At 43.7% G+C, this 72,089-nt stretch overlaps 1 protein-coding gene across 1 annotated transcript; it reads left to right on the forward strand.

Moving 5' to 3' along the window:
• The first annotated feature begins 630 nt into the window (after positions 1-630).
• Positions 631-44,132, forward strand: LOC137439776 (uncharacterized). Its single transcript, XM_068135867.2, has 8 exons — positions 631-786; positions 1,519-2,055; positions 4,038-4,156; positions 23,741-23,842; positions 29,568-29,776; positions 30,001-30,061; positions 30,372-30,434; positions 43,607-44,132. The coding sequence occupies exons 2-8, from the start codon at positions 1,521-1,523 to the stop codon at positions 43,805-43,807; spliced, it is 1,290 nt and encodes a 429-aa protein (XP_067991968.2). The 5' UTR covers positions 631-786; positions 1,519-1,520; the 3' UTR covers positions 43,808-44,132.
• The last annotated feature ends 27,957 nt before the right edge of the window (positions 44,133-72,089 follow it).

The raw sequence follows: 72,089 nt of genomic DNA on the forward strand, positions 1-72,089 counted from the left end.
CGCTGCCCTCCGAACCGCAGGGAGAGGCAGCGCTTCCCGAATGTGCGGATGATGGGTGTACCGTTGGCGGCAAGCAACGCGGGGCCCCGGCCCGCGGTTCGCTTGTCGGACGTGGAGGCGGGGATGACGCTTACCTGCGCTCCTGTATCGCAGAGGAAACGGCGCCCGGACAAGGTGTCCATAATGAACAGGAGGCTGCCGGAATTATTGCCCCTTGTGCCCGCCACAGTAGTTTCTTTTCACATTAAATATTTGTCTTTTTTTGTATTAAATATTTTGTTCATGAATCAGGTCATCTTTTGTCTGGGGTCCATTTCCATGAGCCCGAGATCGAATTTAAATTGTTCAGGCCATTCTCTAAAATTTAAAAATGTGCCTTAGGGCCAGCCGAGGCTTAATCCGGCACTGACCAACAGGTCCCTCAGCTCGGTGTCCTCCTCAGCCGACATATTGGCCGCGAATCTGCCGCACACGACTCGCCAATCTAAGTTTTCAAAATAAAAACATTTATTCGGTTTAAAATATCTAAATTAATAATGTAATGCTGATTTAATGAACATTCCTCAGAAGTTTCGCTTCACCAGCTGTTGCCTTTCTATCGACGTGCCGCATCTTCCGGCGGAAGTTGGCGGCTAAGAATTCTGACCAATCAGAGGAGACGTTAAAAGAATTTAAACGTCGCGCAGGGAGGCTCTGATAGCTGATACCCGCTTGGTTTTTGGTGCTGGCGGTCTATCGGTTTGTTTCTCGGTCATTCGTTGGAGACCCGGCGAAGGTTTTGTGCAGGTTAGTCGTGTTTTTAAACCGAGCCTGGTTTGATTTGTTGATTGAACTCCGTGCCCCTTGACGACTTCATTGAACAAATTATTTCTATTTTTTCTTCATGTCGCCAAATGCTTGTCGTGCATTCCCTTAACGTTAATGTTAATGTCATTGACTGTTTACTTCTGGGTTCGATTCCCGCCTCCACCTTAAACGACCTGAGCCGTACCTCGGATGGACGTTAACGTGGTTGTCCCACCTGCGAGCATTAGTTGGTGCGGGTTAAACTTAAAGGTTCGGCGATGTCCTTCGCTAAGAGTAGGTGAGTCATCGCCGGCACCCTGAAAAAAGAATTTGTTCTTGCCAAAAAGGTGCATGAGACATTGCCTCAACTCAGTGTTGTCTTGTCCACGCTCATTAGCAGTCGGAATGGTTCCTACCTTGTGCGGTCGGCCAGTGAAAGTTTTCTCCCCAAGTCTTTCACGAACCGGTTGGCCAGGTGTAATGCCCGACTATAGCTGGCAGATGTATGAACGTTGTTCAGTGTGCCGGTGATATATCGCAAGGAAGAGTATGCTACGTATTTGAGGTCTTGGGTCCAGCAACTAATGCTAGCACATAGGATACCCAGCTTAACGCTCGTCTAAAGTTGTAGTCTGGTCGGGAATGGAACCCAAGGTAATTGCACCACCTCTGCACCATCCTGCCGAATAGTTTGAACTAACGGTGTTGTTGTTCTGTTCTTACCATCCCTAGATATGGATTCGCCGTTCATGGGCGGGGAAATTTGTCGAACACCTCCGATAAAGTCTGCCAGGAAGGGCAATGGTGAAGTTCGGGAACGACGGCTGCTGGTGGAGGACATGGAAGACGAGGAGAACAAAAGCGATACCATTCAAATGTCCCGAATAAAAAATAAGAAAGCAAAGGGTCGAGTTCAACAATATGGTGAAGTACTTCAGCCCGGCCTGGAAATCCCAAGGTCACCCATTCTCGGAGTGTTGCCTAAGTCGCCTTCACAATTGTTTGGAAGCAGTTCTACTGGATGCAAGCCGGTACACAACCCGCAGAGTGTCGTACGATCTGAGGAAGACAACTGCGGAAATGTCTTCCTCACGGGGTGGCAGCTCCAAAGAACTCCACCAGCAGCACAAGCTGCAGTGTTTGAAGGACTTTCTGGAAATGCTGAGATTCCCAAAGTCATTGCAGAGCAGGTTAATGAATCGAGCGTTAAGGTACTCGATGGTAAAGAACGTGCTTCGACTCGACGAAAAAGCAGCATCCCTCTCCACGGTGAGTTTACCTTGCAGATATGAGGTATTGTGCCCATCTATCTATAATTCCAGTAATCTATCTATAATTCCAGTAATCTCTGTGTGTCTGTGTGTCTGTGTGTCTGTGACCGCTGTTTCTCGACAACCACGGGTCCGATATACTTTAAACTTGCCAGGTATATTGCTGGGGACCCGAGGATGTGCCTTTTCAAGGTTTGTAATTAATCGGACAAGTACTTACCGAGCTATGTCCAAAAAACGCTTCAACCAATCAGAGAGCAGCGAGCTATCACGTGTGCCGAACGTGGCGATCAGACTCTGCCTCGGACGGCACATTTGACAGCGTATTCATTTATTTCACGTTGGAAAACTATGTTGCCGTTAAACTATGTTTTAAAACGAATTCAAACTGCGATTAAATTAAAACGATTCATCGTAACTGCGATTTGCGAACTTCCGGACAGTGACGACTTCACTTCCGGCAGCCAATCACAGAACGCTTTGTTGCGTAGGCGTGGCCGATGTGAGACGAGCGGAGCTGAGCGCGTTACGAGCTGACCGCCATTACGGTACGTAATTCGATTTCTTATGCGCATTATTTCTCCCAATTCAGTCAGAGCGAAGGGCGGAAGCGAAGAGCGTTGTTTTTTTTGTTTACGGGCGTACGGGCGGGGTAGAGCGTACGGGTAGCGTTTTTTTTTTTTTTTGGCAAGGAACGGGCACCCACGTACGGGCAATGCCCTAGTCTCTGTATGTCTGTGACCGCTGTTTCTCGACAACCACGGGTCCGATATACTTTAAACTTGCCAGGTATATTGCTGGGGACCCGAGGATGTGCCTTTTCAAGGTTTCATATTAATCGGAGAAGTAGTTACCGAGCTATGTCCAAAAAACGATTCAACCAATCAGAGAGCAGCGAGCTATCACGTGTGCCGAACGTGGCGAACAGACTCTGCCTCGGACGGCACATTTGAGAGCGTATTCATTTATTTCACGTTGGCAAACTATGTTGCCGTTAAACTATGTTTTAAAACTAATTAAAACTAATTTGCGATTCTTTCGCTTTCCTGCGCGTTTGTGCACGCTATGGCGATTTCTTTACCAAACTCCGCAAGCCGTTCGCTTTGGACCAAACCATTTCATGTAAATAGAGGGGGGGGATTGTCACCGTACTCGCAAGCCGTTCGCTTTGGACCAAACCATTTCATGTAAATAGAGGGGGGGGATTGTCACCGTACTCGCAAGCCGTTCGCTTTGGACCAAACCATTTCATGTAAATAGAGGGGGGGGATATAATTTTAGATATATATATAGTACGGGCATGCCCTAGTATTTTGAGATTGACAAGATTGTGTCTCCAAATTAGATATGATATGATGGCACACAGGTATGCTTACCTGTGTGTTATCTTGTCTGCGTTTTGATTATTCACCTGAATATCACCTTGGTATTTTTCAGCCAGGACCTCGCACTACTGAGCACGCTGTCTCTCAGAAGGGACGTTAAGCCAAACCCCTGGCTGTTGGGATTGGTTTGCTGATGGGTGTTGAAGGTCCCAAGGCATCTTCCGATGAAGAGTCTGAGTAACTGCCGACAGTCCAAATTTATGTCGTCGCTAGCATTAGTCAGGTCAGGGCATCTGGCTCGCTAAAGATTTAGAGTAATGTTGGACGCTCCACAAGCAGGTGACCCAGCCGAGCAATGGGATACGGCATGTGAAGAAGACTTCAAAGTAGATCTATTCAACAAACCATGATGCTTGTAATCGATTTTGCCAAATCCCAACAAAACTTTGGGGATCGTCTGTATCAGCATTTTTGTTTTGAAATTGAATCTTGTGGACTATATTGAGGTTCCATTATACAAGTGTGCATGCATGTGCGAGCCATTGGATAGTAACGGCCGGAGTTTCCATTAAAATCGGATGTGTTGCAGTAAACCTTGGAATGCCGTGTCGATGCCACTAAATCACCACTTACTGTAGTTGCGGTGTTGGTGAAGGATTCCAGGTACTCGACGTGTCTGGTGCATTGGCGCAGCTGGGTGGTTACGAGAGCAGCAGCACCGATGTGGCTTTCCTGCAGAACATCCGCAACAGGCAAACGTACCGTCGGCTTGCGGTATTTGTTGCTCGCACACCTGTCATTTGGTGCTTTGCTTTGTCATGATCTTTCCTTTTGGTGGCATATAAAAACAGGTTGTTTCTAGGCTGTCCTGCCTATATTTCTGACCTGATCGCACCATACACCTGTGTAAGGACTAACATTTGGAATCTCTCGCTTGTTCTTCGAACGTGGACTTTTTGACAACCGAGTTATTCTTCTTCTTCTTATTTTTTATCAGATGCACTTCTCAACTGTGGATTTCCCTGCCTTTTATAATTTGCAAGCATTCCCCCAAATATGTACCATGAAGGGGCGTGGGAGCCTCATTAGGTTCCTAATGAAATGTGAAGCTTTTCATTTATGGACATTGTCATGTTTATTTCAGTTTACAGTTGTAGAAATGTAAATTTTAAAATGCTAGATATTGATTGAGGTTTTTACCTCTGCCACCGAAGGTGAATGGAGGTTGTTTTCACCCCTGTCTGTCTGCCTATGAAGAAGATATCTCAGATGTGGACGGATTCGGACGAAATTTGGTGGACAGGTTGGGCATGTGACGAGGACCAATTGATTCGATTTTGGTGAAGATCTGAATATGGATTCGGATACAAGAATTATTTAATTGTCGAGTGAATCTTCACCATTGAGAGATCGGGCGAAAAGCGATATATAACATATTTAAAAAAGTTATGGACTAGTTACGACTAAACTTTGTGGACGAGTTGGTTAGGTGACAAGAACAAGCTGATTAGATTTTTGTTCAGGTCCCAATCCAGATCCGGCCTATCGGTGGGATACAAAATAAACTGTTCCTGGCGGAGATATGCTCTCTACTGAGTGCCATTCTAGGTTATTATTATTTTTGTTTTTTTTACGTACACGTTTACTTTTTTTAACGTAAATTTGATTTATGGCCAGTTTATTATTGTTTTTGATTTACGGCTAATATTGTCGTGTTTATTTTACAGCTACTAGAATATAATACCTGTTGCTTCGCTGATGAAAATATAAATCTTTGCTAGGATGGCTAATCCATGGGGGGAAGAAAAAAGAAAGGATTCCTGGGAGATCTTGCTCTCTGTGCAGGAATAACCAACGACACTTGATGGCATCTGCAGTTTTGACACGTGTTCATCTACCCATGAAAAAAAATTGGATCACAAACACTCCTGGGAGTTACCCGAATCCACCGTAGTTGGATTTGTTGAAATCCGTTAATCCGTTCTCAAGTTATAACACGACAAACAGACAGACACGGCCCCTTTTATAACATAGAGGCACTTTGAACTTTGGTAGGGGACATGTATGGGCGTGGCAGGCGGCCATATTGAAAAATCAATTTTTGTCATATTTTTAGCACATATAAACTATATAGTTTGTGGTTCTATTATGCATATTCTAACCATATTGATATAGACCAGTTGAGTTCAGGTTCCCTGGAACCTCTAGTTTTTTTTGTTTCCCCCCCCCCCCCCCCCCCCCCAGTGTAACGGCTTTGGTGTCCGTCACCACGTGAAATTTCAGCTTTTATGACACCAGGAAAGTACCAAACATGTCTGTCAGTCAGTGGTTAGAAAGAGCGTTTTATTTATATATATATATATATATATATATATATATATATATATACAGTGGAACCTTGACTTACGAGTTTAATTCGTTCCGTGACCGAGCTCGTAACTCAAATTGCTCGTATCTCAAATCAAATTTCCCCATTGAAATGCATTGAAATGCTATTAATCCGTTCCAGCCCCCAAAAAACCACACCAATTTTTTTTGTTACGTGTTTTTAAATAAGAAAAATGTACTTTATAAATAACAAATAATGTATAAACAAGCACGACCTCGTATATACTGTACATAATAAAAGACAATGTAAAGAAATAAACTGGTTTTATTAAGTGTATTTACCTTGAAGATCAGACGAAGATGCTGGCGGAGGTGGAGGGGATAACTTTTGATGTTCGTCCGTTGATGTTCCCGCCGTCTGCTGCACCAAATCCCCGTAAATGTCTTGTGCCTTCACACATGATGCTCTCGGTCACGGTATCTCCTGCGAGCTGCTTCTCCGTCAACCACATAAACAACAACTTCTCCATGTCTTCATGGATAGAGGTCCGGAGCTTTGAAATAATCGTAACGCCCTTGGCTGGCGTTATAGCCTTTATCGACTCCTTCTGCTTCAAAATCGTACATATCGTAGAAGTACTACGATCGTACTGCCTCGCCAAGTCGACAACACGCACACCTCGCTCATGTTGTTCGACGATTGCGTGTTTCATAGCCAAGCTCATCATCCTCTTCTTCTTCTCAGCACTGCACTTGCCACTCACTTTCTTAGGCCCCATGGTTAAAACTAAGAAATTTTCCAAAATAACCAAAATGCGAAAACAAAAATGCAGCGCTATACGACAGAGATACTGTACGTGCACGGCAAGATAACCACGTGACCGGAACCCACCTGGCGGCGTAAACTCAAAATAACCGAAATGCGAAAACTAAAATGCAGCGCTATACGACAGAGATACTGTACTTGAACGGCAAGATAACCACGTGACCGGGTGGCGAAAGCTCGTAACTCGGATCTCGGCTCGCATCTCAAAGCAATAAACCGCCCGAGCGACGGCTCGTATCTCGAAAAACTCGTAAGTTGGGGCACTCGTAAGTCAAGGTTCCACTGTATATATATATATATATATATATATATATATATATATATATATATATATATATATATATATATATATATATATATATATATATATATATATATTGTCGCATTTCTGGTGATTAAAATCTTTACCAGGAAACAGATTAGCCGTGCAAGCTTTAACTCCGGGCGTTCATCAAATATGGCGGAGTTCATGCACGTGTGGAGGGGGTGGGGGGGGAGAGAAGGAGGAGGATGAGGATGCTGAAAATCACTTACCTCATAGGTCTTCCTACCTGCAAAAATAACTCGCACGAAAACCCGGGTTTAAAATGTACAGGCTTAAATAATGAAAGCATTTATTTACGGAACCCGATAAGGAAAAGCGTGCCGACAAACTAAAACCTAAATGTTCCTAAAATGGAGCAGCAGACGTATAAACACACACGAGAGGAGAAAATAACCTGCAAAGTAATGGTGTGGGATTATCGTGCATTTAGCTCAACTGGTGCCTTCGCAGCGATCGTCCAGCTCCGGACGTGGCTTCGGTGTTGGCGGGAAGAAGGCCTTGAAGTGCCCTTGTTCACTAGGCCTCGATAAGGCCTCCCGCGCGAAGCGAACGAGCGGGCGTTTAACCCGCTTCCTCAGCCGTGCAATGTCCTCACGAATTTGACACGGAAACCGCGGCTCTTCGTTCTTGGGGTTCTGCCTTTTTACGAACACCGGTGAGGTCTCGGAACGCAGCGTTTATCAACAGCCTCTTCTTGCAGCGGGCAAGCACACCCATCCACACTGACCTCCAGGCCAAGATGCAGTCAGAAGACAAAGAGACAAAGCGATGTCGGTCCGACCCACGGGAAGAAGAAGAAAGACGGCGACACACGACTGTCCACTATCGCATCCAGAGCAAGAAGACCAGGAGAACCACACAATGTCTGCTGCTCCAACCACTCTCCACACGCTTCTCCTCCTCTCCACCTATCGCTCCAGACTACCCTCCAATCATGGTCCTTCTGGGCGTGGCTCTCAGCCTGCCTGTGCGATGTGTGTTCATGTTGGGGGTAATTAGGGGGGCTGTGCTTGGAACTGGCTTCCGGTTGTTTTATTAGTATTTGGAACAATTAAAGTGTGGGATTCCTGCTCTACGTGTCTAGTGCATTGCTATACGGGACGAAGGAAAGTAAATTACCAAGGTCAAACGAACAAGGTCACTTATTCCATAATCCCTACAATTAATTAACACAAGGGCATCCTCGTATGACCACAAATATACAAGCTTAATCCGACATCTGGGCTAAACAGGCCCTTGACTTATGTACATTGAAGTGGTTCTTTCTACCCGTGATCATCGGAGCACCTACCTATGCAGATCTAACTGAATCTATATATCACTCTACCCCACCAACATAACAATATATATATATATATATATATATATATATATATATATATATATTTATTTATTTATTGTTACTGATCGCGGTTTAGGATGTTGTTTGCCGAGCGAAGGCTCCGCGACCGAACAGTTGTTCCCCGATTCACCCAGAACTTTGGCCGTATCGCACCGCAGCTGCCCAATCTGGAAAAGACTAAAACGAAGAATGCAAAGAGGAAGACGAAGGCAAAGAAAGGTTTGGAAATACTACTAAATTTATTTACTATTTACACACATAAGCAAAAAGAAAGCAGTCACGTTTATTTACAACACATAAGACGCAGGTGACACAGTGCAAATACTAGCTTACCTACAGTCTTAATTAACCCCGGGACAGAACAAACAAAAGACAGACTCACACGGGGAATGATGACAGGAGTTGGCTGGAAGGAGAGGATGGCTTGGAGCTGTATTGTGCAGCACGATTGGCGCGTTTAGCAGCCGCCGTTCCTTCGCGGCCCTGCTCAAAACCGCCGTCCAGGCCCCAAGCGGCTGTTGGGGGTTGTTGCTGCTGTGGCCGCCGCTGCTCTTCCAGGATTACAACAGGCTTTGTGCTTTCTGGGATGTCCTCTCCTTGGATGTTCTCTTGGTCCAATCACTCACCACCGACCACTCAGCGCAACCAACGCAACCACTGACCACCACAACGCAACCACTGATGACCAAAACCACACAACTCCGCTCTGCTACTTGGACCCTCTCTCTTCCCCACTCTTGGGGGAGCGTCGCGCTGTGGGTTATATAGGCCCCGCCCCTCAACCTTTGCGAACCTCCCCGATCGCTCTTCCTCCGCCCTCTCTAGCCAAACCCCTGGCTCATGGTTGGTCGAGTGGGGCTGGCTCACTCCTCCCCTCTATGACGAGGTGGAGACACGCCTTTATTCTCCGACCCTGCCTCGTGGTCAATGGCGGTTATTGGAGGGGAGGTAATTGCCAAACGACGAAAAGGGGGAATGGAGGTTTTGGGAATGGGAATGAAGGGAATCTATCTCTTTCACTGGTGCAATGGAGTACTTCAATTAATGGGAGACACAGCCTTACCCTAAAACACAGAATAAGATATAACTATCGAACAGGGGTATTCTATTATTGGCTGACGTGTATGCTTGTGGACTAATTATGGGATGCCCTTTCACCTTTACACAGCTCCGGAGGCAGGGGGCGCAGAATAAACAATAATAATAATTCACACAATCAAAAAAAATATACAGTCCTCATATCCGCAACAATATATATATATATATATATATATATATATATATATATATATATATATATATATATATATATATATATATATATATATATATATCTATATATATCTATATATAAATATAATAATTCATTTATTTTGTATAGCGCTTTTCCAGAAGCCCAAAGGCGCTTTGACAGAGTGGCAAACATAATGCATAACAATACATGAAAACAACAATTGCAAAAAGACAAGAATCAATAGGGAAATATTTAAAGCAAAAGGAGGGAGAAGGAGAAGAGATAGTCAGGGGTTAAATGCTGTGGGTTGAATGTTGAATGCAGTGTTGAACAGGTGGGTCTTTAGTGATGTTTTGAATGTGGTGAGTGAGGAGGAGTCTCTGATGGTGTGAGGTAGTGAGTTCCAGAGGGTGGGAGCAGCGATGGAGAAGGCCCTGTCCCCCCAGGATCTGAATTTGGTTCGGATGGAGGGGGTCAGGAGGTTGGTACCAGCAGAGCGGAGGTTGCGGGTGGGAGTGTGTCTGGAGAGGTCAGCCAGGTAGGATGGGGCCAGGTTATGGAGGGCTTTGTATGTCAAGAGGAGGATTTTGTACTGGATTCTCTGGGGGATGGGGAGCCAGTGAAGCTTGTAAAGGACGGGGGTGATGTGGTCACGGGTCCGGGAATGGGTGAGTAGACGGGCAGCGGAGTTCTGAATGTATTGGAGTTTATTGGTGATTTTTGAGGGTGAACCATAGAGGAGGCTATTGCAGTAGTCCAGACGGGAGGTGATGAAGGCGTGGATGAGGGTTTCTGCAGCCGTGGAGGAGAGGGATGAGTGGAGACGGGCAATGTTTTTCAGGTGAAAGAAGGCTGACTTTGTGATCTGTTTAGTGTATTTGTCAAAGGAAAGGGTTTGGTCAAAGATGACGCCAAGATTCCGGATGTGAGGGGAGGTGGATACTGGGATACCGTCGATGTTGAGGGCAAAGTTATGGGTGGATTTTGTGAGCGTTTTTGGGCCAATGATGATTATTTCAGATTTATCACAGTTAAGCTTGAGGAAGTTGATTTGAAGCCAGGATTTTATTTCAGTGATGCAGTTTGTCAGGATAGAGTGGGTGTCGGTGGAGACGGACTTGGTGGAGATGAAAAGCTGGATGTCATCGGCGAAGCAGTGGAATTGGAGACCATGACGGCGGATTAAGTGACCGAGCGGGGACAGGTAAAGGATGAAGAGGAGGGGGCCAATAACTGAACCTTGGGGGACACCTTGGGGGAGGGGAGCAGTGGGGGATTTGCAGTTATTGATGGAGATGAACTGGCATCTGTCAGAGGTATGATTTAATCCAAGAGAGGGCAGTGCCGGTAACGTTAAAGGTGGATTCAAGTCGGGTGAGGAGGATAGTGTGATCGATGGTGTCAAAAGCTCGCTGAGGTCGAGGAGGACGAGAATGTTGAGGTTGCCAGCGTCAGAGGAGAGGAGATGGTCGTTGGTGATTTTGAGGAGAGCAGTTTCAGTACTGTGGTTGGACCGGAATCCGGATTGGAATGTTTCATACAGGTTATTGGCAGAGAGATGATGTTTGAGTTGAGTGGCTACAGCACGTTCCAAAACTTTTGACAGAAAGGGTAGGTTGGAGATGGGTCTGAAGTTGTTTAGGGTTATAGATATATATATATATATATATATATATATATATATATATACTAGACGACCCATGACCCGTTGGGTCAATATCAGTTTGAATAGATATGAGAATAGAACTAAAGCGAACGCTGGACATCATCAGGGAGATTATTTGGGCCAGCAAGCCATAAGGCTCACCTCTCCAGCGTTCTAAATCACTTACCTGTGACACGTGATTTCGGCCCTTATCTCCGATCACGTTTTTTTTTTTTTTTTTTTTTGTAGAAAAAACACGCGACCCGTGGACTACCACGATTTTGTTGTCAGAGGACACTTCTGATGACGATGTTCTTTGTCGACGATCCTCCATTTACATAAACTCGCACGTTCTCTTTCCTCTTCCCTCGACTGAGCGCCACATACAGCTGACCATGCTGGAAGACAGGTTTCTCCAGGTAGACCAGCACATTCTCCATAGTTTGCCCTTGCGCCTTATGGATCGTCATTGCGAAGCAGGATTGTATGGGGAACTGGCAGCGCTGCAAAGGGATATCCTCAGCTTCCGACAGATTTAGTCGGATCCGAGGGAGCATTACAGTTTCGCCTTCAAACGTTGAACTTATGATCCTCGCAACTATAATATTTCGAAGCATGTCCTCAACAATCATGCGCGTCCCTTTGCAAAGTTTCGGAGGGTCCAAGTTCCGCATCAAAATGATAGGGGATCCTTTTTTGAGCTCGAGGTTGTGCGGCGGCAATCCCGAGACTTCAACGGAATCTAGGAATTCCGTTGGGAAGTGCGTCGCATCAGTACCCTCAGTCACACTGTTGAACGCAGCATACTCCTTGCTAGCACCAGGGAACCTTGTGATGCATCTTGAATTGATGTTTCGCATCATATCGTTGAGGGGCACTAATATAGACCTTGCTGATAAAACCTCCATCGGATTGGCGAATGATGGATAGATGGTATCGATGCACTCATCGAGCCCACTCGCTGTCAGCAGTATATCCTCTGGCAAATCTATCTCATCATCCGCATTTTTCTCGATTCTATCCTCGCCGATGTCGAGCAAAAATCTTGAAAACTGCCCACTTCCGTCGGTCAGTCGCATATTAGTTCTCAAGTGAAACATTCCAAAGCTCTGCCATAAGTAGGACTTCTTTATGCACGCATTCTCAACGTCAGCATCACACCCTCTTTTCACCACGGGCAGAAGTTGATGGAAATCACCACAGCATATCGTCAAGATCCCTCCAAAAGGCTCGTCTTTGTCACATACATCACGCAACGTGCGATCCACAGCCTCGAAACTCTCTCTCCTGATCATAGGACACTCATCCCACACGATGAGTTTTGTACTTCGAAAGAGGTCTGCGATAGTGGAATTTTTATCGATGTTGCATACGCCATCTTCCCTCGGTGTCAGAGGGATTTGGAACCTTGAATGCGCTGTTCTTCCACCAGGCTTGAGGGTAGCAGCTATGCCAGATGAGGCCACCGCAGGGGGCAACTTCTCCACTCGCTCTCACTTTAGAGAGAATCAGGTTAATAAGAAACGTCTTCCCTGTGCCCTCCAGGCGCGTCAATGAAAATCATTGATGACTGATTCGTGCGGATGTTGGTATTCGCGTCCATAGACGTGAGGTGTGATTCGTTGTCCGCGTCCATAGCGCCGTCGGAGGGTTGATACGACATTCTTCCTGCAAATAGTATTGTGTTTGTGCTATCGTTTTGCCGATCATCAAATGACAAATAAATTACATTGTGAAAATTAAAGATTTCAAATAAACCTATTTAAAGTGTATGCGCATATAAATAATAAAAAAAATCGAAGAAATATCTCTCGGTAATTTCCTGAAACATATTTTACTTCTGGGTAATAATGTTGGTTGAAATAACGAAGATATATACTGTATGCCTGTTATTTTAGGCGGTGTATTTTCGTATATCAACGTGGCGCGATTTTTAAAATATATCTCTGCAATTTCCCTTGTGTGCGTGAATGTTCTCAATTATTTCTTTTACCGAGTCTAAAACCATTGATAAAAATGAAATCAGATGGAAGCGTTAATAATAAAAAAAATCGATGAAATATCTCTCGGTAATTTCCTGAAACATATTTTTGCCGATCATCAAATGACAAATAAATTACATTGTGAAAATTAAAGATTTCAAATAAACCTATTTAAAGTGTATGCGCATATAAATAATAAAAAAAATCGAAGAAATATCTCTCGGTAATTTCCTGAAACACATTTTACTTCCGGGTAATAATGTTGGTTGAAATAACGAAGATATATATTGTATGCCTGTTATTTTAGGCGGTGTATTTTCGTATATCAACGTGGCGCGATTTTTAAAATATATCTCTGCAATTTCCCGTGTGTGCATGAATGTTCTCAATTATTTCTTTTACGGAGTATAAAACCATCGATAAAAATGAAATCATATGGCGAGTTAGATTGAACATAAAGGCGTGAGAGAGACTCAATGGCCTTGAAGATACAAGCCTTTCAGAATTCATTTCGTTCTATAAACGGAAACTTTCATCGGATTTTCTTCCCGTTTTTTTTCAACCGAGTCTAAAACTATGTTAGCGACTGTGAAAAATGAAATGATATATCGAATTTGATTTGAAATAAAACTGAGAGAGAGAGAGAGCAAGACACCACGGGCCTACAAAACAGGGCTCAAAGCTATGCGAGTTAATAAAATGGTGGATATTACTACTCTCTCAAAGGGGTAAGCCACGCCCCCGGACCGATCGAATGTTACACACAAACACGCAAGATTTCAATTTTATAATTATATAGATAGATATATATATATATATATATATATAGATATATAGATAGATAGATAGATAGATATAGATATAGATATATATATATATATATATATATATATATATATATATATATATATATATATATATATATATATATATATATCGGGATTCGAAATAAGTGCTGGCCCGCGTGCCAAATGCCACCAAAACCTCCGTTTGGCACCCATAACATGGCCCTTATGGCCACTTGTCAAAATTGTCGATGTATTCCGTCATCATTATGCTATCTCAACCAACTAGACTTGCCAAGGAGACTACAGGTTATACTGTAAAGGTTGTCGAGACTTAAATTGCTCCCCTCACCAGGAGTTCCAAAGTTTGGGCGATGTAAATGCAAATGATCTTCGTAAACATGTACCGTGCATCGCCGCTTCCAGTGATGGTGGATGAGGGTATTACGAATGACGCTTCAGAATCCTCAGAGAGTACGCTAGTACTCCATGTAGGGATGGCGTGAAAAAAATGTGTCCCATCTGCTACATGCAAAACTAAAGTTGGAGTATATTCTTTAAAAAAAAAAAAAACTTAGGCTACATATGAGAGCCTACCTGGTCTGTTCAGCTTATTGTCAAGGCACGAATCCCTTTTCATTCTCCAGACCATGGCAAAGCAAAGAAAAAAAAAAAAAAACGAGATCGGTCAAACCAGGGAATTCATCTTGTCGTTAATAATAATGTTCAGATGGAATATTTCCGAGCTCCCTCTATCAATGGCAATGATTCTGCTACCTTCCGACAGAGTTTTACTTCCTGCAACATCCTTTGGTATTCTACTTTTAATATCTCGAAAGGATTCCACAAAAAAATACGCAAAACTACATTCCTTTGTAAAAGAATCGAACCGAGGTAGGCGTGGCTGACGGTCAATCAGTTTGGGGGAGGGGCCGCTGGACACATTTGCCTCGGTGTCAGTGATAATGTGGCATCAAATAATATCATGCCTCGGGAAATGCCTTGTTTTTCAGTTATATTTATGAAAATAAAATAACGAGGTACCAGTGCTATACACCGCACACAGGACACATGATCACGGACCCTCCAGTCACGGGTCAAGGCAAAAGTGAACCACGTGATCAATAACCATCTCTAGTCATCGGTTTCTCGGCGGCAGATTTGCTACGTCAGCGCATCACAGATGCCGTCGTGTAGAACACCCTGAACAAGAGATCCACTCGAACTCTGAATTGAATAAATATTTGAACTGACATTTAGTGTTCCTTTCATCTTTGTTTTGGCATACTGCATCGACTGGAGTGGTCATTGGTCAATTAATTGATATTTAAATATAAAGATCCTAGTTTCCTTATGTCTATGCCCTATTACTATTAGTATTACCTGTGGCTACTGGGGTTGGGGATTTGGGAGAGGGAGGTGGAAGCAAGGGGTGGGGTAGGGGTGAGGGGGAGTGAAATTGTTATTAAAAAAAAAAAAATTATGCCAGACACCCTCAGTATGCCACTGGTGAGCACGTCTATAAAGTTTGTACTACAACATTTGTGAATCAGTAGTAGAACATCATCTACTCAAATATTATAATAATGTCTTGTCCCCGGGGGTTAACACCCCAAAAGGACGAATGACCGAACGTATTTCAAACTTGGTGGGATTAGCTTTTCCTGCGCGTGGGAAGGTTTGAAGTCTCATCTGATCAGGAACACACGGGTTTATTCCGAACCCACAAAAACAAACGAACCAGGACAAAGGTAAAATTCAACAAATAATTAATTTATTAAAAGTAATTAATTGTAAACCAAATGAAATGAATGTGAGGTAAAAAAAACTATTTCCTAATTTGAGTTGTCTCCATCAGACTCATATACAAACAAGGGAATGATAAAAGAAAATAAAACTATTTGGTAATCGGCCGGCACTCAGCTTTGCATGGTAAGGCAAAGCCAAATGGCTGGTAAGGCAAATGGCTGGTCATTCGTCGCCACCAAACCACTGCGTGGGAAGCGTACAAGATAGGATGAAGACCGCAACTAATATATAGGGATATAGGGATTGTTATGTGATGGCAATACTGTTAGCTACTCTCTAAACCAACATCCCTATCTTGTTTAGGATATTTTTTTAGACTGTAGTTTGTCCTCCCTACTTTGCTTTTTTTTAAATAGCTTTTTTTTTAAATTCACTTTTGTATCATGAGTAAGAGGACTCCATGTTATTTAATATTCACTTGGCCTACGTTGCTTTAGAGTTCACTTGACTACAAAATAAACAAGCATTCTGAGTATTGCGCTGCAATACATGTCCCCTACCGGCATTGGGTAGCACTGTCATAGAAGACAGTATTATGACTTACCACACTCCAAATTATAGTCTGGAAAACTGTTGGAGAAATTCCCAAAGTTCAAGGTGCCATAACTTTGTCAAAAATGATCGAAACGTCATGAAGTTCGAACTTGATCTGTAACTTATCATGAGGAAACCATGTACCGAGTTTGAAATCATTAGCATTGAGAGTTTAGAAAAAAAAAGTCTGGAAAACTGTTCTTTGTGTGACGGACTGACTGAGTGCAAACCTACAGTCGCCTATGGTGTACACCGGTAGGGGACTAATAAGCGAAGTACCAACTTCTAATCTGGTGTGTGGGTGTATCCAGGCATAAGGAAGAACCCTATTGAAAATTGGGTCGCCACGTCAAAATCCAAGATGGCCGCCCCCATGTATGTCTGAACCTTGAGCTGAATATCTTGAAAAACAAGCATTCAGAGTATTGCGCTGCAATACATGTCCCCTACCAAAGTTCAAAGTGCCATAACTTTGTCAAAAATGATCAAACATGCAAATTTATGCATGGTTGATGCTGGTTTTCAAACTTGATCTGAGGTATGCTGAGACACGTGTGTGTCACGCCTCGCCTCGTTGATAAGCCGGCAAGGTCGCTCCGTGGAGCGGCCTGCACGTATTGCACTGTGTGAATTATATAAACTAGGGCATGCCCGTACTATATATATGCCCGTACTATATATCTATCTAAAATTATATCCCCCCCCTCTATTTACATGAAATGGTTTGGTTCATTCGCAACGCCAAAGCGAACGGCGAACGGCTTGCGAGTACAGTGACAATCCCCCCCCTCTATTTACATGAATGGTTTGGTCCATTCGCAACGACCACAGAACCCCCCCCTCTATTTACATGCAATGGTTTGGTCCAAAGCGAACGGCTTCCGGAGTTTGGTAAAGCAATCGCCATCGCGTGCACAAACGCGCAGGAAAGCGAATGAATCGCAAATTCGTTTTTATTAGTTTTAAAACTTTATTAAAACATAGTTTAACGCCAACATAGTTTGCAAACGTGAAATAAATGAATACGCTCTCAAATGTGCCATCCGAGGCAGAGTGTGTCCGCCACGTTCGGCACACGCGATCGTTTGCTGCTCTCTGATTGGTTGAATCGTTTTTTGGACATAGCTCGGTAAGTAATTGTCCGATTAATATGAAACCTTGAAAAGGCACATCCTCGGGTCCCCAGCAATATACCTGGCAAGTTAAAAGTATATCGGACCCGTGGTTGTCGAGAAACAGCGGCCACAGACAAACGTACAAACGTACAGACAGAGATTACTGGAATTATAGATAGATTACTAGCAGAAGTACCCGGCATTGCCGGGCGGGGGAGGGGAGGGGGAGGCGGAGGGGGGGAGGGGAACGGGGGGAGAGGAGGGGAACGGGGGGGGGGGGTGAAGCGAGCCCCATGGCAAAGCGAGTGATTTTTTTTTTCATAGTGTTTCATAGCGTTTTTTTTTTTTTTTTTTTTTTTTTTTTTGGGTTGTTGTTCATAGCGTTCATAGCATCATAGCGATTTTTTTTTTTCATAGCTTCATAGCGTCATAGCGGTAAATAGGTAAATATGAATAAAAAATATGGATCGTCAAATATTTTGAGTTCGGCCATGTTCGTCCCAGGCTCAATGGCCATGTCTATGCCAAATATCAAGCACGTCAGCCTCTCCGTTTAGGAGTCTATCGGTAACATCACACACACACACACACACACACACACACACACACACACACACACACACACACACACACACACACACACACACACACACACACACACACACACAGTGTTTTATATATATAGATTACTAACTCACGGTCTGAGGTACTAGCGATTCAAGAGATATCCATTTTTAAAAATACTTTCGTTTAATTAACGATATCTGCCAAACCACGTGCCCTATCGCAAATTCCAAAAGGACGTTTTAGTAGACTGACATGCTGAACAGATTTGTGAAGTTTCCCCTCGATTGGATCAAAAATGAGGGAGGGGCTCGGTTTTAAAGGTTCATGCTTAAAAACGTCATAACTCTGAAACCATCAGTAATTTATTATATTTTCCAGTTCACGATCAATGATCGATGTGTGTGTGTATATATATATATATATATATATATATATATATATATATATATATATATATATATATATATATATATATATATATATATATATATATATATATATATATATATATATGTTGCTCGGCTTGGCTCCGCCCCTCCCGAAAGCGCGCGCTGTTGACGTTCACGAGCCGAGGCTCAGGACGCGCAGTGCGGCTTGAGGATAACTCGAGAATAAACAAGAGATATCCATTTAAAAAAAATATTTTCGTTTAATTAACGATATCTGCCAAACCACGTGCCCTATCGCAAATTCCAAAGACATTTTAGTGCTGAACAGATCTGTGAAGTTTCCCCTCGATAGGATCAAAAATGAGGGAGGAGCTCGGTTTTAAAGGTTCATGCTTAAAAACGTCATAACTCTGAAACTGTGTGACGCATGACGTCATGCTCGCTGACTTTTTTGTTCGTCATGGGTATGCGATTTTGCCTGCAAAGTTTGGCCTCGGCCATTGCAGAGAAAAAGGGGTTTTCGTGTTTTCACGAAAAACAATATGACGGCCGAACCACGTGACCTGTGACGTCATAATTACCATTAAAATATTCTACAGACAGAGTCCATCATATGGTGAAAATTTTATCCCAATCGGTCCTATTTATTGCAGAGAAATTAGTTTTTAAAGGAAATTAAAACTTAAAATGGCAGAGCTAAGGATCATCAGAATTATCAGAATTACCAAAGTTCAAAGTGCCATAACTTTGTTAAAAATGATCGAAACGTCGTGAAGTTCGAACTTGACCTGTAGCTTATCATGGGGAAACCATGTGCCAAGTTTGAAATCATTAGCATTAAGCGTTTAGAAAAAAAGTCCGGAAAACTTCTTTGACAGACGGACTGACGGACTGACGGACGGAGGGACGGCGTGCAAACCTATAGTCCCCTCCGGTGTACACCGGTAGGGGACTAATAACAGGATGTATTTCCGTTTTCTCGCCTATTCCCACCTTGGGAAGGTGTATATATTGCAGCTTGAGCTGTCGTTTTACCTTATGGCGTTTTTCTCTGGCCAATTTAAATTGTACAATTAAATAATCTTACTATAATTCACCAAATGTCCATCTGTCTGTTGGAAGGTACCGTAAAAACTGCTGAACCGATCGCAAATATATTTTGGGTGAGTAATCCTGGGACCCCTGGGAGTAAAATATGCTATTTAGTTTTCCCAATTTCAGCTTTGATCTCCAGCATTCTCAGGTTTGGACTCCAGCCTAACATTCGCGTTCGCATAACGTTGATTGTGACGATGTTCTCATTGTGACGATGTATGTGTTCATGGTAGTGTTTGACGTGACGGTGTGAACGTAATTTCATAATGTTTTTCGTTTTGTAATCCTTTAATGAACGTTTAATGTTTAATGAACGTTTAATGTTTAATTGAAGCCTGGTGTTGGCTTAGCGGTTCGGGTGCCGGCTTGGGATCCTCGGATCCTAGGTTCGAATCCCGGTCGATCGCTAAATTAACACCAGGGGGGTTGACTCAGCATGTCATCCTTCTGAGGTCGGCAAATTGAGCACCAGCTTGCTGGGATGAATGATCCCGCTGTGTACCCCTGTTTAGAATAGGTACACCGTATCCCTGCGCACCGTAAGAGGCGACTAAGGGTTGGCGCCAGGAAGGGCGTCCAGCCATAAAAACATTGCCTCAAACAGGGAACCATGATTGTCATGGGGCCCGCAAGGCTAACCCCTGCTCTTGCGGGGAAAATGGCCTTAAAACGATCATTCATTCATTCATGTTAAATGAACGTTTAATGCCCTTCCATGTCTGGGGCCGCACGCGCGCTACACTGGACGGGACAGCGTGTACCTTGCCCTTTGCCGTCAGGCTCGGGGACTGGGGCTTGAGACAGTGTCCCACGAAGGAGGAATTCCCAGTAAGCGCGAGTCATCAGCTCGCGTTGATCAAGTCCCTGCCCTTTGTCCACACCACCCGTCGCTACTACCGATCGGATGGTTTGGTGAGATCCTCGGATCAGCTCCTGCAAGGGCCGTTCCCCAGTCGTGCAGGTGCACCGAAAAGATGAGCTAACCTGACTGTCTCGAGGAAATAAAAGTCGTAACAAGGTTTCCGTCGGTGAACCTGCGGAAGGATCATTATTGGGACAACATGAGAGCGAGCGAGATGCGAGACATACGTGGTACGTGATCGTCCATGTACTCTTTAGCCATGTACTGTTTAGATTTTGATGATTTGCGTGTGATATGATTCAACGGATGTTTATATGAATCGTTTAAAATATAAAAGCCTTCAATTTCTGATATTTTGCCTTTTAATTTGGGCTTCCCAATTGAAGCCCCGCTCCTATGATGGGTACCGTTGCTAGTAATATAATAATTGGCAATACTATAAAGAATGGCGTGATCCCCCCTGACCACTCCTGTGGATATATTTTAAATTATTTTTGGGATTATAATAACGGTAATTAACCCCATAATCATAATGATTAATCTCAGCTGACATGCCTTCCGTAAACAAACTCGAGCAAATAGCCTATCCAGGTGTGTGACATTTCCAATGAACTTGCTAATTCAGCCCTCCCTTCAGTTTCCATGGAGCCGAGTGCTAGCTTGAGTGCTTGAGCCACTTGGCGAGGGCTCTACGAGCTGCTTGGTAATAGAACGCACAGACTGAGTGATATCTATCACTGGAGCGAACCCCTCTGTGGACATATGTCGGTAGTGAGTGGCACCAGAAATTAGTCATTACCTCCACCTTGGATTACCATAACCCAGGGAGGCTGTTCATCTGTGGTTTCAGTTAAAACAAGGTGTTCATGTTCAGTGTTCTGTGATTTCAGCTGCAATCGCAGACATTCCCGCCAGTTGAAAATGACCAAAAGCATCACTTGTCACAAGGAAACTTTATTTTATATTGAAATAGCACAAGTACCTGGCGTTTCCAGGTAACAATGAATCGCTTCCTGACGGGAATATGATATACGCAATCTGGGTCCATCATCTAGACTCGAGGGAATTTAAAAAATAGATCGCAGGTACAGTGGACTCTGATGCAGTGGAGTGACACCCTATCCCATGGACGATACACTCACAAACTGCTTTTTTTTTTTTTTGTATACTGAATCGAGGCTCGTGAAAGCTAACATTTATTTCACAAACAAATCAACCAGACAAACAAAATATACAAAAAGAGGGAGCGGAAGACAAGATGGGGAGAGAAGGGGAAGCTGACGAAGTACCAGGCTATGCTTCTGCAATTTAATAAACCAATCGTGTAAGACAATGACACTTTTGCTCCTTCAGCTGACAGTTTCGTTCAGTTTAACACACACGCACAAAGTAACACACACGCACAAAGTAACACACACGCACATAGTAACACACACGCACATAGTAACACACACGCACATAGTAACACACACGCACATAGTAACACACACGCACATAGTAACACACACGCACATAGTAACACACACGCACATAGTAACACACACGCACATAGTAACACACACGCACATAGTAACACACACGCACATAGTAACACACACGCACATAGTAACACACACGCACATAGTAACACACACGCACATAGTAACACACACGCACATAGTAACACACACGCACATCGTAACACACACGCACATAGTAACACACACGCACATAGTAACACACACGCACATAGTAACACACACGCACATAGTAACACACACGCACATAGTAACACACACGCACATAGTAACACACACGCACATAGTAACACACACGCACATAGTAACACACACGCACATAGTAACACACACGCACATAGCAACACACACGCACATAGCAACACACGCACACAGTAACACACGCACACAGTAACACACGCACACAGTAACACACGCACACAGTAACACACACACACGCAGTAACTAACACACACACAGTAACAGTGTTTGAAGCCTTACTGATGGAAAGTCACTCCTGCCTTTGTTCATCCTCGTTCGTCACAATTTGTGCACCCATCGGCAGCACACAAAGGCATTTTGCCTTGAAGTACAGTGACACACACACACACACACACACACACAGTAACACACACACACACACAGTAACACACACAGTAACACACACAGTAACACACACAGTAACACACACACAGTAATATACACACACACACATACACACATACACATACACACACAGTAATACACACACACACACAGTAATACACACACACACACAGTAATACACACACACAGTAATACACACACACAGTAATACACACACACAGTAATACACACACACAGTAATACACACACACAGTAATACACACACACAGTAATACACACACACAGTAATACACACACACAGTAATACACACACACAGTAACACACACACACAGTAACACACACACAGTAATACACAAACACAGTAACACACACACAGTAATACACAAACGCACACCAGCACCGATCTCGTATAGCGAGATGCTTATACAGTATCTATCATCGGCACCGATCTCGAAAAGCGATATGCATATACAGTGAAACCTTGACTTACGAGTTTAATTCGTTCTGTGACCGAGCTCGTAACTCAATTTGCTCGTTTCTCAAATTAAATTTCCCCATTAAAATGAATTGAAATGCTATTAATCCGTTCCAGCCCCCCAAAAACCACACCAATTTTTTTTTGTTCCGTGTTTTTAAATAAGAAAAATGTACTTTATAAATAACAAATAATGTATAAACAAGCACGACCTCGTATGTACTGTACATAATAAAAGAGAATGTAAAGAAATAAACTGGTTTTATTAAGTGTATTTACTCACACTCATCACTGTATTTACTCACTGTATTTACTGACACTGTCAACCACACAAACAACAACTTCTCCATCTCTTCATGGACAGAGGTCCGGAGCTTTGAAATAATCTTAACGCCCTTGGCTGGCGTTATAGCCTTTATCGACTCCTGCTTCAAAATCGTACATATCGTAGAAGTACTACGATCGTACTGCCTCGCCAAGTCGACAACACGCACACCTCGCTCATGTTTTTTGACGATTACGTGTTTTATATCCAAGCACATCATCCTTTTCTTCTTCTCAGCACTGCCCTTGGCACTCAATTTCTTAGGACCCATGGTTAAAACTAAGAAATTTTCCAAAATAAACAAAATGCGAAAACAAAGCAACAGCGATACGGCAGAGATGCTTGCACGGCAAGATAACCACGTGAACTGAACGCTCGCTGGGCCACCTAGTGGCGGGTGGCGTAAACTCGTAACTCAGATCTCGGCTCGCATCACAAAGCAAAAAATCGACCGAGCGACGGCTCGTATCTCGGAAAACTCGTAAGTTGGTGCACTCGTAAGTCAAGGTTTCACTGTAATTTATCATCGGTACCGATCTCCTATAGCGAGATGCGTTTTACCTGACAAAGTTACATACATGAGTGATTTTTTTGTTTGTTTTCCCCCCCTCCCCCAGGCCGAGAGAGAAGCTTGCATGCAGAGGCTGCATTTGATACGCGAGCAAAAAGAGCAGCTTCGGGTCCAGCACGATGAAATGCAAAGTGACAATGAGAACATGGTGATAATGACACTTCCTCTCCACTCTCCCCCTGCCCCTCCTTCCCCACAGCACTTTGGGCATGACCTTGAATAGTACTGTTATATGCAAGCGTTCTTGCAACTTTGGCTTCGACCAACCCTTGAGGTGTGGGCTGTTTTAGTAATATTGTAATTAATGTTTGAGGTGTTAGTTGTCAGTTCTGAGTGTGCAAGTCTTCTTTTGAATGCTGTGCAATGCTGTGGGGTAGCATCATTTGCTGGGGGCATGGCTGTGCCGCCATTGCACATCCTCTGTAGGTTAAGGCAGTAATTGTACACTGCTCCTTTCCTATGCCATCTCCAAGCGCTGCATGACGCGCGCTGAAAGGGCGTACTCAGTTTTCACTCCGGTTTCTTGTTTGTTTGTCCTGGAGATATCTCAGCCATCTCAGATATTATTGATAATAATATCTATCATCTCAGAAAGGGCGTACTCAGTTTTCACTCCGGTTTCTTGTTTGTTTGTCCTGGAGATATCTCAGCCATCTCAGATATCTGAGATATCTCAGATATTATTGATTAATCAATGCTGATAATATGGACCAACTTCTATCTACCCATCCCAACTCTCTCTTCCTCATATGTGGTAATTTCAATTGTCACCATGCCAGTTGGCTGGGTGTGGGTACCTCTCTCACCAGCCATGGCTCTTCAGCAAAGGACTTCTGCGACTCACTGGGACTGACACAATCTGTCAATTTCCCGACCCGGATCTCAGTCAACGGAGCATCTTCTCTTCTGGATTTGGTTATGACAAACTTCCCTGAAAATGTCTGCTGCTCTTCTTCTGCTCCAATCGGCTCATCTGATCATGTGCTTGTCAAAGTGGACATCTCTCTGACCATTCTCAGAGAGCCTCCTCAGCGTCGACGAGTCTGGCATTTCACTCAGGCCAACTAGCACGGTCTTCAAGCGGCCATCTATCATCTGGACTGGTCTCCCATCTCTACCGCCTCTGACATCAACTCATCCTGGGAATTCTTTCAAAGTAAATTGTTCTCTCTCATGCACAGATTTATCCCATCTCGTCTTCAGTTGTCATACCCTTCCTCCCGTCCATGGTACACGGAATCTTGTGGTGAGGCTGTTGCCCTGAAACAACTTGCTTTCGTCTCCTGGAAAGCAAATCCAACGGAAGGAAATCTCATTTCCTTTCACAAAGCCCAAAACAAGTGTGTGTCCACCCTCAGGAGAGCCAGGAAACAATATCTCACCGTTCTCAAGACCGAACTCTCTTATCTGTCTCCCTCTTCCAAATCCTGGTGGCGTCTGGTCAAATCTGTTTCTGGTGTTTGTTCCCCCTCCATCCCCTCCCTCACCTCAAACGGCTTAACGGCTGACTCCGCACGTGAAAAAGCTGAATGCCTCAACTCTGTGTTTGCCTCTAAATCTTGTGTCCCAAACCCATCCCTCTCTGTACCCACCGTACCCAGTCGTACCCAGCTGCTCCTGGACTCTGTGTCCTTTCCTCCTGACAAGGTGGAAAAGTTTGTCAACCCTCGACTCTGATTCTGCAACTGGTCCTGACGGCATCAGCCCACGGGTCCTAAAATCATGTGCTTCCGCTCTTTCACTCCCTCTTTCTGTTCTCTTCACCCTCTCTTTTGCTCAAGGTCATCTGCCATCTGCTTGGAAATCAGCCAACATCACCACTTTGCACAAAAAAGGTGCAAAAACAGATCCCAGCAACTACAGACCAATCAGCCTTCTCCCAATTATCAGCAAAGTCATGGAATCCATCATTGCTTCAGATATGAAATCTTTCCTCTTCTCCAATGGCTTGATCTCTGATCATCAATTTGGTTTCAGACCTGGTCACTCTACTCTGGACATGCTGCTTCTGCTTTCTCAACAATGGATGGAGGTCCTCAACGCCAAACAGGAAATTAGAGCTGTCTCCCTTGACATTTCACGTGCCTTCAATACGGTCTGGCACCCCGCTCTGCTCACCAAACTCTCCTCCTTTGGTATCCATGGAAATATCCATGCATGGCTGGCGGACTTCCTCTCTGGTCGTAGTCAACGTATGGCCCTGAATGGGTTTCTCTCATCTCCTCTTCCTGTTCAGGCTGGAGTTCCCCAAGGTAGTGTTCTGGGCCCTGTGCTTTTTCTGGTCTTCATCAATGATCTCTCTGACTCTCTTGAAAATCCTCTCTATCTCTTTGCTGACGACTCTACTCTCTGCCGATCTGAGGGATGAGGAACGGAGCGACAATCTGCAGCCTCCTCACTCTCTGCAGACCTGGACAAAATCAGACTGGGCAAACAAATGGAACATGTCTTTCAATCCTGATAAATCTCACACTCTTACGATGTCTCTCCGAAAAGACCGACTGGAAAACCCTCCCATCCACTTTCTGAATAATCCTCTCCAAGAAGTTCTGTCACTCAAGCTTTTGGGTCTCACTATTTGCCATGATCTTTCTTGGGAAAACCACATTTCAAATCTGGCCTCCAAAGCCAGTCGCCGACTGGGCATCCTCCGTCGTGCGAAGTCCTTCCTTGGCACACCTGAGCTCCTCACCACATACAAGGCTTTCATCCGCAGCTCTATGGAATACTGCTCTCCCCTCTGGTCTGGTGTTCCTGCCTCACACCTAGCCCGTCTTCACGCTGTTAAAACCAAAGCGTTCAGAATCATTGGAATCTCCCGCGATGAAGCTAACTCCAAGGGCCTTTCACTCACTCACTCACCGCAGGTAGGTTGGTGTTCTTTCCGTCTTCTACCGTCTCCTCTCTGGCCTTGCCCCCCAGCCCTCTCTGGGCTCTGTCCCCCAAATATTCCTGTAGGTCACACAAGATCTGCCTGCAACCCTCTTATGGTTAAACTGCCAAAATCAAGACTTTCTGCTCACCTTCACTCCTTCATTCCTCTTTTCTCCCGCCTCTGGAACAAACTCCCTCACTCTCTTCAATCCCACTCCACCCTCCAGGTCTTTAAAACAGCTGTCACCACCATCTCTTATCCTCCCCCATCCAAAACCTTGATCTTTTCTACCCCCGCTAATTTCGGTCCCCTTGTGTTTTATACCTCTCACACCCCCCCCCCCCCCCTCCCCTTCCCATGCCTCCTACCCCCAAGCCCTCTCCCTCCCACACTTCTCCCTGCTCTCAAATGTTGTGGTTGTGTGCTTCCCCTTCTCTTCCCATCTTGTCTTCTGCTCGCTCCTTTTATATATTTTGTTTGTCTGGTTGATTTGTTTGTGAAATAAATGTTAGCTCTTTCACGAGCCTCGATTCAGTATCCAAAAAAAAATTAAAAAAAATAAAAATCCTTTGAGCTAGAATGCTGAAATTTCGGCATAATAGTGAGCAAGTGCTTTGGCACTTGGCACTTTGGCACAAAAATAAAAAACGTTATTTTTTGTTTTTAAATTAATTGATTCGTTATTTAATTAATGTCGATTAATTAAGTACTTATTTATTTCCTTTCTTCTGGGCATTATCTCGGGCATCTTTTGAGCTAGAAAGCTGATATTTGGACATTACAATGACCAAGTGATTTGGCTGTAAAGGATATTTTTGATTTATTGATTAATCAATGATTTATTCGATTAATTTTCAGATCAACACCAGATCATCTGCATACAACAACTCCCACGGTAAACCCTCCTTTACGTTCCGAGCCAGCACCTCCATCACAGCTACAAATAGTAGTGGACTTAGTACCGTCCCCTGATGCACTCCCACCTTCACCTCAAACTCACCACTGTTCCCGTCCTTCGTCCTTACAGCTGTGCGTGCTCTTTTGTACATTGCCATCACGACTGATCAACCATTCCTCCACTCCTAACTTCCTCAATGCCCATGTCACTACTTCACGTGGAACCCTATCGAATGCTTTCTCCAGATCAACAAACCCAAGAAACAACTTCTTCCTCTTCTCCATGTACTTCTCCTGCAACTGCCTCACAATAAAAAGCGTCTGTCTTTCCTCTTCCTGGCATAAATCCAAACTGCATTTCGTCAATCTTCACTTTCTTCCTTATCCTCCTCTCCAACACCCTTTCCAATACCTTCATTCCATGCTCCAATAACTTTATCGCTCGATACGAGCCACAGTCCAGAGGGTCACCTTTCCCCTTGTATAGAGGGACGAGGGTACTCAGTTCCCAATCCACTGGAATGCGGCCTTCTTTCACCACCAGATTGCAGATCTCTGTCATTCTCTTCACACCCAAACTTCCTGCTGCCTTCAACATATCTCCCACAACTCCCGTCGGCTCTCCCGCTTTTCTACTCTTCATTGCTTTTATCGCTTCCTCAACTTCCCTCTCGGTTATCTTCTCTGCCGGTCCTAAAACTGGGTTACTCTCTATGTTGCCATCCCATTCATTCTCTGCATTCAACAGTATTTCCATATATCTCTTCCATCTTCCTTTAATTCCATCTGGGTCCACGACGATTTGTCCCACTTCATCCTTCAAGCAACTCACCCCATCACATCACACCTCTCTTTCGCTATCTGCTTTGCAATCTTGAATACCGCTCTCTGACCCTATTCCAAATCCAAGCGTTCTCCGAACATTTTCCTACATGCCTCCTGCGCCTTTGCTACCTCTTTCTTTGCAGCCTTCTTGGCTGCCTTTTAACTTTCACGCTCTGCCTTTTCTGCCCCCATATCCTTCGCCTTCTGCCACTCCTTTAACTTCTTCCTCTTCTCGTCACTCGTATTGATTGATCAATTAATTATTTATTGATTAATGAATTAATTATTTAATTTTTTCGAATACTGACTTATTTCATTAATTTTCAAAAAGTTGCAGCTTCGGCACTGGTGGTTTAGGTATGCTATTAGCCAATTCAGAAAATATTTCATGGTCAATGTTTATTGATTTTAATTATGCAATTAATCAATCAATTATTGTACACCTCTCCCTCTCAATAGTCTCTATGAGCTGAATGGCTGTATTGCTGGGCACACAAGGAGCCCCGGAAATGCCGTGCTGGAGGATATTTATTTATTTGCCATGGGGCAGTGTACTTTGAATGTATCTGTACTTGTTTGTAATTTGTTTAGGGTGCGGGCGATAGCTCGCCTACTCTTGCAAAGGACACCATGGGATCCTTTAACTTCCACCAACTAATGCTGGCAGATGGGAGGGACGCCCAGTTTAACGTCCATCTGAGGAACCGTACACACATTGATGCCTCAGTCTGCTTGCGAGACACCAGGATGAGTGTCGCTTGCCAGAGATTCTAACCCAGACGAGGGTGCAGATCTCCAGGTCTCAACTCGTCTCACGAGGGTGCAGATCTCCAGGTCTCAACTCGTCTCAATTCGGTTTCTCTAAATGTGGCACGTGCTGCTCTCCAGCAGGAAAATCTGTTGTTGTGGTGGTTAGGATACAAATTGCTCGTTTCATTACAATCTCGATTTTGTTTGTATTGACATGCGTGGTTGTTTGAACATGTCTTGATTTGAAGTGCAAATAGGATAAGTTTATTGTGTACTTGCTTAATGAATGTCTTCCAAGTTAAAAAAAAACAAAAAAAAAAAACATGTTCATGGTTATTGCTTTTATTTTGCAAAAGCATGCAACAAGCATTTAGTATGTACATTTTCAACAATTACCATTTTGAAAGGACAGAGATATGAAATGCACAAAACAAATTGTATTTCAAGTTGTAAATTTGCCATTTTTTTCAACTGTAGGTGAGTTGACTTTTTCTTGGGGGTGGGAATCCTGTTCCTGTCACTGCAGTGTTATTTGGAAGACGTTCTTGAGAGTCTTTGTCCGGCTCCTGAAGGGAGGAAGGATGGTGAACCCCGATACTTGCAGCCCACCTGTCAAGAGGCCTTGCAAAAACTGCGGATCAAGTTGTCCGATCTGGTGAAGGACGTGGAAGCGAAGGTGGCCAATCACAGGGAACAGATATTTGATAAGAAAGTCAGCTTGGAAAGGAAAATCAGGTGAGCTTTGACAATGCATTTCTATTAAATAGTTTTGAAGGGTTTTAGGTGTTCAGTGAAGATTTTAAAAGTTTGGCTTCTTCTTTCCATCGACTATTTGTACAAAATCCCTTGGAATTCCAGGTAGGCCACTGTGTGTGTCAGCTGAGGGGATTGGGAATAGACTTGTACATCCCATGTCTTCTTCCGTGGACAATAGCCTTGTTAAAATCCTGTCCCCGCAGAGAGCAAGAGGATGCTTTGAAGAAGCACATCGACCAAATGAATAAAGTACAGCAGCTGCAGGTGACCTACTTGTGAAAAGCCTTCGAGACTTGAAGCACAAGCTGATAAACTAGTTTCTGAAATATCATTTCGGCTTTGCTGCTGTTGTTGGCACACTATGTACACTAATCGGGGTGGAAGTGACTGCATTGGCAAAAAAGCTTCCAGGCTTTTAAAGAAAAGAAAAAAAGAGGCCTCCCAGCCTAAATTAGTCTTTTGCCTTTGAAGGGTGGCTGACAATGTGCAAATGTCTTTTCCTGGTTTTTTTTTGTTTTTTCTTATTTTTAAATCCTCGCTGTACACTGTGCTCCATCTACATTGCTCTTTGCAGGAGAAACTGAACACTTTTGAGGCAGAACTTCAAGGACAGCAGCAGTGCCAAAAAGATGTCGAGGTAACGTAGCCTGACCGTGTCGTGATTTGCACGGATCGGTCTTGAATTTCAAAAAATTAGCATGGATTGCTCTTTAATTTCCAAAATGAAAATTTGGCAAGGAGTCTCGTAGGAGAATTATTACACCTGTCGTTTTATTTTGCTAGGTGGTGCTAGTCATTTTTGTTGTGCAAATCTCGGGATAAAAAAGAAGTCCCATACGATAGTCATGTTGGAGGTAAATACTTGATATTTGTGAAGATGATGGAATTTTAGCACGAACAGTGTTCTCTCCGAATTGCCCTTCACATTTTTGTCCTCGCAAATTATCTTTCTTTTTCTCCTGCAAAAGTTCACCTAGAATGTAGTTCTGGGGAGCTTATGCGATAGCACGTCATCATTCCATCAGTCTGTAAACACTTGCAACTTCTCCTAAACTGCTGATGGGATTGTGATGGAAATCACTTTCTCTGAAATCACAATCACATCTTCTCCAAAAATGCTGATGAAAATAGTTATTTGCTTTTTCCTCTGAAACTACACACACTATTTCGATGAAACTTGATTGACCACATCCTTCACCACCTGTGATGTACCAAAGTTTGTTCGTGGCATTATGAAATTGGGGTCCAAGGTGGTATATGGGGGAAAGGGGGGTATACAGGGAGGGGGGGGGGGGGGCATGGGGGTTTGATTGTGCTTCAACCCCCCTCTCCCCCCTTTCGTCTTCAATTTATGCTTCCTCCTCCTTTTTCCTGATTTTGAGCTATATTTTCTGGGTTTGATTCCTGACCCAAATATAAACTGTCATCCTGGTGCTTCACAGACAGGGCCTCCCAGCATGAAATTTAGATTTAAAAATCGCATTTTTAAATTCCGTTGATGTTCCGTGCATCCTTCTTTATATATACAAGACCCGTCGCTTCGCTGAGGGAAATACCAATCTTTGCTGCGATGGCTAATCTATGGGGGAAGAAAAAAAAACCTCTTTAAACGATTTAAATGAATTTAAACGATTTCAGCATAAGGCTGCAAAAAGAAAAACAAACAAAAAAAAAAACAGACGGAAGCCTCCTCCTCAGTGAAAGACACATGAAAGCCTGCTTGGAGATTGCAAAAAAGCACCGAAAGGACTCTCAGACTGTGAGAAACAAGATTCTGTGGTCTGATGAAACCAAGATTGAACTGTTTGGCTTCCGTCTGGCCACTTAACTGTGCCATAAAGCCCAGATTGGTGGAGTGTTGGTTGCAGTGATTGTCCTTCTGGAAGTTTCTCCCATCTCCACACAGGATCTCTGGAGCTCAGCCAGTGACCATCGGGTTCTTGGTCACCTCTTACCAAGGCCCTTCTCCTCCGATTGCTCAGTTTGGCCCGGCGGCCAGCTCTAGGAAGAGTCATGGTTGTTCCAAACTTCTTCCATTTAAGAATTATGGAGGCCACTGTGCTCTTGGGAACCTTCAATGCAGCAGAAATTTTTTTGTAGGCTTCCCCAGATCTGTGCCTCGACACAATCCTGTCTCTGAGCTCTGCAGGCAGTTCCTTTGACCTCATGGCTTGGTTTTTGCTTTGATATGCATTGTCAGCTGTGAGACCTTATATAGACAGGTGTGTGCCTTTCCAAATCATGTCCAATCAATTGAATTTACCACAGGTGCACTCCAATCAAGGTGTAGAAACATCTCAAAGATGATCAAGAGAAATGGGAGGCACCTGAGCTAAATTTCAAATGTCATAGCAAAGGGTCTGAATACTTATGTAAATGTGATATTTCAGTTTTTTTTTTTTAATAAATTTGCAAAACTTTCTAAAATCCTGTTTTCTCTGTCATTGTGGGGTATTGATCCCGGTTTAGAATAGGTACACCGTATCCTTGTGCATCGTAAGAGGCGACTAAGGGTTGGCACCAGGAAGGGCATCCGGCCATAAAAACATTGCCTCAAACAGGAAACCATGATTGTCATGGGGCCCGCAAGGCTAACCCCTGCTCAAGCGGGGAAAATGGCCTTAAAACGATCATTCATTCGTTCATATTATGGGGAATTGAGTGTAGATTGATGAGGGAAAAAATGAATTTAAATGATTTCAGCATAACGCTGCAACATAACAAAATGTGAAAAAAGTGAAGGGGTCTGAATGCACTGTGTGTGTGTGTGTGTGTGTGTGTGTGTGTGTGTGTGTGTGTGTGTGTGTGTGTGTGTGTGTGTGTGTGTGTGTGTGTGTGTGTGTGTGTGTGTGTGTGTGTGTGTGTGTGTGTGTGTGTGTATATGTATCTATATCTATATATATATATATATATATATATATACATACACACTAGCTTGGCTCGGCTCGCTGCACTCGCCTCACCACGCGCCGTTACTGAGGAACGGGCTTATTTTAGCTGAGGATAATGACTGTACCTGAGTTGTTGTGTTATGATTTACACCAATCATAATACAAACAATTATTTTGCACAAATGTATTTGTTGTTTGTGATATTACATTTTTATAGGCAATTTAGGTTGAATGTTGTTTTTTACAAGAAAGAACCCCATAGCACATACATAGGGGAGGGTTAGGTGCAGACTGGAAATTTGGGACGATTACACCTTGTTACGTGCTCCTCCCTGACCCCCTGGTCATGGTGTACCTCCGAGCCCCGAGAGGAGTCACGGCAGAAAAATGTGTTATTCTGTATGTCAAAGATCAATGGTGAATCCACACCAATTGTTACTCACAAACAAATATTGTATTAAGATCACACAAGAATAACAGCACAACAACAATAGTAATCAAAAGTACAATCAAGATATATCCTATGATGGTACCATCAGTTTCGTAATATGTAACTCACTGTGCTCCAAGTGAGTGAAACAAGAACATTCCCAATGTCTCTTTCCCGACATCAAACCCAAGTTGATTCCGGTTTCAAGCCTAAGTCGATCCCGGCTTCAAGCCAAAGTCGATCCGCTCCAGCGATCGCCAGAACGATGCCCAATCGAGACCAGAATCCCGTTCGGATGGCAAGTACAGTCCCGCTGCCAAAGCTGCACAAAGGCGCCCTCAAGGCGACTGGGAAATCCAAAGGCGCCCTCCAGGCGACTGAGAAATCACCCCCTCGGGTATGGATGTTTCACAGCACAGTCGGCGAACCGCAAATTAATCTTCAAAAGCCGCGTTACACACACACACACACACACACACACACACACACACACACACACAATACGTCTGAATGCGGTGAAAACTGCTGAAGTGAAGCAAAGAAAAACCTTGCGCGATGCGCAAAGCGCGCCAGTCAAAATGACCGACGGCCCGTTCTCGAGACGGAACGGCCCGCCGATAATAATTCTCCTCGGAATCCACCGCCAAAAACCTGACACACAGGTTGATCGGTCACAGCGATGACAACTCTGTCGCAGGAATCCCTTTCCCGGGAAACCCGAAAGTTCGCTAGTGACTCCCGTTCGTCAACGTTCGCTCAGACCTCAAAGCAACGATGCTTCTTGTCCGACTCCACTCGCTCCGCCTTCTTCTTCTCCTCTTCCTCTTCGTCGTCCGGTTCCCGATCCGGTTACCTGTTTCTTTTAACTCTAACTTTTCACCTTTTGAAAACAGTTCATGAACACAACAACAACACAACAACATGCATTTTAAGGCCATTTTCCCCGCAAGAGAGGGGGTTAGCCTTGCGGTCCCCATGACAATCTTCTCCATCTTGCCCTATTTTCTGCATCTCTCCTTGTTAACCCCCTTGCCCGCATTTCTTCTTCCACCATCTTTAACCAAGTCTTTCTCGGTCTTCCCCGTCCTCAACTTCCTTCTACATTCATTTCCATCACTCTTCTCAACCAGTCACTTTCATCCTTCCTCAACACATGACCAAACCATCTCAACCTGTTCCTCTTCACAACATCAACCACAGGCTCTATTCCCATCATTTTTCGCAAATCATCATTTGTCTTCCTCTCTCTCAACAATACTCCGCACATCCATCGAACCATTCGCATTTCCACCCTTTCCAACCTTCATTGCTGCTCTACGTTCATTACCCATGTCTCGCTCCCATAAATCATAACACTTCTCGCACATGCAGCATACACCTTTCCCTTCAGCTTCAACGACACTCCCCTCCTCATCAGCACGCCACTGAGTTCCCGAAACTTCTTCCATGCACATCTCACTCTAGCAACCGTTGCCGAGTCTGATCCACCTTCTCCATTCAGCATGTCTCCGAGGTAGCAAAATGTTTTCACACCTTCCAGCTTCATGCCGTCTCCAAGATCCAACAACATTTCCTCCATCTGCAGCTCCCTCTGTGCACACCTGACATTTGAATGTCGCTGCCACACTGGTTAATGACCCTCAGACCACTACATTTTTGATGAACCCACTCAGCGCACATTGTACATTGAATGGAGTTCACTCCGACACCCTTCCTGCACACAGCACAGGGCCACTTCCCAGTTATTTCCACCTCATCACATGCTTTACCACTTGCCATCACTTTCATCTTTCCGATATTCACCTTCAGACCTTTTGTCTCCATACATTCCTTCCACTTGTTCATCTTTTCCTTCAGTCCATCCATACTTTCCGCAATCAACACCAGATCATCTGCATACAACAACTCCCACGGTAAACCCTCCTTTACGTTCTGAGCCAGCACCTCCATCACAGCTACAAATAGTAGTGCACTTAGTACCGACCCCTGATGCACTCCCACCTTCACCTCAAACTCACCACTGTTCCCGTCCTTCGTCATTACAGCTGTGCGCTCGTTTGTGCATTGCCATCATGACTCTGATCAACCATTCCTCCACTCCTAACTTCCTCATTGCCCATGTCAATACTTTGCTTGGAACCCTATCGAATGCTTTCTCCAGATCAACAAACCCAAGAAACAACTTCTTCCTCTTACCTCTTCTCCATGCACTTCTCCTGCAACTGCCTCAATAAAAAGCACGTCTGTCGTTCCTCTTCCTGGCATAAATCCAAACTGCATTTCGTCGATCTTCACTTTCTTCCTTATCCTCCTCTCGAACACCCTGTCCAATACCTTCATTCCATGCTCCAATAACTTTATCGCTCGGTACGAGCCACACTCCAGAGGGTCACCTTTCCCCTTGTATAGAGGGACGAGGGTACTCGGTTCCCAATCCACTGGAATGTGTCCTTCTTTCACCTCCAGATTACAGATCTGTCATTTCTCTTCACACCCCAACTTCCTGCTGCCTTCAACATATCTCCCACAACTCCCGTCGGCCCTCCTGATTTTCTACTCTTCATTGCTTTTATCGCTTCCTCAACTTCCTTCTCGGTTATCTTTTCTGCCGGTCCAAATACTGGGTTACTCTCTATGTTGCCATCCCATTCATTCTGTGTATTCAACAGCATTTCCATTTTTCTTGTCCATCTTCCTTTAATTCCATCTGGGTCCACAATGATTTGTCCCACTTCATCCTTCAAGCAACTCACCCCCATCACATCACACCTCTCTTTCGCTATCTGCTTTGCAATCCTGAATACTGCTCTCTGACCCTCTTCCGAATCCAAGCGTTCTCCGAACATTTTCCTACATGTCTCCTGTGCCTTTGCTACCTCTTTCTTTGCAGCCTTCTTGGCTGCCTTGTAACTTTCACGCTCTGCTGTTTCTGCTCCCGTACCCTTCGCCTTCTGCCTCTCCTTGAACTTCTTCCTCTTCTCGTCGATCCTCTTTCCAACTTAATCATCCCACCACCATGTTTCCGAGTGCCTCGGTGGTCCTTTTGTCCATCCACATACCTCACCAACGGCTCCCAACAGACTAGCTTTCATTTACATCCAACCACTTTCAAGCTCAACCACATCATCCTCTACCCTACTCAGCCTCTCTTTTAAGGCCTCCCTTACTGTCACCTCTTTCAACCTCCACACCTTCATTCTCGGTTGGTACTTCACCCGCCGAGCTCCCCTCGCACCTTTCACCCTTATGTCGCAGACAACCAAGTGGTGCTGTGAAACAGCCTCCTCCCCCGGGATCACCTTTGTGTCCCGGAAGTGCCCCCTATCTCGCCTACGCACCATCAGGTAGTCAACGGTTGTCGTCGACCCACCTGACGTGTATGTAACAAGCTTATTATCCTCTTTCTGGAACTGAGTATTACAAATCAACAAATCAGCTCCATCAGCAAACTCCAAAATCCTTTCACCTTCTCCATTTCTCACACCATATCCGTAACCCCCATGAACTCCCTCAAAACCATCCATACTCCTTCCCACATGTCCATTTAGGTCTCCTCCTACCACAACAACTTCCTCATCTTTCACGTTTTCCATCAGCTTCTCTATCGCACACCAGAACTTGTCCTTCTCTTCATCGCTCCGACCAACCTGCGGAGCATATCCCGAGATGACGTTCACCAAGAGCTTTCCAATCATAATTTTCACCATCATCAACCTATCACTCTCTAGTCACACTCACCACACTGTCTACAAACTCCTCAGAAAACAGGACACCAACACCATTCACACCCTCTGGGCACCCTTGCCACACAAACTTGTATTTCTGTCCCTGCCTACCCTTCACCATTCTCACACCACTTCCCTTCCATCTCGTCTCTTGCACACAACATATGTCCACTCTTCTTCTGACCAATACTTCCACCACTTCTCCTGATCTCCCTGTCATTGTCCCTACATTCCATGTCCCAAACCTCAGAAACCGATCTCCACTTCGGGCTGTACCCTGCCCATATGTAGTTGTAATTGTCATGGTTCTCTTTTTGAGGCAATGTTTTTATGGCTGGATGCCCTTCCTGGCGCCAACCCTCTTAGTCGTCTCTTACGACACGCAGGGATACGGTGTACCTATTCTAATCCAGGGTAAACACTGGGAAACGTTTAAAACATGGAAATTCTGGGGGGGGGGGGGGGGGGGGGCATCACGGCTGCGGGGCCCTGTCAGCACCACGCCACGTTTGCCCGGTCAGCACCACACCCTTGGAAAGGACTTCGATGCTGTGGAGAGATCGAAGCAAGCCTCCTTGCTCGACCGGACCGGAAGCGGAAGTCCATATATATAAGCACATATATATATATATAATGTGTACATCTATATAAGGATATAATATATTGTGGGCTTTCACTTAAAAAATACGAGCAAATAATAACGGCGGGGTAGCAGAAAAGTAGGTGGGGTTGAGAGGTTGGGGTATTAAATCAAGCCTCTCAAAATATCAGCACCACACACCACGTCGGCCCAGAGCCTGGCGCAAAGTCCAAGGACATCAGCACATCATCCGAAAACAGCTCCGGTTGGTGCGAACCACTCGGTCAATGGCAGAACCAGGTCCCGACACGCCCTTGCTCGCCTGACCCCGATGAAGGCCTCGCTGGGTGTTCTCCAAACAGGGGCAGAATCGCCCAAGCCGCGCTGGATTTCGGCGGCGGAAAGCAGCAACGATATTCGGTCGGGCTTTAAAGCGAACACCACGGCGGCCCGGTCAGCACCACACCCTTGGAAAGGACTTCGATGCTGTGGAGAGATCGAAGCAAGCAAGCCTCCTTGCTCATGAACAATAAACCTTTTTTAAAACAATAATAGTACATGGAATCAAAAATGTTTACAGTGGATGAAAACCACCACAACGGAAGTGACGAATCCGTAACAACCTCGCCACACATAATTTAAAACACCTCACCAATTAGTAATTTAAAACACCTCACCACCACGTAATTCAAAACACCTCACCACCATGTAATTCAAAACACCTCACCACCACGTAATTCAAAACACCTCACCACCACGTAATTCAAAACACCTCACCACCACGTAATTCAAAACACCTCACCACCACGTAATTCAAAACACCTCACCACCACGTAATTCAAAACACCTCACCACCACGTAATTCAAAACACCTCACCATCACGTAATTTAAAACACCTCACCATCACGTAATTTAAAACACCTCACCATCACGTAATTTAAAACACCTCACCACCACGTAATTCAAAACACCTCACCATCACGTAATTCAAAACACCTCACCACCACATAATTCAAAACACCTCACCACCACATAATTTAAAACACCTCACCACCACGTAATTCAAAACACCTCACCACCATGTAATTCAAAACACCTCACCACCATGTAATTCAAAACACCTCACCACCATGTAGTTCAAAACACCTCACAACCATGTAGTTCAAAACACCTCTCCACCACGTGATTTAAAAACACCTCTCCACCACGTGATTTAAAAACACCTCACCACCACGTGATTTAAAAACACCTCACCACCACATAATTCAAAAAGGAAGATGGAAAAGATATATGGAAATGCTGTTGAATACAGAGAATGAATGGGATGGCAACATAGAGAGTAACCCAGTTTTAGGACCGGCAGAGAAGATAACTGAGAAGGAAGTTGAGGAAGCGATAAAAGCGATGAAGCGATGAAGAGTGGAAAAGCGGGAGGGCCGACGGGAGTTGTGGGAGATATGTTGAAGGCAGCAGGAAGTTGGGGTGTGAAGAGAATGACAGAGATCTGTAATCGTGGTGAAATAAGGCCGCATTCCAGTGGATTGGGAACTGAGTACCCTCGTCCCTCTATACAAGGGGAAAGGTGACCCTCTGGAGTGTGGCTCGTACCGAGCGATAAAGTTATTGGAGTATGGAATGAAGGTATTGGAAAGGGTGTTGGAGAGGAGGATAAGGAAGAAAGTGAAGATCGACGAAATGCAGTTTGGATTTATGCCAGGAAGAGGAACGACAGATGCGCTTTTCATTGTGAGGCAGTTGCAGGAGAAGTACATGGAGAAGAGGAAGAAGTTGTTTCTTGGGTTTGTTGATCTGGAGAAAGCATTCGATAGGGTTACACGCAAAGTTTTGACATGGGCATTGAGGAAGTTAGGAGTGGAGGAATGGTTGATCAGAGTAGTGATGGCAATGTACAAAAGAGCGCGCACAGCTGTAAGGATGAAGGATGGGAACAGTGGTGAGTTTGAGGTGAAGGTGGGAGTGCATCAGGGGTCGGTACTAAGTCCACTACTATTTGTAGCTGTGATGGAGGTGCTGGCTCAGAACATAAAGGAGGGTTTACCGTGGGAGTTGTATGCAGATAATCTGGTGTTGATTGCGGAAAGTATGGATGGACTGAAGGAAAAGATGAACAAGTGGAAGGAATGTATGGAGACAAAAGGTCTGAAGGTGAATATCGGAAAGACGAAGGTGATGGCAAGTGGTAAAGCATGTGGTGAGGTGGAAAGAACTGCGAAGTGGCCGTGTGCTGTGTGCAGGAAGGGTGTCGGAGTGAACTCCATTCAATGTACTATGTGCGCTGAGTGGGTTCATCAAAAATGTAGTGGTCTGAGAGGGTCATTTACCAGTGTGGCAGCTACATTCAAATGTAAGGTGTGCACAGAGGGAGCTGCAGATGGAGGAAATGTTGAGTTGGATCTTGGAGACGGCGTGAAGCTGGAAGGTGTGAAAACATTTTGCTACCTCAGAGACATGCTGAATGGAGAAGGTGGATCAGACTCGGCAACGGTTGCTCGAGAGATGTGCATGGAAGAAGTTTCGGGAACTGAGTGGCGTGCTGATGAGGAGGAGAGTGTCGCTGAAGCTGAAGGGAAAGGTGTATGCTGCATGTGTGAGAAGTGTTATGATTTATGGGAGCGAGACATGGGTAATGAACGTAGAGCAGCAATGAAGGCTGGAAAGGGTGGAAATGCGAATGGTTCGCTGGATGTGCGGAGTATCTTTGAGAGAGAGGAAGACAAATGATGAATTGCGAAAGATGATGGGAATATTGCCTGTGATTGATGCTGTGAAGAGGAACAGGTTGAGATGGTTTGGTCATGTGTTGAGGAAGGATGAAAGTGACTGGTTGAGAAGAGTGATGGAAATTAATGTAGAAGGAAGTAGAGGACGGGGAACACCGAGAAAGACTTGGCTAAAGATGGTGGAAGAAGAAATGTGGGCAAGGGGGTTAACAAGGAGAGATGCAGAAAATAGGGCAAAATGGAGAAGATTGTCATGGGGACCGCAAGGCTAACCCCCGCTCTAGCAGGGAAAATGGCCTTAAAATGCATGTTGTTGTTGTCATTGCCGGGGGGAGGGGAGGGGAGGGGGAAAAGGGAGGGGGAAAGGGAGGGAATGGGGGAGGGGGGAGGGGGAAAGGGAGGGAATGGGGGAGGGGAAAGGTGGGAGGGGGATGGGGGAAGGGGAGGGGGAAAAGGGAGGAGGAGGAAGGGTAGGGTGGAGGGGGAAGGGAGGGGGGAGGGGGAAGGGGATGGCCAGTCAACAATGACGTTGCAGTTCTCATGGTCGGAGAGCAGCACAACAATCGGACATTGTCCTGCATATTCGCAACAGCACGAAGCGGATTTTGGAGACTCACCGATCCTGTGACGTCCTCCAGTACCGGCGTTGCCGGGCGGGGGAAGGGATACCCGTACATTCCCAACCCGTACATTCGCCCTCTCGACTCAAGCTCACTTGGACAAAAGCCTCGCACAAATTACACCGTGAAGGCCCAATGGTCATGTCTATGCCACAAATCACGGGCGCACTGAATTGAAAATATATAGAACGCTCATACTCCGTGAAAAGTGAAGCCGCCGTGTCGCCATCTTGGTCAGCATGACTCGACCAACTTGCTTCGCGGATCTCGTTTTGTGCGGCAATAAACTGCTCCAATCGGTTACGGAAGGGTTGTGGAAAGACGTTTCACAGCTGTTTCAAAGACATTTAATTCATATCGCACAAAATCGATACAAAACACGATCGCATAAAAGGTGAAAAAACGTGTGACGTGTGACGGGATGGAACATCACGTGATCGCTCTGAGCGAATCAGCGAGCTGCTCTGGAACCGGCTGAGATTAGCGGGTACTTCGCTGAAATGCGCTGAGGTTAATATGAATAAAAAATATGGATCGTCAAATATTTTGAGTTCGGCCATGTTCGTCCCAGGCTCAATGGGCATGTCTATGCCAAATATCAAGCACGTAAGCCTCTCCGTTTAGGAGTCTATCGGTAACATTACACACACACAAACTGTGTTTTATATATATATTGAAGTTGAAAAAAAAAAAAAGTTCCCCAAAAAAATTCCCCAAAAAAAAAAAACTGGAAATGTTTTCAAAAAAATACCCTTAGGACATACCGACGGGAGAGATATGTGCATACCAGAAGTTTGGTACGATATATTTTTTACTTAAATCTTCAACTTCAATTGTTTATAAAATGTAATATCTCATATATTACAAATACATTGTGCAAAATAATTGTTTGTATTATGATTGGTGTAAACCATGACAAATCAGCAACTCAGGTACAGTCATGTATCTATATCTATCTATAATTCCAGTAATCTCTGTGTGTATGCGACCGCTGTTTCTCGACAACTACCGGTCCGATATACTTGAAACTTGCCAGGTATATTGCTGGGGACCCGAGGATGTGCCTTTTCAAGGTTTCATATTAATCGGACAAGTAGTTACCGAGCTATGTCCAAAAAACGATTCGACCAATCAGAGAGCAGCGAGCTACCGAGCTGTGGCGATTTAGCCGTTCGCCGTTCGCTTTGGCTTTGCGAATGGACCAAACCATTTCATGTAAATAGAGGGGGGGGGGATATAATTTTAGATATATATATAGTACGGGCATGCCCTAGTATCTACAAATGTGGGCAGTGTCTGTTGTCACTGAAGTACTCCATCAAACTTTTGCTTCCGTGGTTGTGAAGTGTTTTTAATAACGTTGTTGGTGAGGTGTTTTGAATCACATGGTGGTGAAGTGTTTTCAATTACATGGTGCTGAGTTGTTTTGAATTACGTGGTGGTGAGGTGTTTTCAATTATGTGGTGGTGAGGTGTTTTCAATTATGTGGTGGTGAGGTGTTTTGAATTATATGGTGGTGAGGTGTTTTAATTACGTGGTGGTGAGGTGTTTTGAATTACTTGGTGGTGAGGTGTTTTGAATTACATGGTGGTGTGTTTTGAATTGTGTGGTGGTGTGTTTTGAATTGTGTGGTGGTGAGGTGTTTTGAATTATGTAGTGGTGAGGTGTTTTTAACTATGTGGTGGTGAGGTGTTTTGAATTGCATGGTGGTGAGGTGTTCTGAATTACGTGGTGGTGAGGTGTTCTGAATTACGTGGTGGTGAGGTGTTCTGAATTACGTGGTGGTGAGGTGTTCTGAATTACGTGGTGGTGAAGTGTTTTGAATTACGTGGTGGTGAGGTGTTTTGAATTACGTGGTGGTGAGGTGTTTTGAATTACGTGGTGGTGAGGTGTTTTGAATTACGTGGTGGTGGTGTGTTTTGAATTACGTGGTGGTGAGGTTTTTTATTTTGTGGTGGTGCAGTGTAATCGTCCCACACTTCCAGTCTGCACCTACCCCTCCTGTATGTATGTGTGTGCTGAGGGTTTTTTTTTTTTTTTTTTTTTCAACCTAAATTGCTTATAAAATGTAATATCACAAACACTACAAATAAATTTGTGCAAAATAATTGTTTGTATTATGATTGGTGTAAATCATGACAACACAGCTCAGCAACTCAGGTACAGTCATTATCCTCAGCTAAAATAAGCCCGTTCCTCTAACGACGCCTGGTGAGGCGAGCTGCTCCCCTCCCCTCGTCCTTTGCACACACAATATGTCCATCCTGTTACTACCTCGTGTAGTAACCCAGCTTGCTTACTACTTTAGCATAATGGCGGCTGTTTAATTACTCCATTATGAGGATATAGATGAGGTTCAAATACGATGTTAAACTTGAGCCACTTAGCTTGCGCTCAGTAAGTGACGAGCAAACAATTCAATGTGGATTTTAATGAAAGATATTTTGTTTTCCCAAGTTTGATTTTCAGTTTCGTATGCAGACTTGTGCGCATGTGCTTTTGGCTATTCCTATAACCTCTTTTTTTTGTAAGGTATATATTTTTCCCAGAGCAGACTGGTTAATTGTTTTTTGTTTTTTTCCCTTAATGTACCAACATGTTCATTTGATAATCCTAGTTGATTGTTTTAAGCTTTATTCATGGAAGATGTGCAGAGATGATTTGTGGAATATTTTCCATGTTAATACAACATCTTCCATATACCCTGACCTACCCGAACCCGAACCTTTCCATGATCATCAGTGTGCTCCTTTGCCATCTCCCTTTCATCTCTTCTGAGTTCGGATATCTGCATTTAAAATAATCATTATGTGATTACCAGGAGGATATACGAAAGCGGGAGACCCAGCTCGCAGAAATCCATTCTCAGGAGACCCAAACCAACAGAGAGGCAGCTCGTTCCCAACGTATGCTGAGCCGGATGATGCAGCGGTTTGAGTTCGTCCGCAGTCGGCAACATGTGCTCGATGCTCCCATGGCTTTTCGTGGAGGAGCGTCTGCACGGAGACGGTACAATGAATGAATGAATCATTGAATGAAATGAAACAAACAAACAATGAAACAATCACCCCATTTATTGCAGCAATGTTTGAAGCAAATCTTAATGTATTCACAGAAGAACCTCGTGTTTGAGTTTAACTTGTCATTTCAAACAAACGATTGCTTACATTTTGTTTTGTTGGATATTGTAGAAATGATTTGACCAGCAGAGGTGGCTCATGATCCGGAGGTGTTTGTGAAAACTGAAACGCCCATGACTATGGTCATACGCACCTTTTATTTTTAACAGATTTCCCAAATTATATTTGTACCTGGTGAATGTAATAAAGTTGTTTCCCCAATTTTGACTTTTATCCTGAGCACTCTATTTTTTACCTGGTGAATGGGAATTGTTGTAGATTTCCAATTTGTTCCACCATGGAATTGCAACCACAGTTGGGGTTGTGCCCTTGTGGTTGCCCTCTAGGTTGCACGAACTTCCCAAACTTGTTCAGATTATGTTTAGAGGGCATGCCACCTGTGAACACTGGTTTGGGGGGGCAGGGGAGGGGGAGAGAGAGTGGAGGGGGAAGAAAGAAGGAATGAGTCATCATCTGGTAATCTTTGGAGACTATGTGGGGTACATCTGACCTGTGAACTTCTAACAGATTCAGTGACTATGCTACCCATTAAACCCTTGTGACCAAGATGTGCCCTGCAACTTGCCCATCATTGAAATAATGACTTCCAAAGCCATGGTATGCCTTCACTGCCTCTCAACACAAACATCACAGTCTGGGGTCCCTGTGATTGTTGCTTACCCATGCTTAGAAACCTTTGTTTAAAAATAAAATAAAATAAAGTTACTGGGCAAGGCCACAAGTATGTGGAGTAACAAATCATTTTCACAATGATGGCTAAAAGTTCGGGCAAGTTTGCACATTACTCCATGCATTCCTCATTCAATTTGGGTTGGCTCGTGTGCAAGCCTGCACTACCAGTAACTTGCCTGCAGTTGAATTGGTTGTTGCAGTTTCTTTCCATGCTTTGAGATACCTGCAAAACAAGTTGAAAAAAAAAATCTGAAAAGGGCAAGGGCTGGAAAGTTACTTGCTCTATGTGAGTTCTGCTGGAATGGGTGTCGCTATGGTGACCAATTGCATAAACAGCCCAATGTTAATTTTTTCTCACTTTAGCAATGAGATCCACTAATTGTGGATGTTTCTTATTTGTTAGTTATATTTGAGTTCTACTGCCAGTGTGAAGTGTTCATCAGTGGGGTATCATACACTAATACATTTTGTGCAGTCCTTCAAACCACCAATAAATTAAAGCAACATCTCCAAAGCTGATGATAAACCTGACAACTGCTCAAGATTGGGGCAAAATGATTGAGCAACGCCTCGTGCCCGATGTCAGTGTCTGACTGACATGGGGGTGGAATTGACTCGGTGCAACCTTGTGGATGGAATTCCTGCCACGGCTGCATCCCAGACAATTGTGGTTTGGAAAGATGTTGCGTCCCAAGCCAAGCGTTACTGTGAGGGAGATTAGATCATAGATCCACCAAGTGACCAGATTTGCCTCCAGAATCAATAACATCCTTTATTGTAAATCTTAAACTCTCCTTACTCCATATTTGTCTACTCTTGAAACTTCCTGGTCCAATCAAAAACAAGCAGCCTCACTATATCTACACTGATGGATCTTGCATGTGGAGGCTGTCTAGCAAGTTGCAGTGCTTCAACCGCTAATCATTAGTGATGCCCCCGCAGAACCACCATCCACAAGGGTAGTGGAAGCGTGCGTGCCCTGTAAGGTCAAATCGTGCCACGAATTACAATGCAGGATTTTGATTGGAAAGCCCAAGGTGCCGTGCCTCCCACTCTCTTAGTGACGTGTGTAAGCCACTCTATCTTAAAAGAGCGTGAATGTTGCTGTCACATTGCAAATTGTATTCATTTTATCTAACCGAATCTGTGACTAAGTCATTTGAAAATTTATTTGTAACCTTCAGTGGGTGCTGTTGAATGCGTGAGGGACCTAATGGTATCTCGCTTCGTGGGTGGCAAGCTTTCCCTACTTTGGAGTTGTGGGAAATACAGAATTTAACTTTTGGGGGGGGGGGGGGGAGGGAGGGATTCTGAATTGTGTTCCAGAGTTTGCCACATTTCTTCTTTCATGTGAAGCACAAGGCTGCAAATAGCATCATTGGCCATGACCGTTGTGTGCCGCTGATTCAATGCCACCTTGTAGATTAGAGCAGGAACTTGGAATTTATTCTGCTTGACAGCAATAACTCGCCTACTCTTGGTGAAGGACACTGTGGAATCTAACGTCTGCCATCTCATGCTGGCAGACGAGACACAGCTACTGCCAGCAGGCGAGATGCCACCCTGCCAACGAGACACCAGTATGACAGTTTGTAGCTGGGCCCATACTCCAAACTAGGCTTGACTGCTCAGGTGAATGTGCGTATCTCTTTGCGATCTAGACTGGCAGGATGGCTGTCTGTTCCTCAGCCAATGCATGAAAGCTTTCCTGCACTCGTTCATTTTTCACACTGCTAGCTTGTGTTGCTGTGTGACTACCTGGAAAAGTTGCCTTCAATTTTTTTTTTGGCAAGGGTCAGTGCATCTGGCCCTTAGTACAGTAGAAATTGACATGAAATTAGCCCAACCCGAACATTTTTGATAACAGTTTTTTTGGTGCTTAACTGCTTTATATGATTGCCCTGTATCTGCAGAAAAAAATCTCAAATTCACACATGGGGAACCCTGGTTTTTTTTTATTAGGTCAAAATATATGACCTGTTCCAAAACTAAATACGTAATGCGTTTTCCATGTTTAGATAATGATTCACAAATACTCTTATTGATGGTATAAAATGTTGTGAAGACTTTCTGATTAACATAAAATAAATAACTGTTACTCATTACTGGAAGGTATATCTTTTAAAAATGTAATTATTTTATTTAAAATATCCAACATTTTATCCAAATATTTTCAGGTATGTTTGTATAAATATGTGTAGACAGTCATGGCAAGTCAGTACATTGGCATCACCTAAAAACTGCGCTAACTATGGAGGAATGTGGATACAAAGTAAAGGCTGGCTCAGTTGTTCCCATTTTCAGACTTGCTGATTGATACAAGATGCTCTTGTAGGAGCAAACAATATTTATGTACATCGTGTGGCTGTGCTATGAAAAGCATTGTTTGTAGTATTAATTGCGACTGTGGTGCACAATGTGAAAACAGTTCACACACAGTTGATATAGAAATGGATGAAGCAGAACATTTTAAGATGTTTCATGAATATGAACAATATGACAATACTATATTAAAATCACAGGGCACACACCGGATAGTGTATACTTATCATGCTGGGCTTGCTATAATTCACCAAATGTCCGTCTGTCCGTCCGGCCGTTCGCAGGTACCGCAAAAACGGCTCAACCGATCGCAACGATATTTTGGGTGGGTAATCCTGGGACCCCCTGGAGTAAAATAGGCTATATTGTTTTTCCAATTTTCCAGTTTTTCCAAACACGATGGAATAATATTTACCGATATGAACAGTGATGTAGCCTTTATTGAAATTCTACAAATACTGTTTAGATTTTGATGAGAATTATGAACCTGCCGCGAATGCGGAAGTGGACAGATGATGGCAATGCACGGGTTTGATAATATCCCAATACAACCGTCATTCAATCGTAATGTTAAATCGTTAAACGTTAATCGTGTTAATCGTTTTGTTAAAGTATCATTTGATGATTGGAATTGAATGAATACAATTACGATTTTGAATTCGTAATTGTGTTCACCCAACCGTACGGAACTTCACATCAGGATTTAAATATTTATTTGTCACGAATGTTGTTAAAAGTTAATTTTTTTAATATTAATGCTATTTAATTTGTGATTGGAGTTATGCTGCTTGGAATGAAAAAATATATCGAGTTTTAAGTGAATGACGAAATGCCATGACGGTTTTACGTTCCGAGCGCGAAATTCGCGGATCGCCATATGCAGATTCGCCATTGACTGGGTACAGAACAAACGTACCCGTTTGTTTGCGAACGGGTACGTTTTTTATGGAAGTCCTTCACGAACTTGCTGTCCATGTCCGACGTGCTACAGGAATGTGGAATTTATTCGTTTCATGCTTTAGCATTCGCCGTTTCTGCATTGTTTGTTTGCTTCTGGCCTCCCACCTGTGCGTAGCACGGGTACCTCACTAGTATATATAATACATTCTTTTGAGGGGTTATGCAATCGTTCATTTAGGGGTGTGATTTACGATTTCATAAAATTGGATGTAAACTTTCAGTGTGACTTTGTGTTTCGTCTGTTAATGTTGTACCGGTTAATGTTATATTAAAACACTAGCAGAAGTACCCGGCATTGCCGGGCGGGGGAGGGGAGGCAGAGGCAGAGGGGGAAGCGGAGGGGAGGGGAATGGGGGAGGGGAGGAGAGAAGGGGGGGGAGGGGAGGGGAGGGGGAAGGGGTGGGGAGGGGAGGGGGAGGGGGGAAAGGGGAGGAGGAGGGGGAGGGGAGAAGGGTAGGGTGGAGGGGAAGGGTTAGGGGGGAAAGGAGGGGGAGGGGGAAGGGTTAGGGGGGAGGGGGATGGAAGAAGGGGTAAAGGGGAGAGGGTAGGGTGGAGGAGAGGGGAGGGAAGGGGAGGGTCAGTCAACAATGACGTTGCAGTTCACATGGTAGGCATCTTCGCAACAACAGCACGAAGCGGATTTTGGAGACTCACCGATCCTGTGACGCCCTCCAGTACCGGCGTTGCCGGGCGGGGGAAGGGACACCCGTACATTCCCAACCCGTACATTCGCCCTCTCGACTCAAGCTCACTCGAACAAAAGCCTCGCACAAATTACACCGTCAAGGCCCAATGGCCATGTCTATGCCACAAATCAAGTACGTGAGCGAGGCGGGCGCACTGAATTGAAAATATATAGAACGCTCATACTCCCTGAAAAGTGAAGCCGCCGTGTCGCCATCTTGGTTAGCACGACTCGACCAACTCGCTTCGCGGATCTTGTTTATTTTGAACGTGTCCCAGATTTCAAAAGCCAGACAACTGTTAAAATGCCATTTTGTGCGGCAATAAACTGCTCCAATCGGTTACGGAAGGGTTGTGGAAAGACGTTTCACAGCTGTTTCAAAGATATTTAATTCAAATCGCACAAAAATCGACACAAAACACAATCGCATAAAAGGTGAAAAAACGCAATCGCTTTTCGCTCTGAATTACGTGCAAACGTGTGACGGAAATCACCATCGCCCAGCATCGAATGCCAACCAAGATGGCGCCCGGTAGCTGCATCTCCACCTATGTGGTGTGAATGGCAATGGTCATTCTATATATTTTCAGTTCAGTGGTCTGGTGGCGGGGATGGAACATCACGTGATCGCTCTGAGCGAATCAGCGAGCTGCTCTGGCACCGGCTGAGATTCCGTGTATAATGTTCCTCGCTGAAATGCGCTGAGGTAAATATGAATAAAACATATGGATCTCGTCAAATATTTTGAGGTAGGCCATGTTCGTCCCAGGCTCAATGGCCATGTCTATGCCAAATATCAAGCACGTGAGCCTCTCCGTTTAGGAGTATCGGTAACATCACACACATATACACACACACACACCACACACACACCACACACACACCACACACACACACACACACACACACACACACACACACACACACACACACACACACACACACACACACACACACACACACTGTTTTATATATATATATATAGATTATTGTGGGCCCAGAGTTTGAAAAGTAGACAACTATACACTTTATGTAATGTGTTATCATTGCTGCAAGTTTATAAATATGTGTATATTATAACTCAGGGTGTGAATGTCTAGACGGTGAACCATTAATGATCCAGACATTTGACTTCAATTTACACCATTATGAGAAATTCATAAATATGTGAAGATTTTACAGCACATACTTGCAACTTTCGGTGCAACTTTTTTTTTCTTTCAAGTAAAACTTTCTAAAACAAGCATATATTAGCCACAAACTGGGTACAGGGACACAATATATTTTGTGTTTACCTCTAATTTCATTGCAAAATTAGTGCAGAGAAAGTGTTTACTTAACAGAATTATGCATTTTGAAATTTCCCAAAAAAAAACATTTCCCCATGAATGAATTTGTGAGAATTTTTTGTGGCCATTTCAACTCTTCAAAAATGTCTCGGATATTGTCTTTCTACTGTAGTCCTGCCTGGTCTTTGCACTGTAGCTATGAGGCAAGGAATGCAAGTAGGGGTTCTAAATTGAAAACTTATTTTTCCCTCTTTTCATTTTGAGTCATCACCATTGGAGAGTTTTTGATTAAAGGGAGATTGGTACAAGAGGTGGCTCTTGCAAATGGATGGGTCATTATATCATGAAACAGTTGTTGTTCATATTGTAACCTCTCTTTTATTGGACGACCCCTGTCTGTGTCTGGTGCATGAAGAATGCTTGATGGTGAAAAATCAATAGTGCAGGCATCGCAGTTTTTGTCACTCACTCATCATAGTTGAGGCTGTTCGTCCAGCAGAGCAGCTCGTCCAACTCCCAGTCAAGGGCACCTTCCGTTTCTTTGCTCACAGGCGAAAGCAGTCCTGCTGTGGCCTGTTCAACTAGCTGGGCCGCTTTAGTGTTCTCTGACTGTGCTTTCAATGTGCCCTCCATGTACCTGTCATACAGGGTAAACATACCACTACGATGTAATATATCTCAAGGTAATTAACAGCGTGTCATATTCATGATATCTAAATATCTTCATTGATAGAACTTTGATAGAAAGATTTAACATTTGAGCTTTTGTCATCTAATTTTCAACAAAGCCTATCTCCGAAAGAATATGGAGAAGACAAATTAATAATTTGGTCAAAAGGTCAAAACAGAGTTTTGAATCGTCAATTTTCATCCGATTGACTTTAAATTTTAAGAATTTGCATATTGGGTCACTGAATTTGTCCACCAATCAAAAGCTAATATGCCAATTGTTTTTTTTTTTTAGATCAAAAGATCAAAGGTCAAGGTAGCATCAAATCTCAATACTGTATGCCAGTCGGATATGTCAGTGACCCAATTCATCAATTGTAGCCTGTGTTCTGTCAACAAGGTCAAAGCTCAAGATCATGAAATCATCAATTTCCATCTGATTGACTTGAAATTTGAGCAGGGTTTGCATATTCATATTGGGTCATTTAAGTATACTCGGGCATGCCCGTACTATATATATATCTAAAATTATATCCCCCCCCTCTATTTACATGAAATGGTTTGGTTCATGAAATGTTTTGGTCCATTCGCAACGCCAAAGCGAACGGCGAACGCTTTACATGAAATGGTTTGGTCCATGAAATGTTTTGGTCCATTCGCAACGCCAAAGCGAACGGCGAACGGCTTGCGAGTACAGTGACAATCCCCCCCCCCCCCTCTATTTACATGAAATGGTTTTAATTAGTTTTAAAACATAGTTTAACGCCAACATATGGCATGCCCGTACCCGTACTATCCGTAATGGCGCACGCTCTCACAGGAGCTCCGGAAGGTCGCATATCGCAGGAAAGCGAAAGAATCGCAAATTAGTTTTAATTAGTTTTAAAACATCGTTTAACGCCAACATAGCGCCAACATAGTTTGCCGACGGGAAATAAATGAATACGCTCTCAAATGTGCCATCCGAGGCAGAGTGTGTTCGCCACGTTCGGCACACGTGATAGCTCGCTGCTCTCTGATTGGTTGAATCGTTTTTTGGACATAGCTCGGTAACTACTTCTGCGATTAATTTAAAACCTTGAAAAGGCACATCCTCGGGTCCCCAGCAATATACCTGGCAAGTTTCAAGTATATCGGACCGGTAGTTGTCGAGAAACAGCGGTCACAGACAAACAAACAAACAAACAAACATACACACAGAGATTAGTGGAATTATAGATAGATTGCTTTTGAGGTCAAAAGGTTGAATAAAAAGGCTTTTGTAGTCAAAAGTCAAAGACAAAATTGTCCATTTTTTTTTTTTAAAGGTGTTTTCATCATGTTCAGCATACGGAAGAAGAAGTCCGAATACACAGCGGATGGGCTTTGCATTTAAGATGCTTTCTCGTTACCCTTGCCAGAGGAGAGGGTATTGCATTTGAGTCTGTTGCTGTCTTTGTTTGTCTGTCCGCACAGAATAAATGATGTTCTCTGCAACCACTGGTCCAACTGACAGGAATTTTTCACCATAAGTGCACCACCTCCAGTAGAATTTTTAATGATAATTATGACGTCAGATGTCACGTGGTACGGGCGCCATCTTGGAAAAACCGAAAAACTTTGCACCTCTATATCTCCGAAAGCGCTACATAAAAAAATTTGAGACATGGCTCATTCTAAAGAACTCTCAATGGGGAATAACATATGTTAATGATATCATAGGTGGCCATTATAACGTCATAATTTGACAAGTAGAAAACTTCATCCGATAAAGATAATTTATTGAGCCTCATCTCAGGATAAATTGGTGGAGAAAAAAACAAAAAAAAGCGTGATGTCATCAGTCATGTGGTTTGGCAGCCATATTTGTTTTAAAACAAAAGCCGTAACCACTGAAACATGTCCCGGTGAGGGTCTGCAATCTCTGATTGCTCTTTCTTGTTGTATTTGTGTCAATTTTTATCTTGTCCATTTTTATTGGTGCATCTTGTACGAATATGCACTTGGCAAATGTGCAAATTTTACACTTATCTCGGCCAAATTCCATTTGAATGTTGTCGGAGTACTGTTTCACTAATTTGAGTTGTTCCACAATTTTTTCTTTGTTTGGTGCAAAGAGCTTTAGATCATCCATGTTCACTAGGTGTCACCTTCCCTGGCTCCTTGGATGTTATTTTATTGGATGTTGGGGTGTATCTATGTCCTCACTCATTAATGGGGTTGCTCAGTGGGGCCAGGGCCAAGCAAAGGAGGAGGGGCGAAAGGCTATCACCTTGGAAGATCCTGCGTCATATCTTCACTCCTGGTATTTCGATCTTTCCTTCTGAGTGCTGCAGTATCAACGTGGTGTTCCATAGCTTCTTCTTTTTTTTTTTTTGCTTGCTCAATCAATTTTATTTATTTGTGGGTTGATCTTGTACAATTGCATGCATTTTATCATCCATGAATGCAGGGCACTATCGAAAGCTTTTTTTGTCGACTATCCATGCTGTGGACAATTTGATTCTTCTTGTTTTACAGTTTTTGGGTACCAAACTGGTCTATTCCAAAGTCTACCCACCCAAAGTGGGTGGTCTATTCCAAAGTATCCTCTTTTACATCCTTTCTGTTCTGCCTCTGCCCCGAGGCCTCCTTTTGTTCCATAGTATCCTTTTTTATATCCCTGTTCCATAGCCCTGAGACCTCCTTGTTGTTAGATGGTGGTATATAATTTGTTATAATTCCTGTCAGAAGTTTGTATGTTGTTGTTAGACATGTCTATGCTTGTGAGGTAGTTGGGTACCTTCACATTTTGGGATGAGGAAGGTGTTACCCTCTGAGCCATTTATCTATTACCTCTCCATGCATAAGTTTGCTAAATGCTCGAGGGTAGTGAATGTGTAGCGTATCTAGTTGCTTTAGCCAGAAATTTGGAATTTAATCTGGGCCAGGGCTTTTAAAGTTTGGCATTTTTGCTGGGGGATTCCCCCCCCCCCCCTTTATTTTTCCTTTGCTACTTATTTGCTGGGGGACTGGGTGAAGGTGCTAGTTATTCACTTCCTTTAGGTGCTGCTTTTTCTTTTCTCCTTTTTGGATCTAATCTGCCTCATTATTCTGGGTGTTCATAGATTCCTTTCCAAAGAATTTCAAGTCTATCCTTGGCCGGAGATGAGGTGGTGTTGGACGGGGGAGGGGGTTGGGACTTGTTACATATTGCTTTTGTTTCCTTAGTTTGCGGTCGAGTGTTCGGGTTGTTTTCAAACAACTGGTTTTATTTTCTGCCTTTGTTAACTTCGTCATAGGTTTTTTTTTTTTAAATCTTCCTTGCTATCATTTATATTTTGATTTTTTTTTCAGTAACCATTACAGTACATCTCGGTCTTTTCCTCGGCTTTATGTAATATATAATATTTGGATTCTCTTTAATAGCTTTGGACTTCTTTCCTGTAATAAACTTCTGCATTTTCCCCGTTTCCTTTCTCAGATGTTCTCTGTTTCATTTGTCTCCATGTCCATGGTAGTACTTGGTCTTTGTTTGTCGGGCCTGGTTTAGTTTTCTTGCAGTGATGTTTGCTTGCCACCTTTTCTTGAATGAGAAATGTTGCCGCAATGCTCACGGTGATTTCCTTCAATCCGGCTGACCTTGGTATGAGTTTTCTGAATGCTTTGTTGGTTCTCCTTGCTAGTATTTTTGTCCTTTTGCTTTCTCTTCGATAGAGTTGTGGTCTCTGAGTGGTGTCTATCTCGTCTCATATATTTTGTTGGCCATCTCATCCTCCAAATCACACTGCTCTTCATCTTCCTTGGCTTCTTCCTTTCCCTCATTCTGGCCTTCTCCCTCCTCTTTTTGCCAATCATTATTTACCCCCTCCCTGTACTTCATCACTTCGTTGTGTGTGTGCATTCATTAATATTTCACTGGTCAAATTCATACATGGAAACAATCAAACTACACTAACATTGCAGTCTAATGCAGGGATGGACAGACAATGACCATTATTCAAAAAGTTGTCGGGATGGTTCCTTACCTTGTTTACCTACTTTTTGGCATACCATCTCTACATCCTGTTGCATTAAAAAAAAAACGTTTTGCTTTTTATTTTTATTATCTTGTTCAGAGTATATTTAATAGTGCGGTGAAAGCATAACAATGATGGGTCAAATGGCTCCCTCCTGTGTCTACCTTTCCTGATGTAATACAGTACTTGGATTCAACACATAGACACCAATGCACGATCAGGTAGATGCACTTATTTTCAACATGAATCATTGCTTAACTACTCCATCTCTCTTCTCAACCACACCCCTATCTCCACAAACCATGAATCTCTCACATCTTCTGCATCCATGAAATCTTCTTCTTCCTGCATCGGTCTCTGTCAAGATACCTACTTAAACGGCAATGCGGGAAGATCCTGGTCCCATCGCAAGTTGGTGGACGCAGCATTACCTGTGGGGAAGACAGTCGTTGAATTGAACTGCATGTTCAGCACTACTGAAAATGATGCTTTGTAAAAATAAGCACAACCATTTCCATAGGGCAACCTTGCATCCTCAGCCTCGAGCTCTTTCACGAGCTTCCACATCTCGCTGGAAACCCTGTTTTACACAATTAAATATTCTGTTTGGGGAAAAGAACAGGCAATTTCTCCCTCCTTTTAAGGATTGTTTACATCAGATTGTCCAGAATTCCCAATTCAATCGTCTCATGCTGCAATTACCAGGAAAAAGGAATAGGTGAGAGAGACAAATGACATGAAAGACATCAACCAAGACAGCATTGACCTGGTGAATCAAGAGATTGAGATGGAACGCCAATGAGCAATCGGACGTTCCATCTCAACGGACGGCTCAAGCATTACAATGTGGAGCAATGCGGGGCGGCTCGTCGTGGTTTCACTTGCGGCGAAATATCGTGCCGGTCAGTGTGAAGCGGAGTGAGATGGATGTGTGCGGAGGCACTTTTCGTTGTGCACGTTGGCAGGTGAAAAACTAAGCATGCCTTGCTGTCGGGGTGTTGGGGGAAGGAGCCTCGGAGCGAGAACAAATGGCAATTTAATGGCGGCACCACTGTGGTGTGGACAGACCAAAATGACTATCGGGAGGCTTTCAATTACACAGATAGATTCTGAGATGGAAGTAGCGACCAAATTGGGAAATATCACTCTTCGTGAGTGACTGCTTATGCTGAATGCTGAAAAAGAACATGGGACGTGGAATGAAAATTGAAAGTTTTCTACACAAAACAATTATCGCCATGGTAAACAAACTTTCCAATTAAGCAAGAAAATACTGAGAAGGTGCGTATGTGTAGTTGCTTCGGAGAGGTCAGGCCAAGGCCTTCAAAATCATTGGTATCTCGCACGATAAAGCTGAGTCTGGGCCTATTACTTTGACATCCCAGACAGGTCGGTGGTCTCTGTCTTCTCCCACCTCCTTTCTGGTCTTGCACCTCCTGTCCTTTCCGTGCTTGGACAGGTTGGGTGCGTGACAATGACGAAATGATTATACTTTGGTGAATATCCGGATCCGGATACAATATGTTTGAAGTGATTCTTCACCATTGAGAGACAGAGCCAAACCCTATTATAAAGCATGATATTTCAAAACGTGGACAGATTATGACAAAACTTGGTGGATTAGTTGGTAGGTGGCAAGAATAAGCCGATTAGATGTTGGTTAATGTCCGGATGCAGATCTTTACTATCAATACACCTCAGGTAGATGGAGGTTATGTTTTCACTCATGTTTGTTTGTCTATTTGTCTCTCTGTGAGCAAATCTCAAAAAGTTATGGATTCATTCAGACAAAATTTGGTGGACAGGTTGGGTGTGTGACAAGGTCGAATTTATTCGATTTTGGTGAATATCTGAATCTGGATCCGAGCATTTCTTTTCACCGATTCTTCACTATTGAAAGATAGGGCAAGAAACTAAGAGTATATATAGCATGATATTTCAAAAAGTTGTAGACAGATTATGACTAAACTTGGTGGACGAGATGGTTAGGTGACGAGAACAAGCTGATTAGATTTTGGTTCAGGTCCGAATCCAGATCCGGCCTATGGAATTGATGAGGTACCAAAAGGTGAAGTGTTCAGCCTGGCAGACGTATGTGCTGTACAGAGTGCCGTTCTCGGTTTATCCTGTGATGTCATGGTCCATCCTGTGTTCCAGCTCCTCCACGAGCCTCGACTCTTGCTTTAAAAAAAATGTAATAACCAGTAATAGGTATCCACCACCATCCTTGCTTGAGCATGTTGTGGAACGTCGGCCGAGGCCCTTTTCTTCTGCGCTCACCTTTTCACCTTTATCCGCTTTTAAATTGTGTTTTCTCCACAACTGTTTGAGCGATTGATGCAAAACTTTCAATATCGGAGCAACTACCCATGGAGAATTTTTTTTTACAAAGTTCAATGATTGTTGGATGGAAAATGTGGCCTGCATTCCAAAAAGTCTGTTTTCTGTCGGCATGGGTTGCAGGATGTTTCACATATCAATAAATACAAAGTCCTTTTTTAACGCCCATTAAGTAGGTGGTAGACCGTTGACAAAGACTCTTGTAACATTTCATAAAATTAAAGCTACTTGAGATAAAGTAGACATGAATGACGACCATGTTTTGAGTAGAGGTACACATGATCATGGTATATAGGCGTGATCTTGAGCCCGCTCAACAACCTACACTCTCAACGATTAACCTCCATCCGTTGTTCTCTACCCTCTTGTACCAGCTAGAACCTGTCACAGTCAATGGGATGGAATGCTCTGTGCAAGATTTTCGCATTCCAAGGTTGATCTGCCTGGAGACCCTCGGGCTGCTGGCACACAGGTCCATGATCGGCCGATGAGTGAACAGTTTGTAGAAAATGTTTGGTGGGAAACTATCCTGCAGTGTAGATGGAGACAGAAATGGTGTGGTTTATTTCACACGTGAATCAAATGCAACCTCGATATTTGAAAGAAAAAAAGAATGTAATCCTATTAGCACGAGGTCAGGAGGAGCTCTTACCCCTCCAAGACGAAATCGAATGTAGATACCAGCTGCAGCATCTAGCAGATTAGCCTGTGGTCAGGAGGTCAGTCACAGGATAGATCATTATAGCATCACCAATCACTTGAACAGAAATACTTAGAAAAAAGATTGGTATATAGTTCATTACCCTCCATTACTTCACTTCACTGCATACCTCATTACTTTCCATTAACTCAATGATGTTGGGTGTTGGGCTAGCGGGTAGGGTGCCAGCTTAGGATCCTGGGTTCGAATCCCGGTCGATCGCTGAATTAACGCCAGTGGGGTTGACTCAGCCTGCTCATCCTTCCGAGGTCGGCTAATTGAGTACCAGTACACTGGTAATTCCCTGTTTGTCGTTAAAGGCGGCAAAAAGGGTTGGCGGCAGGAAGGGCATCCGGCCGTAAAACATTGCTTCAAAAAGGGGACCAACAAAAACAACAACAACCACGGTGCCCGAAAAAGGCCAACCCCCGCTTTGCGGGGAAAAATGGCCTCTAAAGGTGGCTATTTTTTTTTTTTTTTTTTTTACTCAATGATGCAAACGGCTGGGGAGTGACTGGCACCCCGAACCTGCACTTTCCGTCCCTGCAGTCCCAAATACCGGAACCCCCCGAATACCACTTTATTCGACAAAATGAGGTGCGGCCTACATCTAGGCAAGACCACGGCCCGAACACGACCCCTTCACTCGACGATACCTATCACAATATACCTCGCATAAATTCGTAACATACCTTTTTCTTGTCGCGGTATACTTACGCTTCTCGACGCAGTGTGGAAACAACAATTAATGAAACAGATTCTAATTTGGAAGTAAACCGAAGGCGTGCACAATGAAACAAGATTTCCCCAGAAAAAGTCAAAACTTTACATGGGGTGTACTTACTTTTTCACGTGACTGTACGTACGTTATTTGCTGTCCAGCATAAACCACAAACCATTCCTACCACCAGGTGGTGTAATTGTTACAGCATCCATTCTGAGTCTGGAACATTGGGAGTTCAAACCCCAGCCGAGTCGCACCAAACACTTTAAAATGGTCCATGCAGCATGATTGCTTGACACAGCATTTTAAAAGGATAAGAGCACGTTAAACCACCGTCCACCATGGGTTGGTAATAATAGTGTAGGCTTTGATAGGCCTCATGGCATCCTCCTACATTGAAGTTCCTTGGAAGGGAAGTCATATTATTATTTTTACTACACCTTGCTATTCTAATTCACCTGGAGAAGGTATAAGATCAGTCTATTAGACAAAGATCAGTCTATTCATGTGTCCCAAACCCATCCCTCTCTGTACCCACCGTACCCAGTCGTACCCAGCTGCTCCTGGACTCTGTGTCCTTTTCTCCTGACAAGGTGGAGAAGTTTCTGTCAACCCTCGACTCTCATTCTGCAACTGGACCTGACGGCATCAGCCCACGGGTCCTAAAATCCTGCTCTGCCGCTCTTTCACTCCCTCTCTCTGTTCTCTTCACCCTCTCTTTTGCTCAAGGTCATCTGCCATCAGCTTGGAAATCAGCCAACATCACCGCTTTACACAAAAAGGTGCAAAAACAGATCCTTGCAACGACAGACCAATCAGCCTTCTCCCAATTATCAGCAAAGTCATGGAATCCATCATTGCTTCGGACATCAAATCTTTCCTCTTCTCCAATGGCTTGATCTCTGACCAATTTGGTTTCAGACCAGGTCACTCTACTCTGGACATGCTGCTTCTGTTGTCTCAACAATGGATGGAGGTCCTCAATGCCAAACAGGAAAATAGAGCTGTCTCCCTTGACATATCACGTACCTTCGATACGGTCTGGCATCCCGCTCTGCTCACCAAACTCTCCTCCTATGGTATCCATGGAAATCTCCACGCATGGCTTGCGGACTTCCTCTCGAGTCGTAGTCAACATGTGGCCCTGAATGGGTTTCTCTCATCCCCCCTTCATGTTCAGGCTGGAGTTCCACAAGGCAGTGTTCTGGGCTCTGTGCCTTTTCTGGTCTTCATCAATGATCTGTCTGACTCTCTTGAAAATCCGCTCTACCTCTTTGCTGATGACTCCACTCTCTGCCGCTCCATTCCTCATCCCTCAGATCAGCAGTCTGCAGCCTCCTCGCTCTCTGCAGAATTGGACAAAATCACAGACTGGTCAAACAAGTGGAACATGTCTTTCAATCCTGACAAATCTCACACTCTTACTATGTCTCTCCGAAAAGACCGACTGGCCAACCCTCCCATCTACTTTCTGAACAATCCTCTCCAAGAAGTTCTGTCACTCAAGCTTTTGGGTCTCACTATCTGCCATGATCTTTCCTGGGAAAACCACATTTCCAATCTGGCCTCCAAAGTCAGTCGCCGACTGGGCATCCTCCGTCGTGTGAAGTCCTTCCTTGGCACACCTGAGTCCCTCACCACATACAAGGCTTTCATCCGCAGCTCAATGGAATACTGTTCTCCCCTCTGGGCCAGTGCTCCTGCCTCACACCTAGCTCAGCTTCACGCTGTTGAAACCAAAGCTTTCAGAATCATTGGAATCTCCCGCAATGAAGCTGATTGTGAGGGCCTTTCACTCACCCACTGCAGGCAGGTTGGTGGTCTTTCTGTTGGTGGTCTTCTACCGACTCCTCTTCAGCCTTGCTCTCCCAGCTCTCTCTGGGCTCTGTCACCCAAATATTCCGACAGGTCGCACAAGATCTGCCTGCAACCCTCTTTTGGTTAAACTGCCAAAATCAAGACTCTCTGCTCACCTTCACTCTTTCATTCCCCTTTTCTCCCGCCTCTGGAACAAACTCCCTCACTCTCTTCAATCCCACTCCTCCCTCCAGGTCTTTAAAACAGCAGTTCACCACCATCTCTTATCTTCCCCCATCCAAAACCTTGATCTTCTCTACCCCCACTAATTTCACCCCAGATCCACTTTTTTGAAATACCAACTTCTTTCCTGGAAGTCCTTGCAGTGTCCTTGTGTTTTATACTTCTCCCACCCGCCCCCCTTCCCACGCCCCCTCCCCCCAAGCCCTCTCCCTCTCACCGATCTCCCGATGTCCCTACTCTCAAATGTTGCGTTTGTGCTTCCCCTTCTCTCCCCATCTTGTCTACTGCTTCCCTTATTATATGTTTTGTGTGTCTGTTTGGTTTTTGTGTGATAAATGTTAGCTCTTTCACGAGCGTCGATCCTGTATCCAAAAAAAAAAAAAAAAAAAAAAGGTTCGTACTTGCTGGAGAGTTATCTCTCACTGAAATCTTTGTGAAACCAATCTTTCGGGCACAGCAGGGTGTAAGTGTTCCATTTTCAGTTTGGAGTGTGGTGAAACCTGCGTTCCATCATGTGGCCCGACTCCAAGCCACCTAAATAAAGTTTTCTATTTGGTGGAAGGAGTTGGAGTTGTGGGTGATGAGAAGCTGTCCTATTTTATGGTATTTGCACTTGAACTTGCTGAGCTTCTCCACCATGTACACAAGAGTTAAAATTATTCTGACATTGTGTTTTGTCTGAATATTCATTCTCTATGTACACTGAAACAAGATTTTATTTTTTACATCGATCAAAATTCTTTTTGTAAATCGCGTGAATATGGAAGTGCCAACTGCCCTCTTTTTGGCAGAGGCGATCTCACGGACAATTACCAAAATTAGATGGTGTGTAATTAAACACCAGCCTGTATTTAAAAGCTAGTGTGTCACCCCCTCACATCTGCCCTCTCCTCCTCCTTTCTCTCGGTTTCAATGTGTTTTTCTTTTCTTCATTTAAAAAAAGTTTAATTGATTCTAATTGGGAGAAAGAATCTTACTATAATTCACCAAATGTCCGTCCGTCCGTTCAAAGGTAGCGCAAAAACGGCTCAACCGATCGCAACGATATTTTGGGTGGGTATTCCTGGGACCCCTGGGAGTAAAATAGGCTATATTGTTTTTCCAAGTTTTCCAATTTTTCCAAACACGATGGAATGATATTTACCGATATGAACAGTGATGTGGCTTTTGTTGAAATTCTACGTACCGGGAGAGAGTAGATCGACTCCTGACGAACTCTTCCTATATAAACATGCGGCTCCAAAGAAACACGGCAGCGTGTGCAAAGTGACTGAGAAACAGGTGTAGCGGCCGCTTCCGTGTTACAGATTCGGCGCGCACTCTTCACACATAAACGTGTGACTGAGAAAGACGTGTAGCCGCCGCTTCCGTTTTGCAGAATTCAATCTTTTTTCAAAATGGGCGCCATGTACTGTTTAGATTTTGATGATTTGCGTGTGATATGATTCAACGGATGTTTATATGAATCTTTTAAAATTAAAAAAAGCCTTCAATTTCAGATATTTTTCCTTTTCATTTGGGCCTCCCAATTGAAGCCCCGCCCATAGGGCGGGTACCGTTGCTAGTTAGAGTAATCTGGCTTTGTACACTTCACTTAAATTCATAATTTTAATCTTACACTTAAGACATTCAATATCTCAACTTGGGGTTTTTCCTCCCAGAAATCAAGAGCAATGGAGGAGTGAAACAACAGAGGGCAGCAGGTTCACAGATGGGTAGAGGATCAAAGGGAGACAGCAGAAGCACACGCGAGTACGATGAGTGACATTAAGTGAAGGGGTGGGAGGGGATCTGTCAGAATAGAAGATAGTAGGGTTGGATTTGGGAGAAAGGATGAGGAAACCTGTAATAAACAGCACTCTTGAAATACTGGAGGGAGAGGTACATTACAATAGAAATAGTAGGTCGATTCCACAGATGAGAGAATCGAGGGAAAGGAAACAGCTGAGTATTCAACTTCGAATTGGAAAGAGTTGGGTGACAGATTCTGGAAGAATGCATACGACCAGTGAGCGCAGGGGGAGGAGAGGTTGAGAGGTTTTTTTTCTTCTTTCTTTGTATGCATGATCGAGGCTCGTGGAAGAGTTAAAACAGAATGGAGGGGGCCAAAATGGAAAGGGGAAGCACGAACAGCAGAGTAGGAGTGAGAGTGAGATCAAGGACATGTGTGGGTGAAAAAAGGAGTGCTTGGGAATGGGATGTTTAGGGTAGAAGAGATGAAGAGACTAGAAGTGAGGTCTGCTTCTTGCCCACAACCTGCCTGTGGTCGGAAAGAAGCAGATCTTGGGGGTCAGCCTCCTGCGAAGGGATGCCAATGACAGGGACTGCCTTGGACTCAATCACCTCCAGGGAAGGAAGATGGATAGGAGCTGAACCAGCTCAGAGTGGGAATCCACACACTTCATGATACATCGGATGAATGCCTTATACACTACAATGAGCTCCGAGTAGCTCAGGACTATTGAAAATACTGAGGTGTCGGCCAGTCTTGGAGGCCAGTTTAAGATATTCTCAAGAAAGTTTGTAACATATAGTGACGTCTAGGAGATACAGAGACTGCACTCTTTCAGAGGTTTACCAGAGAAGTAAACTGGGGGTGGGGAAGGAGAGTCAAAAGTTTATTCTTGTGGAGGAACATTGTGAGAATGGGATTGTCTTTTGTTCAAAGATGTTTTAGAGAGCTGAACAACACCTTCTTTTTTTCCCCTTTTTGCCAGATATATTGAGATGGACATCATAGAAGCCTGCCTCAGAAGTGTGGTGTACTGTTCTCCACAGTGTGGAGTTGTCACAAAATGGTACAGAGGAATTTTCAGGGAAGCAAGGAGGTCGTTATTGTAAGTCAAGAATATGGTCAGTCATAAAAGGCTACCTTGCGGGACGCCAGCCTAAAGAGGGAGATGTTAAAACAGAATGTCCTAGAGAGCAACTCGTAAAGAAAATTAGATAACCATTCAGGAGTTGGGGTTGGGAGCTGACTGCCATTAGCAGAAACTCAGAAAATAAGGCTGGGTGCCTAACCGTATCAAAAGCTTGAGAGATTTTTTTTTTTTTTTACCTCTGCCACCGAAGGTGGATGGAGATTATGTTTTCACCCCTGTCTATTTGTCTGTGAGCAGGATATCTCAATTTGGTGGGCAGGTTCGGTGTGTGGCTAGGACGAATTGATTAGATTTTGGTGAAGATCTGGATATTAAAATTGTTAAAGTGATTCTTCACCATTGAAAGATGGGGCCATAGCGATATATACAGTTGCAGGATATTTCAAAAAATTGTGGATAAGTTAAGACAGAGCTTGGTGGATGAGTTGGTTAGGTGACGAGCATCAGTCGATTTCATTTTGTTTCAAGTCTGGATCCAAATCCCACCTATCAGTTGAATACAAAACCTAAACTGGAAAGCCTAGTGGAGGTATGCGCTCCACCGAGTGCCATTCTAGTTTGTTTAATGGCATTTTGCCTGCCCCAAATAATTTTGCCTTGAACTGGGGTGGGACAGGATTGAGGGGGAACCAGGATGCAGGTGAAGAATTCCAAAGTGCTGCAGTACAGGGAAATAAACCGGAAGAGTACCGCGTAGTCTTAGTCCTCGGGACAGATACAGTGTATGGATGGGAAGGACCTACCAAATGTGTAGAGTGACTAAAAGTACGCTCAGGTGGAACACCCTGTGAGAGACCCTCAGAGCACATGCCATGGAAACATCTATAGAAAAGGCTGAAAGAAGCAACATAGCGACAGAGGTTCCAAGGATGATGGCAACTGTCCCACTAGATTGGCAGTATGTCGCTGGATTCTGTCAAGGAGAGATAGGTGACAGGCTGAAGCACCAGCCCAAATATGGCAACAATACTCCATGACAGGTCGGATAGTGGCCTGCATCGATGGAGCATTGCAGCTGGAGGAAGGTATCGCAGAGCACAAAATAAGCAGCCAAAGTGCTGAGAGGCTCTTTTAGCTATACCAGAGATGTACTTTTCCCAGCTGAGGTTTGAGCTGATATCCAACCCAAGCAGACAGATAACAGGGAGTTCCTGCAAAGGTGAATAATCCATAGACAGCGCTGGAAAACAGGAGATGCCCAGAGATACGGTTCTGATTTATTTTTTTGAGATTCAGTACATCCATCTATTGTTGGGTTAGAAGAAGCAATCTGTCCATGGTAGTATTCTGTACCTATGATAAATTCCATCGAGTCGTTGAGTGGATCAGACTTGGAACCCATCTTGTGAACTATTCTGAATAGGGATGGCATCCACAACTTTCCAAGATGAAGGCAGGATATACTTTCTGTGAAAAAGCTGGAGAAGAACGAGGAAAGAGGAGAGGATACGGTCAAAGCATAGCTCATGATGATTACAGTGCCAACGCCATCACATTCAGTTGCAACTATTTTAAGTAATCCTTTTTATATTTTGTCATCATAACAGCATCGCAGACATTTAAAATTGCAAATGCTGACGACGTGCGAAAATTACAACACAATCCTTTTGTAGTTTGACTTTGTTTTGACAGTTCTTGTCATTTAAAGTCAAAGTCTGGCTGGGCAGTGACGGTGTGTCAAAAACTGCATCATTATCATATATTGTTGAATGGATGACAAATGTCATCTTTACTCATCCAACGAATCGTACTTGCACATTATTTTCTGGATCAGACATATGACTCCCTTTCAGGAGTATGATGAATGTATTTTTCTATCATTCTAACCTTGCTCTCTCAATGAAATATGTTTTTGTATTTACAAAATCTTCAGGAAAAAAACAAGAACCCGGCCAAAGGTTTTCAGAAACGGCAGATGAGAGGCGAGTCCGAATACTTACAGGCATTATGCTACTGCACTGGGCTGACAGGCTGGCCTAAATATACCACGCACTCGTCTCTAAGCTGTCCAGCCTGGGTTTGAATCTTTGCACTGCCATAAACTGTCATCCCGGTGTTTCACAGGTCGGGTGATTAATCAATGTGTGTGCCGTCTCTCGGATGGACGTTAAGTTGAACATTCTGTTTGCCGCCATTGGCCGGTGGACATTAAAAACCTATGGTGTTCTTCGCGAAGAGTAGGCGAGTTATTGCCGGTACGATGAACAAATTACAAATTCCTTCCCTTCCGCCAGTGATGCAACCCCGCAGCCTTGAGCTGTGTCCAAAAGAAGAAGAAGAGCCACACTCACAGACCTTATACTACTGTAGATTGCTGCGCAGGTTATCTTTCTGGTTCCCAAGATTTATATTCCAACAGATAGTCAGGTGGCAGAAGTGCTAAACCTTGAAGTAGGTACATACAATGATTTTTGATGATTTGTCATCATTTAGAACCTTCAGAATCAGAAACTGCATGAAGACACTGTTGTCATTGAGCATTTTTCTATACAGGCCTTTTAAAAACAAGCAACGGTACCCGCCCTACGGGCGGGGCTTCAATTGGGAGGCCCAAATGAAAAGGTAAAATATCAGATTTTGGTGAAGTTGGTGTGCCTCTGAGACGCACCGAGACTGGTGCGCAGCTGTGTCACGTCCTTGTTCACCAGATCTGTAATTCTTGGACTGCCTCCGAGACTGGTGTGCAGCTGTGTCGTATGTACTCCCGATACGTGTTTCCTTCATTGTAAAAACTACCAAATCAACAGTGAAAAGGATTTTGAGCCGATAGGTGTTACGGCCTTGGCAAGATCGATGGAAACAGCGATATGTTAGTGTATACACCGCCCAAATAGCTATGTGGAGTTCTCTCATGTAGAGATCAAATGTCATTTGAACTTTGGCCGAGGTCATTATTTACTTTTAATGATGTTTATATACGAATGATGTTTAATGATGTTTATATTGGTTTTGGGTCGTCCTTTCCGCATATCTCGTGGGATTGTGAGTTGGAGAGACGGCCTTGATGGCGGGGAGGGGGTTGGAATTCTCTCAAGCAGGGATTCAACCCGTGTCCTTATAAAAGGTCTTTGTCCGAGGTCACCGAGTCCGATCGGTGCAGCTGTGCAGCGATCGGTGCAGCCGTTTGTGCGGCACCTGGGAAAACAACATCGTCACAATGAAAACATCGTCACAATGAACATTATGCGAACGTGAATGTTATGCGGGAGACCAAACCTGAGAATGCTGGAGACCAAAGCTGAAATTGGAAAAACTAAATAGCCTATTTTATTCCTGGAGATCCCAGGATTACCCACCCAAAATATCATTGCGATCGGTTCAGCAGTTTTTACGGTACCTTCGAACGGACAGACAGACAGACAGACAGACAGACGGACGGACATTTGGTGAATTTATAGTAAGATACTGTGATCGAATCTTAAAACGCCTCCTTTTTAGGGGGTCAGAAAAATTAAGTTTGGCACAACTCCACAACTCAAGCTCTTATATTCACAGTATTGGTGTCATATGAATTGTTTAACATCCTGGGCCATACATTTACCAAAGGACATGCATGATATGCCTGCTGCTGTGCATGAACAGTTTTTCCTGGAGCAGCCATTCTGAGCATTATGGCCACAAGCCACTATCTTCGCGAGTTCTAGCGGAGGGGCCTCAGACACAACCAGTGCAAGGGTGAAGTGCACCATATATAATATCCCATCCAAATTCTGAGATGTTGACATCATGTCAGCTGATGTGCAACTTTCCATAACATGGTTTGTAGATGGGCTTGCTTGATGTGCTCATCTCAGGATCAGTGGGAGGCAAGCTCTTGATTTTGGTAGTGTCTTTCATACCGGTGAAGATGGAATGCCTTAGTTTTTTTCATAGAAGTATGAGATTGTTTTTCTTTGTACAGGATACTCACAAACTTATGGCCAGCTATGATGACATCAAGATGGTTTGCCTCATGTTCTCCATGCACCTCCAGGCCAATCTCATGCTTTAGCAAGTTTGACAGAGCAGATGCTTTTCCCTTACCAAACATGTAGTTGACTGTGTCACTGCCTATGGTGGCATACACTGCAAGAAGCTGGCGAGACTTGTCACCAAGCTTTTCGTTTGATGTCAATAACTCAGCCATCTGATTTCCTCATTGATATTTGTGCTGTATATTGCCACTTCCGAGAGAAGACCACCAGCAATGTGAATACGTGCATCGTCAGCCACTACTTGAATGTGCTTATGTCCCTGGATGATGAGGAATTCATAGCTTTTTTTTTTCATGTTGAAGGCTCCATTCACGGACTACATAGTCATCCAGGCCAGGCCGAAAAAGAAAAGAACTGCATTGATCGAAAAGTGAAGAAAGAGAGAATAGTCTCAGAGTTTTGGAGGAAGTAAAAAATCTGCTTTATGAAAAGGGAAAGGTCTTGAGTGTTATGATGTTGCAGTCAGCTTCTTCATATTTGTACACAATGTTCTCTTCCCCCCACCATATCCACATTCTGGGAATCATTCACTTTTAGCACAGAACACTTTAATCGGCTTTTATTTATTTATTGTGGACACTCTTCATGACTTGTCCGACATTTCTTTACTGCCCTGTTTATATGCTGCTTGGAGGGGTAGGTTGTTGCATAGTCTCTGTGGCATTGTAAAGTCAGATCTGGATTTTGATCAAGTTCTCTTTCGAGGGTGAGATGACTGGCATCTGCAATACTTTTTACTCTCTCTATCTGGGCCTGCAATGGTGAGGGATTTGTTCAGTTTGCAGTTTGGAAACATATACACCCATATTTGGATATGGCAGCAGGTCACACCTACAAGAAAGAAAGAAAACTGTTTCACATTTGACCTAACGGTTTAGATGTCCAACTTTAGATGAAAATACTTTCAGTGAGAAAAGAGGGAGGGGTCAGGACACCTGTCTTTTTTTTTTTCAGTTGGAGTTTTAGAGTTTTTTTTTGTAGTTATACCCCTGTCTGTTTGTCTACAGTGCCTTCAGAAAGTATTCACACCCCTTGACTTTTTTCACATTTTGTTGTGTTATAAGCTGAATTTAAAATGGATTAAATTGAGATTTTTTGTTACTGATCCACACATAATACACCAACCATAATGTCAAAATGGAATTTTTACAAAACAATTAAAAATGAAATAGAGAAATATCTCATTTACATAAGTATTCAACCCCCTGAGTCAATACTTTGTAGAAGCGCCTTTGGCAGCGATTACAGCTTCAAGTCTTCTTGGTTATGTCTGTATCAGCTTTGCACATCTGGATTTGGGAGTTTCTCCCATTTTTCCTTGCAGATATGCTCAAGCTCTGTCAAGTTGGATGGGGAGCGTTGGTGAACAGCAATCTTCAAGTCTTTCCACAGATTTTCAATGGCATTCAAGTCTGGGCTTTGGCTGGGCCACGCAAGGACTTTCACGTTTTTGTTCTGAAGCCATTCCAGTGTTGCTTTGGCTATATTCTTGGAATCATTGTCCTGTTGGAATGTAAATCTTCACTGCAGTCTAAGATCCTTTGCACTATAAAGCAGATTCTCCTCAAGGATTTTCTTGTGTATGGATCCATTCATTGTTCCCTCGATCCTTACAAGTCTCCCAGTCACTGCTGCTGAAAAGCATTCTCATAGCATGATGTTGCCACCCCTATGCTTCATGGTTGGGATGGTGTTAGATGGGTGATGAGCTGCGCTCGGTTTCCGCCAGACGAAGCGCTTTGCATTCAGGCCAAAGAGTTCAATTTTGGTTTCATCAGATAGGATAATATTTTGCCTCTTTGTGCCTTTTTGCAAACTCCAGGCATGCTGTCATGTGCCTCTTTCTCAGGAGTGGCTTCCGTCTGGCCACTCTCCCATAAATTCTAGATTTGTGAAGTGCTGCAGAGACTGGTGTCTTTCTGGCAGGTTCTCCCATCTCAACCTAGGAACTCTAGTTCTGTCAGAATGGTCATTCAGTTCTTGGCCACCTACCTGACCAAGGTCGTTCTTGCCTGGTTGGTCAGTTTGGCCGGATATCCAGCTCTAGTAAGAGCCTGGGTAGTTTCATATTCTTTCCATCTCCTAATGATGGAGCTCACGGTGGTGTTGTTTACTCTTCGACACTTTCGCTCTTCGACTTTCGAGCTCTTCGACACTTTCAACAATCTTAGAAATTGTTTTATACCCATCCCCAGATCGATGCCTCCTCACAATTATATCTCAGAGTTCTATGGACAGTTTTTTGGACTTCATAGTAGAGTTTCTGCTCTGCCACGCACTGTCAACTGTGTACCTTATATTAAAAGGTGTGTTTCTTTCTAAATAACCACCTTTAGAGGCCATTTTTCCCCGCAAGCGGGGGTTGGCCTTTTTCGGGAACTGTGGTTGTTGTTGTTTTTCGGTCCCCTTTTTGAAGCAATGTTTTACGGCCGGATGCCCTTCCTGACGCCAACCCTTTTTGCCGCCTTTAACGACAAGCAGGGAATTACCAGTGAACTGGTACTCAATTTGCCGACCTCGGAAGGATGACAGGCTGAGTCAACCCCCCTGGCGTTAATTCAGCGATTGACCGGGATTCGAACCCAGGATCCTAGGATCCTAAGCCGGCACCCTAGCCGCTAACCCAACACTAGGGTTTTCTAAATCATGTCCAATAAATTGAATTTGCCACAGGTGGGCTCCTCTAAAATTGTAGGGACATCTCAAGGATGATCAAAGGAACTTGGATGCACCTGAACTCAATTTGGAGTATTAGAAAAAAGGGGTTGAATACTTATTGACTCAAGACAATTAAACTTTTCATTTCTAATTATTTTGTAAAAACAAAAACAAAAAAAACAAGTACAAAAAGTTTTAATTAAAACAAAAGCCGCGTCGATGTTACACAATGCCTAGATGCAGCTGTGCCTATAACGTCGATGTTATAGGCACAGGACATTCCTATTGATTCGATTACTTGATGTTATTTTTGTGCAAAGTGAAAATATATCTCGGCAATTTCCCGTGTGTGGCGACGAATTTTTAATATATCCCGGCATTTTCCCGTCTGTTATTTCAGGCGGTGTATGACTGACCACGCCGCGATTTAAAAAATATATATCTCGGCAATTTCCCGTATGTGGCGACACGTGAACGAAGCTATGCTCCTCTCTCCACATTATTGTGACGACGTATAAATTAAATATTTCATCGTGACGATTGTCATCAAATGGACGAATTTTTAATATATCTCGGCATTTTCCCGTCTGTTATTTCGGACGGTGTATGACTGACCATGCCGCGATTTAAAAAAAATAAATCTCAATGGACTTGAAGTTACAGGCCTTTGAGAATTCATTTCGTTCTATAAAGGGCAACTTTCATCGGATTTTCTTCCCGTTTTTTTTCAACCGAGTCTAAAACTATGTTAGCGACTGTGAAAAATGAAATGATATATCGAATTTGATGTGAAATAAAACTGTGTGAGAGAGGAAGACACCACGGGCTTACAAAACAGGCCTCAAAGCTATGCGAGTTAATAAAATGGTGGATATTTGTTTATATGAAGGCTCTCCCACAATGGGTGGAGCTATGGTTCCCAGAATGGGTGGAGCTTTGAGGTTTTCTCTTCTCTGCAAGAACAAGAAGAAGAAGAAGAACAAGAAGAACAAGAACAACAGCAGAGGGCACTCTATGACCAGCGTCTTGCGACGCGGCTAAAAACCATACACTGATATTATGGGGTATTATATATAGATCAGTGACAAAAACACTCAATTTAATCCATTTTAAATTCAGGCTGAAACACAACAAAATTTGAAAAAGTCAAGGGGTGTGAAGTCATACTTTCTGATGGCACTGCATCTGTCTGCTTGTTTGTGAACAGGATATCTCAAAAGTTGTGGAGGATTCAGACGAAATCTGGTGGAGAGGTTGGGTATGTGACAAGGATGAAATGATTCGATTTTGGTGAAGTTCCAGATCCGGATCTGAGAATTTTTAAAGTGATTCTTCACCATGGAGAGATGGGGCAAAAAACGATACATAGCACGATATCTCAAAATGTTATTGACGGATTCGGATGAAACTTGGTGGACAGGTTGGGTGTTTGACAAGGACGAATCAATTTGATTTTGGTGAAGATCTGAATCCGAATCTGGATACGAAAATTTCGAGATTTTAAAAGTCATTCTTCACCATTGAGTGATCGGGATAAACACGATATATAGCATGATTTTTTCAAAAAGTTGTAGCCGACTTGTGACAAATCTTGGTAGATGAGTTGAGTGAGTGAAAAGAACACGCCGATTAGATTTTGGTTCACGTCCGAATCCAGATCCTGATCCAGTCTATCAGTAGGATGCAAAGCATAAACTGTTCAGCCTGGCAGAAGTATGCTCTCTACTGAACGCCGATCTAGTTTATTTTGCAATATTTCTCGATCAGAAATTTTCAAATAACTAGACGTGGGTGGGGGAGTCAGAGCCTTTCATTGCTGGGACATTCCCATGACAGTTGCATAACCACTATTAACATTGATATTTACGATTTAAATATAAACTGTAATTGTCATCCCATGCCCACGGGTCCAATCTTCCACAATGATACTAACAAGAATTGCATTGATTGTCTTAGTCATATATCCAACAGCAAGCAGGGCCCCACCAAATGTTACTTGGAGCCACCTTAAATAGCATAATTTGATCCATTTGTGCTATAAATGTTAGACTTTTTTTTTCAAAGAACAATAATCAAAATACACTTAAATATAGTAAAAATATATTTCAATCGTAAAAATACCGTACTTGATCCCTTCCATCAATAGCAACTGTTCCAGGGTTCCTATCTTTTCAATGTGGCATATTTAGGGGGTTTCCCAATGCCTCAGAATGAGGCATTCCTGGAAATACCCTAATCGGAGTTTTCCAGAAAAGTGGGTTTCCCGGTGTAT

This window comes from Myxine glutinosa, chromosome 14 (genome assembly GCF_964187855.1).
Source record: "Myxine glutinosa chromosome 14, kmMyxGlut1.1, whole genome shotgun sequence".
Classification (NCBI taxonomy): domain Eukaryota; kingdom Metazoa; phylum Chordata; class Myxini; order Myxiniformes; family Myxinidae; genus Myxine; species Myxine glutinosa.

Bases quoted from the DNA above. Each gene is read 5' to 3' on its own strand.
- LOC137439776 (XM_068135867.2), top strand. From the start codon at position 1,521: ATGGATTCGCCGTTCATGGGCGGGGAAATTTGTCGAACACCTCCGATA. The intron at 23,843-29,567 runs GTGATAATGACA...CTGTCACTGCAG, and splicing joins AAAGTGACAATGAGAACATG to TGTTATTTGGAAGACGTTCT. The intron at 29,777-30,000 runs GTGAGCTTTGAC...CTGTCCCCGCAG, and splicing joins AGCTTGGAAAGGAAAATCAG to AGAGCAAGAGGATGCTTTGA.